Here is a 71,228-nt window from a genome sequence, read left to right as displayed (position 1 = left end):
CAATGAAAGAAATACCTCATCAATTTATTAAAATTGATTGATTAAAAAATATTTTGGTTATTTTCAATAAACCAAGACATCTTAATATAAAATAAACTGCCAGAAGTCAAGAATGATAACATCTAATAACCAGTTTTATCATAACCACACCACTGGAAGGTAACTTCCACCCTTTCCAGGGACCAGTGAACTGATAGATGCTGCCTGCAGCACCAACTTCTTCCAAAGGTCCACTTCTCAGCTTAGAGGGCAGCAATGTCCTGGACAAAATCAGGATGCTACATGTATCTGCTACATGTTTCTGCCCTGCAGCTGACCACATTCTCACTGTGGGTATCCCATCACATACAGCAAGTGTACTAACCACCAAGAAGTAGAAGTTACTTTCCTTGTTCAGCACTGAGACCAGCAGGAATCACCTCAAAAAGTACAAAATGGGTGTCTGGCCAGCACCACAACCCAAATGATCAGAAACTCCACAAGCAACTAGTGAGGATCTGTCCCTTTGTAACGGCTGGTTTCAGGCCAAGAAAAAGCTGTACATCCGCAGGGATGGCCGTGAATTGGCCAGTCTCCACCTACAAACAGAGAAAGCTGCTGCCATTCATTCCACAAGTGTTCTTGGAATTTGCTTGCTACAGCTTTAAAAAAGGTCAGATAGAAGGTGCTCAAAAAAGAGTTATGCTGCGATCACTCTGGCTGTTTTAACTGGGCAGCCAGCTCTGCCTTGTGACAGACAGCTGGGAAATGCAGCTACCAAGAGACTGAATTGTATCCACATTTAAGCACTCATGTTTCATAGAGCACATAAATTGTACAGCAGGAATTTAGGGGATGGAGCAGCTGCATTATGAGGAGAGATTTCTCTCCCCAATTTGAAGACATGCAGGCTGAGGGGGATACAACTGAGAACTGCAAAATCATGAAGGTAGTTGAGAAAGTGAGAGCAGATTGTTAGTTACCAAACCTTGTAATACTACAAGTATGGGCACTCACTCAAACTGCATGCAAGATAGGTTTCAGACAAACAAAAAAGAAATTATTTTGTAAACACAACTGCAGTGAAATTTTGGTGATGTGGGACTAGGAGACCAACAATATCAGCAGGCTAGACCAAAAAAGCAGGCTACAAAATGAGAATTTTTAATAGACAGCCATTCCAAAATAGTAAGGGAATGGCCACAGGTGTACCTCCCAGAGACTTTAATCCAGTGACTGTGGATGCTGAGGGAGAATGAGGGGAATGCACAAATTAATGGTCAGGAGCATGTCCTAGCTCTATGTAGTATTACCTGCTGTTACTGTCCAAGGCAAAGATACCTGCCTAGATGGGCCTTAGGTTTGACAAAATAAGGTATCTCTTACTCTTTTATGCATGAAGCCATGACTGGAGAAAGTCATTGCCACTTTAGGCCTAAGAGCCCAACTCACTGCAGGAGAGGCAGCTGGCGTGGCTTCCCCTGAAATCTGTCAGACCACATGTACTTTAGAAACCTGTGCAGAAGTTATAATGCAAGAGCCATACACACTGAAGAACTGCTTCTGCCCCAAAGAGCATTGAAGCTAAATTCAGAATTGTTTCTGTTATATCCTGGTAGCTATAACTACTGAACTTTTGCAAAAATTCCCTTGCTGTTTTTCCTTACATGCAGCTCCTGTCCATAATACTCCCTGCTCCAGAGGAACTCAGTGATGGCACCAGGCTTTGTCCCTGTTACAGTACGAATTTCTCCCCAAAACTTGCAACCAAACAAGTAAGTTCAACTTACAGCTTCATAAAGGTGGTATATAATAATGGCATGCCTGTCCCACTCTCACAATATGAGAGCAGAGAATTTTAAAGAAAAAAATCTGTCATTTGCTAGCACTCAAACACATGCTGGCTTCCTCTGAGCACAACAGATTTCACCTGCTTTTTCCTTCCTTTTCCTTTCAGATCCCACAGCTGTGACGGATATGTTACTAACACACACAGCACATGTGCCACATGTCCCTTTATCTTCCTCTCTCCATTTCTACACCCCTGAAGTACTGAGAGGAAATTGAGCTGGCCAGAGTTATGTGGATGTATGCAAGGCCAAATCAAAGAGTCATGACACCAGATGGATTGACAATAGCTACTGCTCCTCCTACGTATTAAATGCCACCTCTTTTCCCAGAATTTTCCATAACATATGCAATGGGCACTAGTCTAAACTTGACTAAACAACTTACCCAGCTTCATACTATAGTGGATGGGTGGGTGGATTTCTGAATATGCTTGTGACTTCTCAGGAAGCCATAAGAAAGATGGATGTAATTTTAGTGGAGCCCACTCTTTTCTCAAGTTTGAAGAAAAATCTGTTTCCATTTTCTCTGAAGCCTGCAAGGCAAGTAGGAAGGCACAACATTCTCATCATTGAAATCTAAAAAATATGACCATACACTAGCTCATTTCTCAGCATTCCAAATATAACTGGAAAGCATAGTGTTGTATAAGACAAGAAGACAAGCAATGCCCTACAGTGATAGAGATTTTATCTAGCTCCCATTTCAATGGCAACTGGCCAGCTGGAATTCGTTCATAAGTATTTATTTGATAGCAAGATGAGTTACACTGGTCCAGTTGCCTAGAAAAGAAATCATTGGAAATTACAAGAGGAAATAAACTATTAAAGCGATCCATTTCCTCCACCAGGCATCAGAAAGGTATAATCCACTCTGTGCCCTTAGACAGAATCGATCTGACAAGGTCATCTGAGATAGCAGAGAACTGGACTAGAATCCTTCCCAGTGGAAGTGAACAGTGGACAGTGTCAACTCTTCTAAAACTGGGAGTAACAAATAAGACAATTGGGTTCTCAGCAGTACAAAACAGCAGATCTTTACCAAGATCAGCTTCTCACAACTGCACTATTAATGAGATCACCTCTCTCCAATGGCCTAAAAAAATAGAATAATCAAAAACGATATGATCATAAAGTCATTCTTGTTGTGGCAAAGGAGATTGATGTAAAAATATTCCTCAAACCAAACAAGCAATGAAATGGGAAAGAGACAAGAGAAGACACTAGAATGGGTTGAAAGTAACCAGGCCCTGGCACGAGATATCAAAGTTATTCCTTGGCATCAGACATCATGCAGGAAAGTTACTGCTTACAGAGGCAGACAGAATAAGTTCCATTTATTGGAAACGTTCTCTAAATTTCAGGTTTTCTAGATTCTAAGTTAATCCAAATCCATTTTTAGGAATTGCTTTACTTTTCATTGTCCTGCAGGAAAAACACTTGATCCCACACATTTTCATTCCTAACCACTAGATGTCACTCAACCCATTTCTGTCTCATGCCCACCACCTCGGTAATTTACTCCCGAGGGAAATGAAATGTCAAAAAAAAAAAAAACAAACAAACAAACAAAAAAAAAAACCGAGGTAAAAAATCGCTACGGAGAAAAACAGAACATGTCCCATTGTCCCATAGAGCACAATGTTTTCCCAAATACAGTTTCTTTGCAAGCCTGAAGCAGCTTTCAAACATGCATAGGTCAAGATGTTTTGAAGCTGAAACAGATTCAGCACCACTTTCAGATGGAGAGGGTAAAAAGATCAACTCCATAGTTACAGACACAGATTTATGAACTGTTCAATTTATTTCCAATTCAAACGGCAACAAAGTTAACAACTTGGGTGGAAAGAATCACCTCTTAAGCCTCTGCAAAGTTCACTATATTCCCGAAGTGTGAGCCTTCATCCCTGCAGTATATTCCTGATCATAGACTCTTAAAATGTTTTGAGCGGGATCAGACATTAGAGATCATCCCGTTCCAGCCTCCTGCCATGGGCAGGGACACCTTCCACCAGAACAGACTGCTCAGAGCTCCTTCCAACATAGCTTTCCTCGAACACTTTTGTGAAGGGGGCAGCCACAACTCATAATAAAGAATTTCTTCCTAGTATCTAAACCTACCTTCTTCTTTCAGTTTGAAGCCGTTCCTCCTTGTCCTGTAACTACACGCCCATATCAGAAGTCCCTCTTCAAGCTTTCTTATGGTCTTTAGGTACCAGAAGGCTGCTAGTTCTCCCCAGAGCCTTCCCTTTCCCAAACTGAACAGCCCCAGCTCTATCTGCCTGCTTTCATAGGAGAGGTGCTACAGCCCTCTGATCATCTTCATGGCCCTTTTATGTTGGGGCCCCAGAGCTGGATGCAACACTCCAGGGTGTCACACCATCTCACCAGAGCAGACCAGAGGGACAAAGTCACTATATATAGGCATATGCCACATCTCTGTGATGCCAGCAAGATCATAGTTCCACAGGCACCTACACATCTCTAATTCCTCTCGTTTATTCCCACACTGCATACAATTGCATAGATGCATTTCAGTTGGGCACCCCACACCGTCCCAATGAAGCCAACTACCTGCTGTCTCTCTCCTCATACCTTATAAGATATTCCCTTGGAAAACATATCTTTTTAGTTTACAGCCAGATTAAAAAATGAATTCAGCTCTTTGTACTATATCTTAACTTTCATGAAACCTCAAGCCCTACCTGCAAAACCTGCAATGATAAATTCTCTCCCCTGTACAAATAGATGCCGCTGTGTGGCATCAAGAAATGTTCTTGATGATAAGACTGGAACATATGATAAGACTGTGAAACAGTAACAGGGAAAGGGAAGGAGGGGAAATCAAGGACCAGGAGATTAACACTGATGAAAACAATATGCCATTTGTTAATAGTGATAGACCCTTTTTATTCATACTCTTCTAATACATTCCTCAATGTACTAGAATATTAACAAATCCCTGTCTTTTTTTCAGTTTATGACATAACAGAGCAGATCAGTATACCTCTCTATCTATGCATTTCTACTCTAACATCAGTAAAGCATTTCCAACAGTGAAAATAAACTATTCATTTAGCATAGCTAATTCTTTTGTAATCAGTCCTCTCCAGTCCCCCAAACCTACTGTGCTATAGGAATTAACCTACTTTCAAAAACATTGAAGTCTTTCCACATGCACAGAATTTTCATTCACTTACAATTTATGTAGTCTAGAAACCAAACTAAAGAAGGTTGGCTTGCTGCTTAGGAGAAAACTCACATTATGTCCCTGGTCTGCCACTGTCTTCCTTCGCAATGGTGGACAAGCCATTCAGGACATGTTTACAGTTCACAGCAGAGAACAATGCAGAGTGCTCTGAGCTGCAGATTCTCAAGCCAGGAAACACACACAGCACAGGACTGCTGAACCTCTATGAACCAGTCAGTACTGGTACATTAAGGTATGGAGGTGGTTGCCTGGCCTATGAGATCAGTGATCACACAGCCTGCTCAGGTGTCTTTTCACCAACAACAAAAGCACTTGAGGTTCTTTATCTCTTTTCTCCATTTGAAGAGTGAGAAGAGTAGCCCCTCCATGTTTTGTAAAGATGCTGCAGGCTTACAAACAAGAAAACTAGGGAAGTGCAGACAGAACTGAGTACCAGAGAGGAGGGAATGCATGCAGAACTCTAAAACCCATGCAGCACTTGAAAGTTGCTTTCCTGCAATAATTTTATCTGAGGCATCAGGGGAAAATTTTTTTTAAAAAATCTATTACTACTAAATGATTAAGTTAGAACTGGAGACACTAAGGACCAAGCTGTGAAGAGAAAACTGATAAGGATCAATTTGACTTGGAAAATTATAAAAAATGTCAGCACCAATTCCAGAATGTACTGACAATCTGCAGTGTTAATGATTAGACAGACAGAAGTTCAAACTGCATGCACGAGACTTGGCACGGGGAATTGTGGCTCCACATAAGTTCCTGACCTGGCTAGTACAGGAGTGGTGTCTTTTGCACGTGCAACTGAATGCTCACTGTAACCCCTGTAAGAAAGGCTCACATGCTAGACCAAGCTCAGCACACTAGATTGGAGGTGAGGAATGTTACATTTAGATTTCTATTTCACTCAAAGCATTGTTGGGATTTGAAAGCAGCTCTCTCAAAATAAAAAATAAATACCCTGTCTGTTGGTGTATTCATGATTCTGTTTCCAGTTAAATCTTTCAGAAGTGTCTGTTCTGTACCAGTGTAGAACAGGAAAAATGTTTTATGGGATAGGAGCCCATTTCCTCTCCATCCCTAGAAAATAATATCAGATAGACAAAAAGGAAATTAGGAAGTTTATCATAAAATTCTACCTTTATTCAAAAGCTCACTGGAGAAGTTAATGAACTTTAAAACAGGTACAATTTTTTGCAATTTGTGTTCCACAGTCCCTTCAGAAAAAAAGCCCTTTTCCTTCCCAGCTAAGCACAGTACTTTATACCTGTTATATTTATAATCATATTCCTTTCAGTAGAGTTTGATGTGAAATCATATCAGTCAGTGGTCTTTCCTCTAGACCCACTTTCAGTACTCAAAGCTGGGGTAGCTACAATAGATCTGGAGAAGACTTTCTTACAAGTGCATGTAGTGACAGGATAAGGGGAATGGTTTCAAACTGATAGGGAGTAGGTTTAGATCAGATATTAGTCAAAAATTCTTTACTGCAAGAGTGGTGAGGCGCTGAAACAGATTACCCAGAGAAATCGTGGATGGCCCATCCATGTTCAAGACCAGGCTGGATGGGTCTCTGAACAACCTGATCTAGTGTCCCCATCCATGGCAGGGGAGTTGAATTAAATGATCTTTATGGTCCCTTCCAACCCAAACCATTTTTTTATTCTATGACAAATACAGAAGTCTCATAAATATTTGCTGACATTTTAAAGCTTGATTGATCTAAGTCTCCTCTCTCTTAGGTGTGATCTACACATGAAAAGAAATCAGAATGACTGCACCTTAAGAGAAAAATGTGTGGAGTCACTATATCAGTCTCTGTTGAAGTCATTCCTAGTTGCCAACAAAACAGGGCTATTCTGGCACTACTACGCCAACTGATCTCCCAGACAAAATATTACATATGTTGTAATCAAATAACAAAAGCTTTGCTGTTATCTGCATAGGTAGTCCTGATTAGAGCCAAGGCAAGAACAAATTTAGGGGCAGATAGAATTCCTGCTCAGGGCAAAGGTCTACTGCAGCACATGCAAACAGCTCAGCAGCACAGTGATCTCAGCACGGGTTTCTGCGCAGCAGAGAATTGCACTGCTCGTAAAGACAGTTGTATGAATAGGCTAAAGGGAGTACTGTGAGCTGGAGAAAACTAAACACAGGGGAAGAAAACATAGAAATAAACACCATTTAGACAATGAGTTTCAAACCTCTATCTTCAACTGAAAAGTTAAAAAAAAGGAAGGGGAAGGAAAGGGGAAGGAAAGGGGAAGGAAAGGGGAAGGAAAGGGGAAGGAAAGGGGAAGGAAAGGGGAAGGAAAGGGGAAGGAAAGGGGAAGGAAAGGGGAAGGAAAGGGGAAGGAAAGGGGAAGGAAAGGGGAAGGAAAGGGGAAGGAAAGGGGAAGGAAAGGGGAAGGAAAGGGGAAGGAAAGGGGAAGGAAAGGGGAAGGAAAGGGGCCTCAAAACTAAGTACTCTGGGAAATAAATTCAGAAATATGCTGATTTGTCACATAAGATTTTTCACAGAGCTCTTTCAGGAATACAGAAAAGGGAACCCAGTCTGAAACAGTTACGGAAGAAGGAAGTTAGTGCCATAGAGAACCCTAGATCACAAAAAGTTAGGCCAAGTTGGATAAAGACAGCACAACCCTTACTCATGCTCTAAGCAACATTCAGAGTTACACAGAATAATTTACTTTGGAAAAAATGCTTAAGATCATTGTGATGTTCCAGTTCACAATAAGAAAATGTAACTACACAGTGGTCTAAAATTGCCATTAGGAAGAAATCTCTGCTAAGTGTTTTAATTGGTCTTATGCAAGATCACAAAGACACTGTATTTGAAGACCAAAAAAAAAAAAAAAACAAAACCCAAAATCAAAATGACACCATAAGAACAAGTTATTGTCAGAAGTAAAAATTAATTCAATATTAATAAAAATCTAGAAGACATTATAGAACAAAGGGAACACTATCATTCACCATCCATATAGTCCATGTTCCCAGAAACTAATTTCAGATCCTCTCTAATAGAGACAAAATTCCCACCTCACAGAAGCACAGATGAAAGAATTTATTTCTCCAATGGTCTGTATACCACTTGCATACTTCTATTAAATATTTTATATCTTAAAAAATAACTTATATAGTCCAATAATTTCTGACTTTATTTCAATCCTTTATCAAGGTTTTTTATTTTTTCACTAACAGCAAAACTTAACTCTGTCTTAACAAAGTTTCACCCATTTAAACTATTCTCAGATGTGATACACACAGAGCATTTGCACAGTCTTCCTCTATAGAGCACAGGTAAATGAACAATTTATGTTGTTAATAAACAGAAATTGTATGCCTTCTGGTCCCTCATCATCCTAGCCAGTGTGCTGCCAGAAATGAAAGGCAGTGTTTAATGCATATTATATACCCTACACTGCAGGGAGCAGCACCCCATGGCACGGAAGCACAAGCTGTGCAGAAGGGGAAGTGAAGTCTCTGTCCTCTGCTGTCACCTCAGTTGTGTCCAGTTCCCAGTGCAGGGACTGGCTCATTAGGCATGGTTCTGCTCTATCCTTTTTCAGCTAGGCAAAGCTTAGTGCCATGGTACTACCTTAAAATACAGATCTCCTGCTACAGACCAATTATTTGAGCAATGGTCAGAATGGAGGGATGCTGCCTAATAATTATCCAATTCAAACTGAAACAAAAATCCCTTGATAAGCTTATTTTGAGGTCTGCTGATACTTATCAGCTACATATCCTCCAGCTGAGATTTGAGAATCTGTTTGAAGACCTGAAACATACAAGAATTGTATTTCACTTCTACTAAGACTATTTTTACTTTTAAGAAAGAATAGTTGTTAATGTGCCAAAAATGCCAACTAATCTTTACAAAATCTCTGCTTGCAAGTCAGGGTTATTAGCATTTCCCTCTAACAGGCAGAAAAGCTGAGGTACAGAAGGCAATATGAACTACCAGCCCTGAATTAGTGCTGGAGCTCAGAATCAAAGTAAGCATCCTTGCCTCTATGGAGAGCTGTGCCTAATTTCAGCCAGGGGAGGCAATACAGCTCTAAAAGAAGCACTTAAACTCCTTGCTCCCTGTCCATTCCACAGTGCTGCTACTGGAAATACACCTGCCCCTGAAGGAAAATGCAGATGATGTCCCCCAATAGGCCTGTGCCATTGCATGACAGGCACACTCCCAATCCCGTGTCTCTAGAGGGACTGAGAACCACTGGGCCAGGAGGGATAGAGGACATGGGAGGTTATGAACTGTTCTTACAAAATGTGTCCATTCAGAGGCTGTAGAGTAATTCCTGTCATAGGCTTTGCTGCCTCTTTAGATATAAGGGGTCAATTTCAACCAACCCTCGGCTGCTCACAAGTAAAAGGCAAAGGCAATAAAAACAATAAAAACTTTACAGAGGTGATAAATCTGCAGTGTTTAAGGTCCCCATTCAAAAGAAATCCTTAGTCAGTGACTTATACATTTAAGTATTACAGAAGTTAATGTAGGTTCTATGAAGTGATGCTGGTGATTTGTTTGGAAGGCAGAAGCAGAGATACACATTTAGCCTCATTTTCCTAAAAAAAAAAAAAAACCAAAAAAAAACCTTTTGGCATTTTGGGCAATATTGAGTTCCACAAAAAACTGTGTTCAACTATTGTGCCTTCAGAAATTATCTCATGTGAGCAACAGCCTACAGAGCACCACAGAAGAAGTGGAATTTCTCTCTGAAATCCTCTACCCAGCTCTGTAAATGCTATAGCCTGTTCTCAGGGCACATCAAATTCCATGGCAACCGGCATGTATTTCCCCACACTGATGCTGAACCACAGCCTTTTGTTTGGAGCGCTAAATGCAAGTATTTTGAGATGTCCTTCAGAGGGTTCCTCAGCAGCTGACCCTGTAATTTCTATACATTTCTTGTATTTGGTGTTTAAATTACCGAATGCTTTTATGTTAGGGCTTTCAACGTGGATTAATACCACAGGGTGGGGAGAAAACACAGCCAGCATTAGAGACATAGCCTGGCTCACAACCATTGCAGCAGGTACACACTGGAGAATAGGCTCACAAATCTCCTGCAGCATGTGGAGAACCTCTCATGAGAGTTCACGCTTCTCAGCACTACAAGAGAGCTGAAAGGAAACCAGATGATGAAGCAGAGCAAAACACTCGGTCTTCCACTTGTGGTGCATCTCCAGAACTTAGGTACGGCGTATTTTACCTCTTCCCAAGCAGAAGAGCTCTGGTGGGCCCCTCCCTTGAAGGGTACTGGCTATATATAGATAAGTGGCGTGGTTCCACAAGAGCCCATCCTTCACCATTGCTTTGTGCTACAGGAGCATCCAAATACGCTCTCCACCTCCAGTGCTTCCTACCTGGAAAGCTCATCCCAGCTCTTCCGTTCCTCAAAGCTATGTCAACACAGATACCTACCCCTGGCTCCCAGCAGTGTTTTATCGCCTGCGGGGCCGCCCCTGAGCCCGGCCCGGCCCGGCCCCACCCGTCCCTCACGCCCCCGCAGCCCGAGCGCGGACCCCCGGTGGGCAGCGCAGGACAGCCGCTGCCCCTCACGGCGACCCTTCAGCAGCCGCTCCACAGCCCCGCCCCAGCCCCCGGGCCCGCTCCCGCCCTCCGCCCCGCCCCCTTATCGCCCGGCCGCAGCCGCCTCCCTTATCGCCCCTATCTGCCTTATCGCCCGAGGGCAGCGACACCGCTCGCTGCTCGCCCGGCCGCGCCCCGCCAGCGGCAGCCCGGCACCGGCAAGGCGGTGGGCGCACGCTGAGACCCGGCCCAGGGCGGAGCAGGGCGGAGGGGAGCGGCGCCCGGCCCGGCCCGGCCCCGCCCCGCCCCGCCCCGCGCGGGGCTTTGTTCCCCCGCATGCAGCCCCCGCCCGGGAGGCGGCTGTGCCCGCCCGCCCCGCGGAGCGCCCGGGAGGCGGCGCGGCGGGGGCACCCCGGCGGCAGGCCCGCCCCGCGCGGTGCCCGCCGTCACTGCCGCGGGCGCTCGGGCCGCCGGCGCCTCCCCCGCCGCGGCGGCGGCCTGATGCGGCACCCGGCACCGCCCCGCCCGGCTTTTTCTCCCCTTCTCTCGGCGAGCCTTGCGCTCTGATATCTCCAGGGGCGAGGCGGGGGCGGTGACGCCCCGTGCCCGGACCGCCGGCCATGCGGGGCGCGGCCCCCGGCGGCCCGGCGGTGGGCTGTAGGCGCTGAGTGCGGGTGCGGCGATGCCGATGCCGGGGGGCGACGGGGCCGCGGCGGCCAGGCAGCCTCCGTCCGGCGAGGCGGCGGCACCGCGGGACGAGGAGCAGCAGGAGGAGGAGGGCGAGGAGGATCTTCGCGACGGCGGCGTCCCCTTCTTCGTCAACCGCGGCGGGCTGCCCGTGGATGAGCCCACCTGGGAGCGGATGTGGCGGCATGTGGGCAGGATCCACCCCGAGGGGGACAGAGTGGCGCAGAGGATCCGGGGCGCCGCCGACCTGCCCAAGGTGAGACGCTCCGCACCCCACCCCGGAGCTGGTGCGGCGCGGGGTCCCAGCGGAAGCGCCCGGAGCGGACCGTTCCCCCCAGGGCAGACGAAGGGAAGGGGGAAACGGCGGCATCCCGCTGGGAGGAGGCGCCCGCCTGTCCTCTTAGGAGGCCGGTCTCCCCGGCTCGGGAGCGATCCCTGGGAAAAACGGGCCCTGGGACTGCTTTTGCTGGAAGCAAAGCCACACTTTAACTTGGAGTGCGAGAGGGTATCTGCGGGGCTCTGCCCTGCCTAGTGCGCCAGCAGCACCCTCTTCTGCGGCCTTGCTGGGAAACGGACTTCAGGTAGCTAATGTGTGAGCAGCCTGGAGAGCGAAAGGGGGGAATGGGCAGTGGCTAAAGAGAAAGATTGGATGAATGATGAAAAGATGAGGAGAGTTAAATTTAGAGGAGCACAAATACTTGAGGTAGGGGATTGAGACAGACGGAGGTGAGACTTTGCACCTGAAGAAATTTGATTTGGGTACAGTCTCCCACACCAAAAGGCATTCTGAAACAGAACTGTGTCTGTCAGAAAAGACTTTTGATACCAAGTGTTTTAAGAGGAGTTAGCAAACGCTTGCAGAGCTTATTGCTGGTGAAGGGTCAGGTGTGATTGCTAAGCACATTCCTGGCCTTGCTGCAGAGAACTCTATGAAAAGAGGAACCACTGGCCATTTCACTGAGCCTTGTACCATATTGAAACATTTCAGTGTGAACTCTTGTGATTGTTGCTATCTGTATTGCATCTCAGCTGGAGAAAAATCTCTCTTTTATTGGCATACTGTGAACAAAGGACGCTGCAAACATTTGGTGTGTCACTCCACTGGCGGGTTGTAAGAGTATTCCCATCACTCTAACAGGGAAAATTCAGATAGAAAAAGATGATGCTTCTTCATCTCAGGCTTTTTTAGCAAGGACTTACCTCCTTGGGAAGGTAATTTGAAGTATGGAAGAACATGCTATTATATACTACAATCCATACTGCTTTCCATGAGGAATTCTGGAGAAGCATGTGATGCAACATCCTTTGTGCAGTAGAGTCAGAGGCATCAATGGCAGCAGCTGGAACAAATCCTGAGTCCTGATTACAGTCCCTATTCTAACTCCATTAGACTTTTCCTTCCTTTTCAGATTTCCTTCCTTTCCTGTGACTTTGTCCTGAGCCTAGGTGAAGGCTGAAAACATGTTTCAGATCAGTCAGAACACACTCTACCTAATTTCCTAACCAAAAGGATTGATTTGGTCAGAAAAGGTGAGGGAAATGGAAGAAAGAAGCTGACAAACAAAACTCCAGTGAATGATGGGTGGGGAAATACAGTGTTCAGACCCTTGTTTTGGTCTTATGTGAAGTTCCACTGTTCTCACTTTAGAGTCTTCATCCAAGAGGGTTACAGTAAAGGGGCACCAGTGGTCTGAGGTCTTGTGGTAAGAGGCAAAATTGAGCTGTTTTGTTTTGAGGGTTGTTGGGTTTTGGGTTGTTGAGGGGTTTTTTGCATCTGCTAGCACCCCTGGGAAATAGATCTGTAAGCTGTGTTCAGCACTCTGCCATCTGAGATGCCATTCCCAAGCTCACTCGCCATATAGCTGTGAGGATACTGGAATTCAGGAAACCACAAGGATGGATGAGCTCTGTTTCCTTAGCTCCTTCTTCCCTGTAGGGATGTATTTCTTTTCTTTGAGGGGTGCTTATCACTACTTGTCTCTGTGCCATCAAGTTTCTTTGAAAGGCTGGTGCAACAGATGAGAATCAGGGCAGTAAGTGTACTTTGCAAGGCTAGCTCCTTTTAAAAGCCAGGTTCTCTCCATGTGCTGGAGGGTAAATAGTCCTTTTTAGGTGTTGGGAATGGGACAGTGACTCACCTACTGTGGGAACTCGGTGCACTTCTCCTGAGGGCCAGAGCTACCGAGAGAACCCTTGGGGAGCTCGGGAGCCTTGGAATGTTGCAAAAAGTACCTGGTGGCTCAACTTTGACCCTGCAAGAGATGTTCCACCTATATGTGGGGATATAAGAATCACTGGTGTGTAAAAGATATAGAAATAGAACATTTATAAGCTAAAGCACAGTTTTTAAGATTTGGTACAGGGGGGTTGGAAAAAAACAAGATGGAGGGAGTTAGGGCCTGCCACATGGTTCTTCCTCCTTCTTCTTGTCTTCCATTTTCCAGGTGACGTAGGTATTTTTGATAGGTTTATAGTAAAAGTACACTTAGTAATAAAAATTATAAGTATTGGAGATGAAAGATAAATATAGTTTACGTAGACTTTGTTATAAAAGATACGACCGCCCCGTGGGCAGTCTGAGTGCCTTTGGCTGCCTTGCTGGTCAGACCCCGGCTGGGCAGAAAGAAAATTTTTGTAGATAAGAAATAATAAACAACCTTGAAGACCGAACCTGAGAGTCCAGCCTTGTCTTTTGGAGCCCGAGAAGCGAGCCCATCTCACCCTTGTCTGGGCAGAGACAAATAACAGCCCGAGCCCGGACAACCTACTCCAAAATTTTGGCCATGGATCATTGCCAGCATTGGGTGTTGGGGGAAATAGCTCTCAAAAAAGCTGTCAATAAACTAAAACACTATAAAATGATGACTGGAGGAGGCTGTGATTAGACACATGTTTACAGATCATCCTCAGGTGCTGTGTCTCTCACTGGAGTCTGTGAGCTCAGAGAGCTTCTCTAGTCTCTATTTTCTTCTAGTAGACTTGGGGTGAGTGCCATTCTCCTGTAGGTTGTGTTCTTTCCAGCAACAGGGTGGGGTATTGTCTTGCTTCAAGCTGCTGGAACCATCAAATGGGTCCAAGCTGGAAGTACAAAGCGATGTGTGCTTGACTCATAAAGAAATCATGGATTTTAAATGAGATGGTTATGAGGGCAAAGACAGGAAGAGTTGCATCTAATGGATTCAGAACAAGAGTGCCAGAAAAAATAATTTTTTTTCAGTCAGGCTCTCAATCAAGGCTGATACTTCTCCTGTGTTATTTGCAGAAGGAAGAGTTGGAGGGAGGAGCTTGGATACACACGATAAAAGTACCATAAAAGAAACTGTTGCTAAACTAGGCTGGCCAGAAAAGCACCTCTGTGATACCGAAAAGGGTGGAGCTTTGCCTGTGCCTAGCTCCTATCTGCCTTTCCTCACATACAGCATGGCCCACTTGTATATGAAAATCTTGGTTGTTCTTAAGATCCCCTTTCTAAAAGCAGAGTCAGAATCCCATGCATATAGACAGCCTGCCACGGTGTATGAATCTAGGAGTGGGGTGATGCAGCTACTCTACACAAGTGATGAGGGATCAAGGGTGTGTTCATTTGGCTTGCTAAGCCTGGCAGAAGTTATATACTTTGGGAAATCTGGGCTCTCTTCAGCTTTCATAATAGCTAGAATGAAGTCAAAATAGATCTGATTGCCTATCTTTTCTGTTATAAATAAATTCTTCTCTGCTTTCTGAAGGACTGTGAAAGCTAACTAATATTTATAGCTCTTTGGAGATATGCCCTGGATGATGCTGGGGAAGAAAAAAGTATAAGGATCTCTTGTCCTGTCAGTGTGGAATTGAGGGATGGAGACCTTATTCTTCTAATTCTGCTTCTATTGTCCTATTAAAATGCTATAGACCTGATGCAAAAAGAAACTGTAGCCCAGTCTGGGCTGCAGGCCCAGATCTGAGAGAGAGCACAGTGTACTTTCATCAGTTTAATTACTTGAGGTGCAGGAGGTTCTTCCACATTAACTAGTCCCCTGCTGAACTGATTGCCATTATGCTGTCTCAGTGTTGCACAGTCCTTTGAGGAAAAGGAGACTGGGGGTCTGTACTAGTAAAGGGAGGAGGAACTACCCACAATCATTAGTCTCTGCTGTCAACATGCACTTAATCTGTCTGTCTCCTCTGAAAAGCATTAAAGTCTCCATGCTGAAGAAAAAAAACCAAAATTAAATAGTCAGCCTGCCCTGATTGTTACCTCTTTCGTTGTTTCTGCCTGGAAATTATTTCCTATGACTCAGTGTGTCAGCTCACAGCATCCAAACTGACTCAGCTCATGCACTACCAGAGATGGCTCCATTCCTGTGCCACTCTCTGGAGCCTTCCCTGCTCCTGCTGCAGCTGAACAAACCCAGTTTCACATCTGCTCCCACCGTGCCTGTGCTGCCCCCTGCGAGTGAGGCAGCCGGTGCCTCTGTGCAATGCGAGAGGCAGCACCTCAAGGTTAAGCGGTCTCTGTGCACGGCCCTTGTACCATGGGGGAGCACAAGCAGAGTGCAACCATGTGGCCAGCCAGGAAAGGGAACTGAACTGGCTGAAAACTACCCGTGCTTGCTGGCTCAGCTTTCAGCTGGTCCGGGTGCCTGACCTGGTTCACCAGTCACTTGTACTAACACAGGAGAGAAGAAGGAAGTATGTGGAAACGAGTGGGCACAGAAATACACGTGAAGGGTGCACTAAGCAGTACCACTGGCTATGAAACCATGTCCGGCAGAGGCAGTTGTGCACAGCAGAGTGAAAGGCTCAAAGGAAGAACTGGCTCTGACTCACTCTTTCATAGCTGTGGATAGGCCAGCTCTGGGGGAAGTCTGAGGAGGAACTGAAATGTTAAAAGCCAAACAGCTAAGAAAAGATGCAGTCTCATATTAGCAAGGCAAGAGCTATCTTTCAGGGAGAAAATATTGGGCTGTTTCTCCAAGCCTATCAGTCATTCCAAACTTGTGTGTTCTTTTTATTTGTCCTGTAGGTAGGTCCCTTCTCTTTACCTAGACACATTTTCTCAGCTGCTGACAAGACTATGTTTATTCCCTGCAGAACAAATGGTGAGGAAAATCTGACTGGACCCATAAGGCTGAGGCCTCAGAATGGGACAGCAGTCTGAAAGGTGAACATCCAGAAGTCATTCTCTGACCATGTAATTCAAAACAGCAGACACTGCAGGGCAGGGAGTCATGCTGTCAAGCCTTTCTCCTAGTCAGGGCCAACTCATCTGAAATGCCAGGAAGCAGTGAAGGACCTTTCTACCTTTGCTTGCAGGACTGTTCCACCCTCTGGTGATATTGGGAAACTCATTGTCCATTTTTGCCTCTTTCTTTTATTTTTGTTTTGTGCCTTTCGGTTTCAATACTCAAATACATGCTCCCTCTGATGATTGCTTTCCTGTCTTGTATCTTGCCTTGTCAGTTAATTCTATCTATTTTGTCCAATGTAACGTTGCATAAATGCAGGACCTTTCCACATCGTTTCTCTTGCAGCTCTGTGGTGATGCCTCATTCTGAATCCCTTCCCAGTTTCCACTGTGGAAATAGAGGAATGTTTCTGGTGTGGTCACTTTGGGCAGCGAAAAAGGTCTGGTTTCAGAGGAACATGCTCCCTATAGCTATGTACCACTGAGTTCAGTGAGAAGCTGGAGAGGTTTGGAAGAAGTGATTTATGTTCTGCTCCTCATTTCAGATTCCCATACCAAGTGTGCCTGTGTTCCAGCCGTCCACCCCCATCCCTGAGCGCCTGGAAGCTGTACAGCGCTACATCAGGGAGCTTCAGTATCCTTTGCTGTTACCTTACTCACTGGGGTGATAACCCAGGGAGAAAGAGCAAGAAGACTTTTTTCCCTGTGACAAACAGAAAAGCTCCTCCAGTTGTAGCTGGAGGAGAAGTGAAACTTGTTCCCTGAAAACAGGAAGCTGGACTTGGGGTAATGTTTTGTTTTGCTGCTCCATTTCTTTTCTTTTTTTGCCCAAGTTACCTTCTGGTTCTGTTCGCTGCATGTAACAAATGAGCATGTTGTCAAAGGCTTTCCCCACTACCCACTCTTCTAGGTCAGTGGCTTTACAGTGGTATTTCATTAAAAACACACATATCTGAGATCCTGACAGCCAAGTGTCAGATGTACTACAAACTGCATCACCTCATTGTTAAGGTGTGGCTGAGTTGTGGTGATGGGCAAACCTTCTCAGGTCATCCTACTCAATCCCTCTTCTCTGTCTAAACAACACTCAGCCACCCTGGTTTTGTGCATCTGTGGTATGCTGCCCCTTTATATGCAGAGCTGCCTGTGTGGCTGTGTTCTGGGAATGAGATTTCTCCATTCCTCTTATGCTGGAGAGCAGGTATATGCCATGCAAACACAATCTAATCTCACTGATGAGATACAGATCTATCTCTGGCTTCAGCCTTAATTCAAGGTAAGAAGGTTGACCTTTTGGCATCTTTCACCCATCCAGGGTGGTTGTGCTCTGGATTGGATCCCAGTCAATCTTAGAATAAGGTACCATGAATTGCTCCATGTATTATGTGCAGATTGGAGCAGGAAGAGATTTATCAAACTGTTCTGCCCTGATAACTGGAAAGCTGAGCAGAGCATGTGCTGTCAGCATAAACCTTTGGGAATTGGAGTGGAAACCTGTGTGTGGGTATGAGGAAGAGAAGAATTGACAAGGAAATACAGTGGAAATAAGGAGGATGTGTAAGTGGGAGAAATGTAGGAAAGGGAGGTAGGGATTTTCTTGTGTTGCTGCTACATTTGTGGGATCATGACTTTGCTGTGAGAATAGTAAATAACATGAACATCTTTCAGACAAGTTTTCTTCAAACTCTGCTTTCCAAGCTGCCAAGCCCTTAACTTCTTGCTTCCAGGTACAATCACACTGGGACACAATTCTTTGAGATTAAGAAGAGCAGACCTCTGACTGGGTAAGTGCTGGCAGCCTCTACAGCATTTAATCCTTTCTTTGTTGTTGGAGCCCTGCTATACACACTGTGTTTTCTCCATCCCCTGCCTGAGGTCTAGTGGCACTTAGGGCTTTCATTACTGCAGCTGCATCCTGCTTAGGGTAACTTTATTGTCTATTCCCTGGGGCATAGCTGTGTCTGGTCTTTCTCAAGAAAGAGAGTAGGGATTTTTTGTCATGAATCAGTAAATCCAGTAGACCAAAGATAATGTATTGCAAAAATGTGCATATTCTGCCTGTTTCTAATTGGAATGTAACTATATGAACTTCTGAGGGATTCTGAAATTAGGTCCTGCCCTACAAAAGCTTTGTTAAAGCTAAGTATCTTTACAGGCCTGATTTCATAGCTCCTGTGAGTGCTTTTGCAGAATCTAGGCTCACTAAGCTTTTGGTGACTCATACTTTGAACGAGAAAGGGTATTCTCCTTGTTGCAGATTTTGGGAACTGCTGTGCCCCAGTAGTTCCTGGCAATAAGCACCTGATGTTCATTGACTCTCTTGAAGAGCAAATGGAGAATCTCCCAAGACTGACTTCTTACTATTGGTCTAGTCCATAGATTTATGTGGGTCTAAATGTCTTGTTTTGTAATCAGTCCAATGTCTCCTCCATGGTACTCACTGAATAGAGACTAGGGTTAATGCCAGCGAAGAAAGCCTTATTGTCCTTGAGCCTTGTGTGGCAAAGCTAGCTCTAGGTCCTTTGAGGGTTTTACTTGTGGACACATTGGTGCTCCAGTCTCCCTGAGAACCCAGGTTGGCCAGTAAACAGTTTTGTTGCAACTCACTGAAGTGAATTCCTTGGAAGCAACAACAGCATGTGGCAGAGACCTGGTTTGGATTTAATATCTTCTTAAAGAAGATACTTTGTTCTGTTTCCTCTCCTCTGTGGGACCCCCTCTCTCATGGAAACCTACCTTACAAATATAGTACAAAAGGGCTGAACTGGCCACAGTGCATAGCACAAGCCCTCTAATTGTCCTCATCTTTCCCTTGTCCCACTCTGCAGGCTGATGGACCTGGCCAAAGAAATGACCAAAGAGGCCCTGCCAATAAAATGCCTGGAAGCTGTGATCCTGGGAATGTATCCTTTCCTCTTGGAGTTGTGCATGTCTGCCCATCCTTGTGTTTTTGCCTCTGCTCTCTTGCTTGTGATACTTTGAGGGTGGTGATAATATTGTCACCAAGCCCCACATTCCTCTTTTTTTCTTCCCCAGTTCTCCCACAAAAGCCCACCAATGAAATCCAAATCCAAGCAATTCTCTTAAGTATCAGAACAACTTTGGAGTTTCTCCTCCTTCACCAGGAAGGGTGGTGCTGCTCTGGTCAGCCATATAAGATTGTAAAAGACAAAAGAGCATCTAAATAGGAGCAAAAACACTAGCTACAGTTAGGTCAAGAAATCCTTTGTGGATAGCATCATTCCCTTACTGCCTGTATGTGTTCTGCATTAAGATAACTTATGGATCCTCCCCAACTTCTAATTATGGTGTATGTCACTTACTAGCTTAGGCAATACCTTTATTCGTTCTAGATGTGTGTTATCTTTAAGTACACATCTTTCCTAGCTATCTTCCAGATTTAGTTTGTGGCACTTGGGCTGTAGGTTCTTCATGCACCTGGAGGGGCAGAGATGGTGAGTGAATGGTTCAAAAGTTGAGGTTGGTGAGTTTTTATCCTGAAGGTGTATGCAACAGTAGCTAGTGAAACCGATTAAAACAAACTGAGGAATAATGCTGCAGTGTTAACAGTTTGGGAGCTATGGAATACAGTACACTTAAGGTGCTAGCATTGCAACTTCTGCATCACAGAACTGCATCAAAATTAACTTCTCTTTGTTGACTGTCTCCTTGAAGAGGCCAAATCTGTTTTCCCCATGGGGAATCTGTTAAGCAGGCTGGGAGGGTCTGAAGCAGGCAGGACGTGTCTTGTCAGGAAACTGTTACCACCAGTTATTTTCTGAATAATGGCTGCTGTCAGTTACCTCACCAACAACATGACCACACTGGACCGTTTCCCCATCAGCTTCAAAACCCACTTCTCAGGGAACTACTTCCGACACATCGTGCTGGGGGTGAACTTTGGTGGCCGCTATGGGGCACTGGGCATCAGCCGCCGTGAGGAACTGATGTACAAAGCACCTGTCTTCCGCACACTGAGCGAACTCATCTTTGACTTCGAGGAGGCGTATCGCCGCTGCTGGCACACTCTGAAAAAGGTGAAGCTGGGCCACTGCGTGTCCCATGACCCACACAGTGTGGAGCAGATTGAGTGGAAGCGCTCCATCCTGGATCTAGACAAGCTAACACGGGAAGACTTTCGCAAAGAGCTTGAGAGACATGCCCGTGATATGAGGCTGAAGGTAAGCAGCAAGGATGGAGTAACTCACTGCTACATCCACTGCCTTGCCTGGCTGCTGGTGTACTGGGGGAATGAAGTGACAGGAAACTTTCTACTTCTAGATGTCTGGAGTGGAAAGTGAATTGGAGGCTGGGGCCTCTTTCTTACTGAATACCACCCACTTTATGCAGGCTGGTCCCCTAATGGATGCTTGTGCAGTCCTGCAGTTGTGATTAGGTTGAACTGTATACAGTTCTTGGAGCCATAGCTGTCACTGTAACTTGTTTTTTCTGGCTTTTGCATTTTTGATGCATTTGCCTTGCCTTTTTGTCTTTTTTTTTAATAATAAATCATTGTTAGTTTTTGTGGGTTTTGTTATTACTCACATTGGCTTTCTGCTCATGCACCTCTTAATTTTATTTTTCTGGCAGATTGGGAAAGGAACTGGACCACCATCTCCCACCAAGGACAGAAAGAAAGATGTCTCCTCCCCACAAAGAGGTCAGGCCAGCCCCCATCGGCGAAACAGCCGTGGGGACCGACGGTGAGTGGGGCTGCTGGGCAGGAGACCTATCTAGAACATCTGTTTTACTCATACTCCACCTTGCTGTTTGGTTTTGGATCCTTTTGATGTCCTACTGGGTTTCTTTAGAACAGTGGGTATTTCACTGACCTGCAGTAGCATTCTTCCCTAGTCAGTACCATTGTGAGTTTATCATTGATTAGGGATTTGAGGGGACAGTTGGGTTTTTTCGCTTGCTTGTTGTGGCAGGGAGGAGGGGGCAGCTAAAACAGACAGTGATGTTGGTAGCTGACTTTTAACATTACACATGGGTCTGAGCTCTGGTGTCTCACAGACCTGTGCCTCAAAGAGATTCCAAAAATTATTCTGCTGTCAGCAAGATTGTTTTCCTGATAATAACCTGTGATTCCAGAATGGTCCTCCTACTTCCTAACTTGCATTCTGTTGAGATCATTGGGGGAATTACTGGAGGCTGCAGAGTAGTCCTGTCCTCAGTAGTGCAGGATCAGTCTAAAGCTCTGTGTACCTTTTCCTGTGCTGCCATCTCTATGTGCAGCATCACCTGACTGAAAACAGTTTCTGAAGAGCTGTTACCTTCTTTGCTCACAGGCCATCTGGTGAGAAGAAGCCTGCCGATTCCAAAGCCATGCCAGACCTCAACGGGTACCAGATCCGGGTATGAAGAGAGCTGTGCCTTGTGTGCCTGGCTCTATGGACTTCTTGCTGGCCACAGTTGGGACCTGGATCCACCTGCTGTGATTCTGACAAATGGGACAGGGGAGTGGGAGCAAAAGAGAGTGCTGATTTTCCCAGGTGCTTACTAGTGGGCCAGTCCCAGAGCTGGATCCCATGGGTCCCAGAGGATTCGCCTGCCTGTTTCTGGGAGAGGTGACCATCTTAATTCATTTAAGTATTTTAAAAAAAAAGAGAAAAAAAAGAAAAATATGTACATTAGTGGGAGTTCGCTTCAGGAAGAATATTAAGTGAGTGGGGTCAGTGGACTTGCTATCTTTGCCTTGACAGCAAGTAGATGGAGCATCTTGTCAACAGTACTTCTTCCTTGTGTGCACAGAAGTTTTCAACCCCTGCAAGGCCTGCAGGGCTGAGGGAGAAGTGATGCTGGAATGGGATGGCCCTGAATCTTGTACAAAAACTCCTGGTTTTGTCATTATGAACACTTTGTTTATCATTGCTCTTGTGAGAGTAGGTCTGAATTTCCTCAGCCTGATTTATTGACCATACAACATCTTCTCATCCAGAAAAAAACACATCTTGTATGCTTAGTCCTGCTATTTCAAAGTATTTCATTGTCTCTGAGTGGGTAGACAGTGGAATGCTGGTGAATTGTTGCTGTAGGTCCTTTGGTGGTTGAGTAGTCAGGATATGCCTATACCACTGCAACATGAAAACAGGCATAGAGATCTCAATTGTTCCAGCAATGGGGCAGATGGGGCAGGTGGGGGCTGGTGGAAAACCTGAACTTCACATCATCTGTTCATCAGCCTTCTCTCTGTTAACTTCTAGTGGCTGCTACTCAGAAAGCTTGTGGCAGGCACTTCAGTCACTGAGGTACGAGTTTTAAGAGTAAAAAGTTAAAGAAGGATGTAATAATGTGAACAGGTTTTACAAGTATTTTTTCCTTTCCACAAGGCTCTTGCTCCTTCCTCTGTGTTGTGTTAGTGCCAGAGTTACATACACCTGTTTGTGAGAATCTCTGCTCAAGGAAATTGCAGCTGCCTTCCTGACAGCTCACCCTGGAGCCTCCTGAAAGCACTTCCCCACCCCAGTGACAGAGCTGTGCTTGTGTTCTGGCTCTTTGGATAGCTGCAGTATGTAACAGTGCCACTTACACTAACCTTTCCCAAAGGGCTGGGCTGGGCCTTTCTGCCACTTGTGGCCTTTACTTCCTGTGCTTCTTTTGGGGGAGTGATGTATTACTGATTCAGCAGTGTAATGCTTGTCAGAAATCTGGAGTGTTGTCAGGATCTCTCTGTTTGAGGCCTAGGTCATGTGAACAGTGGGATTTCCAGAAGTCAGAACAGCATGGTCTTAAAGTGATTTGCATGCATGGATCTGGGGGATGCATAAACTGAGCCTGGGAGTGGGAGTATCCTGGAGAGAAACAGTCTTGTTTTATCACAGCACTGACAAGAAGCTACACTTTCTGAAATACCACATATTTAATTTTGTTAGAACTGAGCTTATTCTTTCTTTCTTTGTTAGAAACATGGTGGAACTTAGCTCTACTAGTTTTTTTGTTACAGTATTCTTGTGCCACATTCTCATAATAAGTAGAGCTATTTTGGTGGCCGAGAATGGGTTCTTAACCCCAAACAAATCAGCTCTTCTGCCTAGTTAAAGCAGTTAATCCTCAAAGCACCACCTACAAGCGATTTAACTCAGACCTTACAGGTTCCTAATTGCACTCCTTAACTGTGATGTAACTTGCAAGACATATCCATACCACTGCAGCCAGTCCTTCCAATCTCCCTTTGTAGTCCGTACTTTTCTGCTGTGCTGTACAACCAGGAAAAAAATCTGTAAGAAGGTGGAAGAACTTGCTGCTGAGCCAAGAGAAAGTAATCCAGATAAGGATACCAGTTTCCACAGTACGGTGCAACACCTGTCCACACCCTTGTATTCCAGCTACATGCAACAACTGAAGTTAACAGCAGCAGTGAGCCAAGCACCCATTTGAACGTGTCCTCTGGTCATTTTTGTGTAGCTGTAAATTAACAAATTTAGTGTCTGGATGCTAACCATGATGTTAGCTGTAAAGGCAGCACAGCTACCTGTAAATAATATGGGCCACTTGGAAGCCACAAACTGCCTTTGCATAATGTTTACTATGCAGCAGACTGAAAGTTCAGATGCCACTGTGAATCATATGATAAATACAAGCAGCAGTCAGTAAGGGAAACTGACTGTCAGGTTTTATTATAAAGTGGATGAAATCCAGAACTTAAAGAAAATTATAAAAGATGCCTAGAATGCATCTTCACTATGACTTTGTTTAGTTAATTGGTTAGTTAATTCAGAGTAACTGGAGAGCTCTTGAGAGTAATTAGTGGTTTAATACAGAGAACATTGAATAACTGGACAGACTTGAGTTTTGTTAGATGGAAAGGGGAAATGTGGGGGTGGGAGGAAGACTTTAAAACAGATGAGACAAGTGAAGGGTCAGCTGCAAGTTATTGATGCTTTCTTGAGAGCAGGGCAACAGGGTTGTTCAGCAGTGTTAGATCACCAAGGCAGAATGGCTTAAAACAAAATGCTTTGTTTGACTTTGTAATTAAGAGCTTTCCTGCAGGATGTAACTGAGGCCAATAGCTTCGAAAAAGCTATTTAGCTTAGAAAAAGCAAAGGAAATGGATGTTTAAGATATGAATGACAGGTAGAGTTCAAGGTCTCTTAATCCTCAGCTGCAGCTAGACAAGAACATCCTCTTTCAATATCTAGTTGCACAATTATATATGTTAGGAAGTATTTAATTCTTTGCTTATATCTTATGTTGATTAACTTCTCAAGATGGACACAGGAGCAGGCAAGTGCATTCTGCTAGGGTTACCATTTCAAGCCTTCTATTGTGTTTCTCTGTGTAGAATTCCTGCTCCTTACTGTTTCTGTATCTCCAGTTCAGGAGATGGTACAAGAAACTGGAAAAGAACCACAGAGTTCTCCCCTTTTTGCTCTTGCTCCCCCCATCTTTGTAACAGGATGAATGACTTCAATACAAAGCTTTGCTTCCTTCCTAACAAACAAAACCACATCCTTCCATGACAGAGAGGATTAATGCAATCTAGCTTTATGCTGTAAGAAAGCTGAGGGTACTTCTTTCCTCCCCCACCTATTGGTCTGGTTTCTGGTCTGTCTGCCTTTAACCATAAGGAAAAAAGACTGGTGATGAGAATCTTTTTCACTTCTGCAGGCTTTAGAGCTACACAGAAGGAATGATAATGTAAGTCATACTCCTTTAGTGCCTGCAGAACAAGGAAGATGGATCTCAAGGAGTCCTATTAATTTTTGAATATTAAATATTAATAGGGTCACTCATGTGGCTCTGTGATGTAAATTTCACTGTTCAGTAGGTCTCACATGATGTCTGTTCTGCAGCAGAAGTCCTCTGAACTCTGTGGAAAGGAACTGTGTTTGTACACTAGGAATGGATAGACACTACCTGCATTGTATGTGAACCTGAGGTGAGCTTTCAAAGACTTCAACAAATGCTGACCTATTATTGGCAAAACTATTCTAAATGTAATGCAAACCTTGAAATAAGAGGCCCTATTTATATTTTATGTAGACAAGTCCCTTGATACATGGCCAACTGCAATTTTTTTAATGGACAGATTCATTAGTGAGCAAAACTTTCAGCTACAGCATCACTTTGATACAAACTTTGTATATTGAAGAGCAGGGTTTGGTGTCCATCAGTCTGTGACACACTAACCTTTTTTTTTACTGGTAGAAGCTAAAGGAGTCTTTAGGAAATTGGCGCGTGTTAGCAAGTGTTTTAGGTGGGAGTGGAGTCTGTTCTCATAGTAGCTTTATTGCTGTTTTCAAATCTGCTTAACAGGATGAATTTTTTTTTAAGTATTTCAGGTGAAAGCCTTAATCAGGTGCCTGCCCCCTAAGGCAGAATCATGTGTGGTGTGGTATAGACTGGAACATGACTGTCCTTAAAATTTCAGAGTTTAAGAAACCATAATGAACAGAAGAAAGCTCCTGTTAGCCAAAGGGCAAGAGTCTGGATTAGATTAGCTTGACCTTGCTCCATTGGCTCTGGCTAGTCACTTCAGGTGGTTGCTTTAGCTACCTGCTTCTTCTGAATGAAGTATATCAAGTGGTCCTGATGATCAAACAGTAGGTATAGGCAGGGGGCATCCCAGATGTATTGTGTGTGCAAGTCTGGCTGAAATAACACCACACATCCCAGTGGCCTTGCACTGTTGTCCTGACAACATTTAGACCTGCATTATGGATCTATAACTTTCCTTAACAAAGCAAGTGCTATTCTGGCTTGATGTTTGCTCTCCCAGAGAAAGGTGGAGATGGCCCCTCTACAGCCAAGCTAAACTCCTTAGAATTTAATATTTTTGTGTGTCTTCTGAGCAGGTGTTTACTTGTATCACAACCACTCTCCTTCAGTGGTGCCCTGGCCCTTTCTGCTCAAGAGCAACTCAGTTTAGGCTCAGAAGGCTCCTGAATCCCTCACAATCTCTGCAGAGCAGAGTTTCCCTCCAGGTCAGGGTTGAGATGGTGCTAGTGGGACCAGAGCGGTCCCCTTCCATGCACACCAGTATTTTACTCCAGCACTGATAGGGTGCTCCAAAACCATTTACATCTTTATCACTGGTACAGCTCAGAACTAAGAAATTGAAAGTTTCTTTCTTTAAGAACAGTATCATGTGTGTCTTTTTGTAATTAATCAGTGTGGTTCTGTGTTCTTACGTAGCCAACACAGAATTTTTATTTAGATTTAGGTTTTTACTGCACTTCCCATGGCCTTCATGTTGATACTTCTTCCAGCTTCCTTTGACACTTAGACAATAAAATTCCCTCTGTACTGCTCTCAGCCTGTGCAGAGAAAACAAGATGTCTGTACTGTCCTTATTTTTGCTTTAAACCTTCCCTTTACATGTCAGCAGAAAGTCAAAGGGACAGCCTTGAGTGATGGTATCAGGCAAATTATGTGAAGATGTCCTTTACTTGCTACAGTAGTGGTCATGGAAGAACCCTTATCCTCCTTTAAACGTCAGAATAGGTGAGTATGTCTGTGCACACAGGGGCAGCTGCCAGAGTAAGTACCTATGTGGCTGTTTAGCAAAGGCCAGAATTCATGTTTTCCCTCTTGAATTGCCATCAGTCAGGCTGAAGGGGGAAAAAAATCAGTGCAGGCATCAAAAATTTCACTCTTACAATACTGTACCAAACAATACTGTAAGGGTTAATACAAACCTCTTCTTGCACTGCTCAGCTTTTCAATGTACAATTCAGTCTCCCTTCCTGGCCTGAAAAGCAATTCTCCTCAGTCTGTTCAGTGACCTTCCAGACTAATAGCCTCACCAGGACTTCTCAAGACAAATGCTGGTTTAATAAAGGACAGTCAGCTGCAAGATTCAGTGCAAGGATCCCCAGCAAGGGGATCCAACTTTATTCAGGCTATCATCTTTCAGGCAGAACATACCCCTTCTCTCTAAGGAAATGAGTAATAGCTGGGACCAGGGCCAGGATGTAGGCAAGCCTACAGTAGTATAGGAAAGGAATAAACATTCTCTGACCTGTTACTCCAAAGAGAAAGGCACATGCAATAGTCCATCTTAGCCAAGTTAATTATATGAACTGCTTCTGCCCTGAGGGAAAGCAATTGCACAGTTCTAAACATCTACTTCACATGCTTGCTCGAAAACACCCTCTACTCCATGCTTGATAGATTTTGCTTTAAATCAGGTAACTCCTATATCCGCTATGGATGTAAAGATCACGGTGGAGTGAGAACAGCAAAACAGTGATGCAGCCACAGACTTTCTGCTCCCTCTTACATCAGGCTTTTCCCCTGCTACTGGTTGTTCCTGCAGTTTTAGTTTTCAAGTCAGAGATTATGCTGCTTGGACCTTAAGCAGAAAATCTTTACTGCGGGAAGGATAAACAACATGATGAACCAGAAAATAAAAAGCAAACCAAGAAACAAAAAACCACACCTTGTCACTTTTACACTGAGAGGCCCAAGACTTAAGGTTCTGACATGTCTAAAAGCACACAGAAATTCATTCATGAGAGAGTGAGACTGAGCCTTAAGAGCACCATTCATGCAGCGACTGCAGGACTATGGCAGGCAAAGACATATGCTGTGGATAGCAGGCCATTACAGAATTAAGTTAACTCCACCAGGTTTGTTTTCCTAGATTATAGTTTTATTTTGGCAAAGAGTGAGTGCTATCCTATCTCTAACCTCATTTTAAGAGAGGAAAGGAGGAGAGGAATAACTATAGAATAACTACGGCATTCATCTACTCCCAGTTCAAGAGCAGCTCCAGGCACTGGCCAATAACTGAATATATAGAATAAATATAAGTAGAAGGCTTTGCATCCAGAAAGAAAATAACAAAAAACTGAATAAAATTGCCAAGACTTGAAGCCAAGGGTTTTTTTGGGTTTTTTGGGTTTTCTTTAGGGTTTTTTCTGGTGTGTAGAAATTAAAGACTGGATGGAACAAATACATCTTTTGTTGTAGCACAAGCCAGTGTCTAGCTTAGTCCTCCCAGTTGCCAGGCTTGGACCTTGAAAGCTGCTGTTTGTCTTATCAAAGTTACAAAAAATTTTCCAGCTATTATACAAAAGCACAAGAATGTAGAGTCTAAATCTGAAAGAAAATAAATAAAATTTTAAATAAATAAAAAGAAAAATAGCTTCAAGACTAGAATGACATTTTCAGTTGAAGGAGGAGGAAAACTTGCCTTGACAGGAGACGCCAAACATTTACAGCTGACCAAAGGAGTTAGAGGCATGCCAGCTGTTTAATCTGTCATCTGTTATCATTGTAACAGGTGAGTTCCCTTCAGAAACTTGGTATCATAGTTAGAAACACAATGCAGCATATTCAATTCAGCTTGTGCATTTCAACATGACTGTGCTATGGGAAGCACTACAGGCCAGGCAGCTACAGTCTGGCAAGAAGCAGGTCACAGCCAGCAATTCAATTAGTCGCACAACAGGAAGCCTGAAAGGAGATGGTATCCCACTAAGGCTTGTGTGCTTCCTTTAGGTAAGCAACAAAAGGGTTCATCTGCATTTGGATGACCCATGGATAGGACTGCAAATATCTAAACAGTACATCCAATAAATGTTCAACACTGAGGTGGTGGCAATGGGAGTAGTTATTGGACTGCAGCAACATCCTGCTTTGCAGACTGTTTGGCAACACCATCATCAACACATTGTTAAGAGCAGGACTCATACCTTAATCCGATGAGATGCTGAACTTCTTACGACCTCTTGGAGACTCCTCAGAGAAGACAAACTAAGGTCAAGTATATTTCAGAGTTCTGCCTTCACAAAGCAGGTGGCATACAGAGCACTAACAAGAAATCTGAAATCCGGGGGTTTTTTTTGTTTTATATAACAAGAGTTACTCCCATCTAAGTGTTTGTTCCTGAGCTCCCACTCCTCCCACTTAATTCTTCAGGAGTGAGGAAACCCACTATCTTACATCTTGACACCATTTATATGTTGCATTTATAATAACACTTAGCCCTAGAGAATTGCACCCATAACTTTTAACTGACGAAATACAGCTGCAGAGAAAATAAACATCAGTAACTCAGAAAGATAACTGGATAGAGTAGTCATGGGAAAACAGCTGCTGGAGAGATAGCTCATAAGAAAAAAGCATGGAGAAAGAAGACCTCAAACAGCAGCCAAGTTTCATTTATTACAAACAGGAAAGAAACTAGAGCAATTATATTGTTTACCACTCCTCCCATCCCATTAAAAAGTGGGAAAAGTGATTATGAAGGGCTACCTCCTGAAGCAATGAACTTAAAACTCAGAAAATGTAGGAAGTCCAATTTCTATCTAAATAGAATAACTAAATACAGCCTAGCAGCTGTGGTGCAAGTTATACTCTTTTATTGCAAAGATACTCAGTCAAATACTTGATTGCCTCAACAGCTGCATGCTCCTGCAGCTTAGGAGGCTAGAGGGAATGTACACACGCTGCCAGCGGTCTCTGGCATCACTTCCCATAAGCACCAGTCTCCCTGAACTCTACATCACTACTAAGGTCATGAGGTCATGTAGCTGGTAATAATCTCTGTAACACCTTCCCTTTCTGAGCATTGCAGATACTGCTGTTCTACTTTCATAACCATTTACAGATCCCTCTGTAGTTCATCAGGAAGCTGTGTTAATGAAAACTCATAATGCATTTAGGTCCAGAAAAAGTTTTAAGAGCTACATCTGGAATCTCAGTTCTGCACCCCATTACAAAGCTCATTACCAGAGGCTCTGATTGTATGTGTGGGTGCTATTCTTAAAGCATCACAAAACACATTATTTTTCCCCCAACAACTAGATGCTAGTCGCTATTTTACAGTTAGGAACTTTCTACCAACCCCACCTCCAAACTTCTCCTATAATCCCACATGGTCAAGAGGCATTCATAGGTCTCCAGATCCAGTTGATATTAACTCCAAATTGCTCTAGAACACAGGGGTTTTTATTTTCCTGAAACAGACCACCTCTGTAAGAGTACATACAGAACTCCTGTGACAGCGGCCAAAATAAACACAGAAATCAAGTTTTCAACTCTGCCTTTGTGTCTCTATAGTCACTAGCCATGGTCCTGCATTTCTGCCATAGTTTCACCTATGAGTGCCCAACAAAGCATGAGTAGGCCAGGGCTTTGAGAGCTGAAAGTCATCCTGGGAACACTATAACCTCCAGAAAGAAGAATAAGGGGACTTGTAGGCATTGTCCTGGGATTTCTCTGCACATGACTCGATATCCAGTGTTCAAAAACTTAACAATTCCAAGTGCGCACCACATTATTTCATGCATGGAAAGGGAAAGCATTAGTTTGACCTGTGCAAGATTAGATTTTCCAGCAAAGTATAGCTGGAACCTTAAAACCTCCCTGAGATGCTTCCATGCAATTCGCCCACAAGTCAATGTTTTGGTTTATTTGGTTTATAAAATGAAAAAAGCACTTGTGATACTGGAACACAGGTCCTCCACCTGAGTTGTATCACAGGACTGGCAGGGTGCTTCAGGCAGTGCAGGGGCAACCAGTTCATCTGCTGGTGTATGGTGCACACCTTATGGGTCTCAAGAGAGCTCAGTCTGGCTCTCTTTCATACACACACACATTCACACACACCTCCTCAAATGACCTCAGATTCAGCCAGCAATTACAATAGCAGCAGATAGTTAAAGTTCTAAGGGCCAACACTATGTGACACAGAATTTTTTATGGTGCTTTTGGTTGGTCACTGTTAAACTTCTAGTGTCATCTAAGGTTCCTACTACAATGTTAACAGCAGGAGGGAGTCATCTGCAACCAGGCTGCCTTCTGGCAACCTTTTTGAGCCAAACAGAAAGCAAAGCTCTCAGTTCACTCTTTCCTTCCCTCCCTTTATAAATACAACTGCTTACAAAATCAGAGTAAGAGAAATCAGTCAAACTGTGATATAAACACAGTCATACAAATGCACACTTCTGCATCCATCCCTCTCCATGTACCAACGCCATGCCAGATCTATTACCTAAGGGCAAAATTATTCATACGCCCCCTCCCAAGACTGCTGTTCACTTACAGAAACTCACAAATGGTAGCAAAAGCCATCCACACATCACCAGACAAACACCATCTGGCAGGGCAAGAGGGGAATATGCAGTCCTTACATGCTCACAAAGGCACAGAACACAACTCCCTCCACCTCCACCTTGTTTTTGTAGTTTACAGAAGTGAGCTGTAAAAGATCAGCAGTATTCCCTTCTTAGGGAGGATGGCAAGGGTTCCTGCATGCAAATCTTTTGGGTGGGAAGGTGGGGGATGGAGGGGGCAAAACAAGCCCAATGCCAAAGAAGCCACCTCTGGGATTTAGGGATGTCTTGGGAGATTAGGCTCACTTCTTCCCTCTCTTCAACCCTCATTACTTTCTCGTGTAGCCAATTTGCCCTCTTTCACCTTGCAGCCAGAAAAACCTTGTCAAGCAAGTCTTCAGAGGTTCAGCAGCCAGAAACACAAGGTAACACAAAGTTACTTTGTGGTACTTTCTTAGATTAGCAGTATTTTATTTTACAATAAAGAAAGTAACATTTAAAATATAAAATATCAAAGTCCCTCAAATAGATCATGAAGAACAAACAATGTTTCAAGTCTCCTTTACCTTCCTGCAAAAACCTGAGGTGGGACCAGATTTCTGCCTTGTTTGTGAACAGAAGATTGATAAAGTTTCTGCCATATTGGTTTCTGCCAAGACTGGTTTCAATCTCTTAGGGAGCACCAAATGTCAGGTTGAACTCGGGAATTTACTCTAGGAACAGATACAGCACGACTCCTTTTGTACTGGACAAAAAGCAGGACAGCAAAGGTACACTGGGATCCAAGCGACTGCAGTGTGGCTCCAAGTAACACAGCCCTCCCCATCCTCCCAAAGCATGTCAAGAGTCAGGAGCTGATCCTAAGGATTCTAGCTACACCTAAATATGGCTGGGTGCAGAAGAAGGATGCAGCATGGAATTCAGTCTGGCACAGGAGATGGATACTACATGTTGGCTATTGACCCCTGGCAGGCTGAATGCAGTAGGGAGTGCACAAAGAACAGGGCAAGTGACAAGACGAGCTCTTCCATCTGATGGCTCTGCTGGCTCTCACATGCCTTCCATTTTCATCTCTCTTTTGGGACAACCAGAGTTATAGCCTTCTGGGGTTATCATGCCTTACAGGGTAATTTTTTCCACAGGATATTCACTGGGAGGATCTTAAATATTTTTGCTAAAAATGACAAATTAGTTACCATTCTGAGACTGCTGGAAAGGAAGAAAGCCTTCCCCAAGGCCTCTAGGCTTTTACTGCAGTTCTAGAGCTGCTGTGGGTGGCTCTATAGAACCCCTGGTTCCATTCCTGGCAATCCCATTCCCCGGTCCATTAGCCACAGCAAGCAGTTTCTTGTAGAAACTGTTACACCACACAAACCCTTCCATCAGCAAGTCAGTCCTTACAGATTATTAAGTAAAAGAAATTTCTAAGCAGTAGCAGATCCAATCTAAAAGGTAACACAACAACTAGCCCTGAAACTACTGAACTATTACTGAGAAATTAAAAGAACTGAAAGAAATTGTTTCTGGTGTAAATGAGTATTGCTATATACATCCCGGGCTCCTTGATAGCAATTAAACTAACCAAAAGCAGATAGCATTGCCCCTCTCTTTTCCAGCTTCTGGAAAATCTTACACAATGACAAATAAACATGGCCGTTATGTTGGTTCCTGCAGCACAAAAACACCTGCTAATCAAGGCAGTGGAACAAGGATCTCTTAAAGAGATGCTAATGCCTGAATACACCTGGCAGCCCACTGGAAACACAGCTCAGGTTTGCAGAGATGCAGAAAATACCAAAGCAAAAAGTGCTCCAACTCTCCCATCGCTGCATTTAGTGAGGGTGTGAGGGGAGAAAAGGACTTTTAGGGCATGACATGGAAAAGGGTTTTCTTGCAAGCAGGTTGTGCAATCCAGAGTCTCAACTGCTGTATTCAGAAAAACTTTTCTTTAGGGAAAGGGAACCAACACTAACTCTCTCAGAGGCTGGAGATCTCCAAGCCAAAGCTAGCCAACAGGCAGAGATGATCAGATGAACAAAAAGGATTTGGTAAGCCATTTGCCATCAAGAGGACATCTTCAGAGAGAAGGGAAAGACGGCCAAGCAGCTTCAGGGCTCCATCTTTGTACAGCCTGCGACCTGACAAAGAAAATGGGAAGAAACATCAACCAGAGACTGGCACCACAGATTAACTCTACACACTCACAGAGGGATGCTTGTCAATCCTTCCCTGTTCTTTCCCTGATAAATGAAGACTGCCTGCACAAACACTACCTGCACCTTTGAGCCTAGATGTGAAAGCAGTGAGCACCCTACAATACTGCTGTTCACGGCTTCATATACTTGCCGGCATAGGAAGCAAGAATACACTAAATTCACCAGGTAGTTGCTTACATGAGAAGTTCCTTTCTTGAACTGTGGCCTAGCAATAGCTTCAGATTCCCTGAGGAGGAATTAATCTCTTCATTCCTAACTGGCTCCCCAAACTTAATTCTGGTGACCCAAATCAGCTCCAAGAGGGTTCCTGGATGCATTTACATGCAGTCGGTCATCAACAGAACTCTTGTTTCAAGCAGCAGAGAGAAGGTGCCACTGTAAAAGAACCGGAGTCACCTCCTTCCAAGAACAGCAAGTGGTCTCAGACTGACCAGAAGTCCAAGCCTTGAACTCAGAAGCCAGCACTGCCTGTTATCAGGAGCACAAGTAAGATATTTATACAAAAGAAAAGAATCTATTCTGTTCTAGCTTCCTCAAAAGTCCACATTAACGTAAGCAGCTTCATTTTTTTCACAAAGATAAACCAGATAAACATGAGCAAATGTTACTTCCACCTTGCGTATTATTTCAAAGACAGATCCTGTAGATCCACCAGCTTAATGAAATGCACTGCCCATCTGGCCTGTCTCACGGTGCTCTTCCAATGTCACAGGGATAACCCTGCACTGCCACACTCACCTGCCTTGTTCTCCACAGGCTCTGCTGAGTAGAAAATGTAATCAACAGTGGCTCCTAGCCCCATGGGCATTGTTGTGACCTCTGGGCGTCCCCTCTGTGGCAAGAAGTGGCTGTAGACGGAAGTCAGGTTGAGGCCATGCTGGATAACACCTGAACACCTGCACACAAACAGTCACTGTTTACCAAGAAAGGAAAAGAGAATTATGCCTTTTCAGTACTGCAGTCAAGCTGAATGTTCTCTCGCTGATGCAACTGTCTAAACTACTCCTACTTTATAAGCACATAAAATCTTTCAGAACGATTTGCTCCACTTACACCAAAGCAAGACAGGCTGTGAATTTCCTTTGTCTTCAATACCCAGCCCTGTATATGCCTATGCCCTTCATTATCAATCTCACCAATAAAATGCTGACAGAGCAGCATCCAGCTGCTGGGACAGTCCTGGGTGGATCTAGCTTTTCCAGATAGCCCTCCTTACTCTCTTTCACTCTTACATTTACTTCAGTTTTTACTTCAGCCAGATTTTCAGGGCTCAGGAAAACAAGGCTGAGTTTGAAGACTGTGGCCATTGAAGGTGCACCAAGTTACCTTGGGACGAATGGCTGAGGATCAGGGTCTTTCACCATGGCAGCAGGCTTGGGCCAGTGTGCAGGGCGGTCTGAAAAGGAGCAAAGAGATTCTAGCCAGACCTACACAGATCCCAGAACAGGCTGCTCATCCCAAGTCTGAGAAGCTTCTCCTGAAACCAAATGAATCTTTTTGCCCAAGAAGAGCAGATAGCTTCCAGTCATGAACATCATAAAGGAAAATATCCAAAGGAAACACAAGCTGTAAGACCAACAGGAACATCCCTAGAGCAGATCAGTGCAAACAACTGAGAATTCATATTCTGTCCTGCTGAGGACACATCCTTAAAGCATTCAATATTACCAAAGTCCAGAGTATTTCAACATCTGCTCTCAAAAGAAAGTTTGCTTATCTTAGCCTACTGCTTACTCAAAGGGTATCTAGAAAGGCAGAACAGAAATGGAGAAAGCAGAGCCAGCCATGCCACAAGGCCCAGAGGAGCAGGAATGTCTACTGGGTACCAGCTTCCAGAGACATCTATATTGGGACCATCGTCTATCATTACAATCTTCAGGTTGTTCTCCACCATCAAAATCTTGAAGCAGAAAAAAAAAATATACGTAGCTGTTTCAGCTTAAAAGAAGTTTATAAGAAAGAGCTTCAAGAAGCTGAATGTCAGTGCATCTCAAGGAACATAGTCAGTGTGTATGAGGGATGAAAGTGTACTTCTCTGAGCTCTCATGGAATCTAATCACGGTCACAGAAGGCACCCTTTTGCCTTTCCCTTTCCTCACTAGGCATTACCTCCACCTCATGTTTTCCCTGAAATCATAGAATCATACAGTTATAGAATGGCCTGGGTTGGAAAAGGCCTTTAAGATCATCTAGTTCCATCCCTCCATCCCATGGGCAAGGATGTCACCCACTATATCAGGCTGTCCAGGGCCCCATACAACCTGGCCTTGAACATTTTCCAGGGATGTGGCATCCACAACTTCTCTGGGCAACCTGGCCCAATGCCTTGCTATCCTCTATGTAAAGAATTTTAGGAAATTTAAAACCATTTTCCCTTATCCATCAATATATGCCTGTGTAAATAGTCACTCTCCCTCATTTTTCATAAGCTCACTTTAAGTACTGGAAGGCCACAATGAGGACTCAGTGGAGCCTTCTCTTCTCCAGTCCAAAATCTCCCAGTCTGTCCTCAGAGGAAGAGGCTCCACTGAGCTAGGAGAGTGACAAGTTGAAAAGCCTCCTGTTAATACCTGGTTTAGCATCTGTCACACCTTCCAGGAGGACCAGCTGTGGTGGTCGTTCACAGGCAATATCGCAAAAGCGGAACTGCAGCAGGAAGTCACGGCTGTACTCGCGTCTCCCTGCAGAGAAAAGCACAAATTAAAAGAAGAAAGTAACTGCAGCAAAGTCACACCTCCACGGAACACCTACCTATATTTTAGACCTTTGGGCCTCTTAGAGCTCTTTAGTTTGAGTGAGGCTTTTGTGCCCAAGCACTCTGATACCATGAGAAGAGAAACCACCAAATAACCTACATGTAGAACAGATGTGTAAAAGTAGAAGAACAGAGTACAGCTATTGCTATCCCTCAAATGCAACAGTCATTGTCAGCACAAAGTAAGAATATCCTCTCTGAGACACCAAAAGTTCCAGGGACTTTCAAGCAGATCAGTTAGTGTACAACTCCAGAAAATGTCTGCTGAGGAAAACATTTCTGGTGATCAGGCTGAATACAAGTTCTACATTCAAGATTTTAACAAATGCTATTTTGTGTGGGCTCCATTTTTTTAATCCTCTCTATGGATGCAGAGAACAGACATGATTGTAACTGGATCTTTGGAATGATTTCTTTACAGTGGTTTGTAAATACTATCCAAAACCACACCGTAAACACCCGGAGATTAAAGCAGTGCCTGCTGAACATAGTTTACATCTGCACAAAAGTGTAAGTCTGGGAATATGAAAGAGACACACTGAGCGAGTGTTACTGGCAGAGGAACATTCTGCTCCTCACTAGAGAAAGAAAATGGCAGAAATCCAATAGGTTCTAGAAAAAATTGTATTTAATTCATATACAAAGGAGAAGGAGAGAATCTTTGTCAAGTGCCTCATGCAGAACATGCCCAAGCTACTCAGAGAGACAGCAAGGCCCACAAACTGCCCATCCTCAGCAAACTCATGTTGTCAGTGCATACTGGAGCTCACCAGGTTTCTTTGGCTGGCACAGGGTGACATACTGGCACTTGTCTGTTACACCCAGTGAGCTTGGCCACAGTGGGGCCAGCAGCTTTCGTGAATACAATTGCTGGGAAAAGTCTTCCTGACCAGACACCTGCAAGAAGGCCAGGAAAGGAGAGCAATCATCAGTGACAGAGAGCAAATGTGCAAGCTATAGACAATGTACATATATACATTTGCCAGGAGCAAGACAGGAGAATGCCATCTTGGAAAGGCATGGACTAAGCTATTCAGAGTATGGTAAAGGTATAGTCAACCTTCAGCTGGAGGGGACAGATACAATTAGCTAAAAGTCATCTGACAAGATACTTTACAGGTATCTTATTGAAGTGATGATTTAGCTTGAATCACAACCATATATTTGATCACAGACACACAGTAAGACAACCACAAGAGACCCACTTCAAACTTTTTTAGAACAAACATTCACAAAAAATTTCAGTAAGTCTTGGTGGAGTTGTATTTCCCTACACTTCCAGTCACACAGAAACAAAAATTCCATAGGAAAGGAAAAAAAAAAGACTTGACATTAAGCGATCTATTATCACAAGTGTGCCCCGAGAGAAACCACAAGAGCAGTGATGGAAACAACATCCACGCACTTGTCCGCTTCTTTCCCCTGCAGTGCTGGAGACATTGGGGAAGATTGCAGAATAACTTAATTCAGTATTAAGACTATTTCCTCACAAGAGGAAGAATGCAGCCATGCATTTCTCTAGCAGCAGACAATAAAGAGCTATCCAATCCCAATTCTTGCTGGCAACTACCTTCCACGCTGGCATCCCATGGTAGGAAAGTTCACCATTCCGAATGAATTTGTAGAGTGGAGAATCAGGTACAGAGTTCAGGTCTCCACACAAGATGACAGGATAGTAGCTGCCTTCAGTAGTTCTTGCAATTTTGTCAATCTCTGCTAGCAGCAATGCCACCTGGGCAAGTTTGATATCTCCTCGACGGGGATTGAACAACACATGAGTGTTGGCCACACACAAAGGACTGACTGCCTTCAGACCTAGACCTTCTGGGAGCACAGGCTGCAGCAGCAGCACCAAGCCCACATTATCCCGGTTGAGGACGTCCAGGCCAGGCCGGAAGTATTCTACGGGGCTGAGACTGATCAGCTGGAACCTGCTGCGCTTATAGCACACTGCACATCCATCTGTCTTCGTCCCAGTTCTCCGTTTATAGAAGCAAGCAAAGCCTGAAAAGAAACCATCACCCATTAAAAGGTTTATTCAGTCACTACCTCAGGCTCAGCAAGTCTATATAGAAAAGGTTCCTACTACATTTGGGTACAGCAATATACCCAATGCTTTCCAATAACTACCCTTTATTAATTATTGGGGGTATTTTCTCTCCTTGTCCTTCCAGGGCCCTCTGTTTTGTTACTGATCCTTCAACTCAGAGACATCAATTGCAAAAGAAAGGATAAAGGTCTAGGCAGACAGTTCAGAAGTAGGGCCAGCAGCCACCTAGCAAACAGGAAAAGGTCTCTTGAAACTGAGTGCTTTGAAGATGTTAAGCAGGAAGCACTGCCTGGCCAGTCCCACGACCTGGATGTACAGACCCACAAAAGCAGGACATACCCATCTCCTTGAATGTTGGTTCCAGTTGCTCCCAGTAATGGTTCTCTTGCACCTCCTGGAGACACAGAACCTGGAAGGAAGACAGAGACCTCACTTGTTCCACAACTATTTGCTAGTTACCTTGTTTTAGGGAAGGAAGAAAGCGGAAAAGTGCATTCACATGCCAACCCTCCAAACAGAAATGTCATCACCGCAACTCTGTCCTGCACTTTCCAGATAAAAAGCACTAACTTTCTGGGTCACAGTAGCATATCATTCAGTTTTCCAGTGATGAGATAAAAGATCCTTCACCCCCCAAAGAGGACTTAAAGAATAGAGAAGTTCGTGAAGTCCTCTTCTATGCAGGCTTCCCCTCCTGTGCTGCCTTAGAAGACTGGTCCTTCTTCCTCTGCTTCTGCTGTTTATAAAAGTTAAGCCCTGCTATTGAAGTATGACTAGTTTCTACAATCAAAGCAAGACAGACACCAAAAACACAGTCTGTGAAAGTCCTCAAACACTCTCAGACCAATCACTGTCCAGTTACCAAGCAGGTAGTATCTTCCTAGGACTTGCCCCCATCTTTTTCTTTTCTTAATACTGTTATATCAAACAAGGAATTCAAATTCTGGTGACACTGATGTAGAGAGGGCTTAGTCATACTTACATCAGGATCCCAATGCTGGATCTCCTGCAAAAGGTTTGGAAGGCGGTAGTTCCAGTTCAGGATGTCTGGATGACAGTGTACATAGAGATCAAGGCCCTGCTCCACCAGGTCCTGGGCAAGGATGTTGTAAGACATGACTCGAAATTCAAAGAGGGGAGTGTTTTTTGAGACCTGCTCTAAGACACAGGGCTGGACAGAAAGATCCTCCCAGTCTCTCCATAAGATCTCTATATGCAAGAGACAAAAAGCAAAGTTACAGCCGCACTGGGTTCCTTGCTGATACTTTGGTTCCCCTGTGACCCAGAGACAGCCATTCTCATTCCCTAAGCTAGGGCACTCTAGCCTCTGAGCAAACCCACACCCACTCTGGTTTTCAGATGCTCTTTCTGGATATCTTTGGATAGTTGTCTGTAGGGATGGCATAACACATGACCAGAGTCAAGCATACTGAAACACCAGACCCACTTTTCAGCACTTCTTAGAGTACAAAGCCAGCATTTGAGAACAGGAATATATATTGATATTCAGACCAGACAGTCTCACAGCACAGAAACCACTAGCTGTGACCAGTCCCTCCTCAGCAAAAACTCACTTCACAGTTTTCACTAGCAGATCCTGTCAACTCTGCAGAGGCAATCAATGTCTTGCTGACAGCAAGCCCAAACACAATAACCTGACCACATTTACTACAAATGCCAATCCCAAACTAAACATTAGATTCAGAGCCATCACTGACCATGGTAGGGCACCTCTGTTGAGACAGGATAAAATGGCACCGCATCCTGAATGGGCTGGGCTGGGAGCACCGGTGGCACTGCCTCTGCATCACATGCTAAACTCCAGGCCAGCACAGCTGGGTCATCATTCAGCACTTCCACGTTGATACCAGCACAGCCAGCTGTCTGGTGATCTGTCTGTGGCAACACAGCTGCCCAAGGGGCACTGCCTGCTACAGTCACTGTTTCCTCTGATGGTAATTTTGCCAGTTCAGCCACTGCATGATCTTGCAGTTCTGAAGGAGCCAAAGCATTTAGCTCTGAGTGCTGCTGATCAGCACACCGGGTGACTTCCGGAGACGTATTCAGGTCACTGAGGCTGGTCATCAATAGCTCTGAACCTTCTAACCAGTCACTAGTGAGTGTAACTGATACTTTCCTCACTGATGGAACACTCTCACTGGCTGGCAAATTCCCTACTCCTTCCTCCAGCCACTGCTGGAGAAGGGCTTCCTGCTCTTCTGGAACTGATCTTCCTCTGGTTGCAGCAAAGACACCTTCTATCTGGGTGGACGGGCTCTTCGCCAGAAGCACATTCTTTCGATAGGTAAAGAAAGCATCTGTCATTTAAAAACAAAATCAAAATAAAACAGCTAGAAATGCTTTCTTACTCATTATTTTCTTATTCTAACACATTTGCTGTAACTCTGTGCAATACAACCATTCAGTATAGCAACCCAAACAAATTACTTCTCTGAGGGAAAACAGTCACAGTCTAAATAACTTCCCCTGCCTCCTCCAGAATGCTAAGCCACAGTCCAAATCCAGTCATATTAGTCCAGGTCACTGAAACTGCACACAATAGCAATGGCTTTATCAAATCTAGAGAATGCAATTCTAACTCCTGCAGCAGCACAGAGTCAGCCAAGCTGAAAGGCTTTGTGGAAACTATTAGTTCTCAGCAACATACGTAAAGGCAGTCCCTAAAAGTTAGCCCATCATGTGCATGGGCTAAGAAACCAAGGTCATCATTTAGAGCAAGTATCTTTCCAGGGACTGAGCAAGAAATAGCAGTCAGGTAAGAGAGTAAAATATATCACAAGAATGTGCTGTAGAAGAAAAATAATTCTGTTACTAAGAGATGAAAAATGAAGACACATAGGGATTAACATATACCTCATTAGAGAGAGTATATGCACAGAAGAAATCCTGGTAAGAATTACAGATCACCTGATGACTAACATGTGGCAAAAAAATAAAAACACTTTAAACTGTTTTTAATGTAACATTGAATACACTATATTTGTGTGGTAAAGTAGAAAAAGACAGAGATTCTTTTCACTTGCATCTATACAAGAGATGGCATTTACACTTCACTATGAATTCTGCACAGACACTCGTCCCTACTGTTAACTAGCAATTTCTGTTGATTACAAATCACTTTTTTCTCTGCATCCCTGTCAGTCAGCCAGAGCAGTAATATACAGGAGTCAGCAACATTCATGTATAGTTGTACTATATCTTTTGTGTCAAAGTTTTCTGTATGTATCAGAAATGGAGCTTTAAGAACCATACTCCTCTCTGTCAGTTTGTAATTAAGTTCATTAATGTCAGAAACACCAACGCACCAAGGTAATTTTTCTACACTGGCCAGGCACGATGAGTGCCTACAAGAGCCTGTTAATACACAATAGGAGCTGAATTTGAGAGGAGTCAGCTCGCTGCTCACTATGGAAAAAGACAGTGTGCCAGTCCAGTAGTTGCTACAGGCTCAGGGACAGGTTCAGGCTGGAGGGTGACTTTACATGAGCTCAGTAATCAGGGACTGGGAAGCAGCAGCAGGATCTAGGGAAACTAAGTGAAATAGCAATACACACAAAACATAAGTCCATCCACGAAGTCACACGCAAGTCCTTGGGGATCACAGATCTCTGAGCTGCCTATCTCCAAGGATCTCCCCAAGCCTGGAGAGCAGGTTGGCGGCAGGAGCTAGAGCCCCTGCGCCAAGCGCAGTCTGCCTCTGCAGCACAACAGCTGGCAGCTGTTCCCTCCAAACACGCAGCTACCCGCGCTGCCCCGGGCCAGCAGCCCCGGCCCGGCCCGGCCCAGCAGCCCCACGCCCCACCTGCCGAGGGCCAGGGCCTTGGGAGTTCTGGGGCAGCCGCGCCGGGCCGCACCCTCCTCAGGCCAGGGCGGGGGACGGCGAGGGACATCCCCGCCCCTCCGGGCCACCCCCGGCAGCCCCCACCGCCACCGCCGCCGCCCGCCCGGGGCCGGGTTACCTCGGAGGGCCTGGAGGAACCGCACCGCCGGCAGCAGCACGTAGCAGAGCACGGTGCCGATCATGCCGCCCGGCCCGGCCTCCACCGCCCCCGGCCCGGCCCCGCCGCCGCGCCGGCCCCGCCTCAGCTACGGCCTCACGGCGCGGGCTCGCCGGCGCCCGGCGTGCCCAGGCACTCACCGCGTCGGGTCCCCGGGGCTCGCAGCCGGCTCGGGGCTGACCCTCCCCGAGCGCCGCTCCAGGGCCGCCCGCTCCCGGGAGGCCGCGGCCCGTGGTGGGACGGCCCCGGCCGGGGTGGGGCCCTGCCTGCCCCGTTGTAGGGCAGGGGCGCAGCCGGGGCCCAGGGCCTGCGGAGGGGCCCGGCAGCCGTGCTGTGCCTGAGGGAGTCAGAAGCTGTGACCCTGGGCTAAGTGAAGGTTGCTTCATGGCTCCTCCACCCTGAAATTTGTGGTTTCAAACAAATATTGTCACCCGCTGTTCTCCAGAAATACAAACAAGAAAATTTCCATAATTTTTTGTCCCCTGGGAAGGCACCATTTGCTCCAGATGTTACACAGGCTTTTCGAACAGCACTGATAATTGCTAAGGTTTTGCAAAGTACAACCTCTATGCGGCAGTGGCGATGGGGTGGGGGAGACAGCAGAGCAGGAATGTGCCCTCACTCGGTGCCACTGAGAGGTCATCAGAGGTTTGCAAAATCAGTCCTCAGCTGGCTATGAGTACTCTGTCATTTGCAAGTTGAGATCCATCACATGCCGAAACCAGGCAGTTGTATATGAAAAGTGAAGTCCTGGTTGAAGTCCAGAATTTCAATGTTTGCTTCACTCCACAATCCAATGTTTTCAACATCTGAAGGCAAACAGATGGAGCTGAGCACACTACAGCTTTTTTACACCAAATACACGTTTCTAACTTGTAATCTCAGTGGCCTTCTTCCAAACTCTGAGTACCTGCAATGAAGTCAAGATTCATATTATCTCTGCCTTTTGCACTGATGAGTGCTGCCAAACTGTCCCCTTCATGGTGATCAGCTGCCATCTCATGGGTCATAATTAAATGAAACATTGATGTGCAGAAGATCACACTGTGAAAAGCCAGTGTCCACAAAAGAGACAAAGGAATCTTCCAACTTTATTCGAGCAAAGAGATAGAGTCCACTAGACCATACTCCCATGGGGTCTCTCTCAAATTTTTGGAGGACACAACCTCCTTTTCTCCTAAACTCCTGGCTGCAGGTTGTCCTGTTCCTTTCCCCATTAGCTGAGGCACTAGGAAGGTACAGACTTCCTGAAACACCTACTACATATTGCCCTAAAGTTTAGAAGCTCAAATTATCTGGATTCTTCAAAAAATGCAGCTTAATATTCATGAAGACATTAAGGCCCATTTCTAACACATTAACACCCATTTCTCCTAAAATCCCCACAGCCATTTTTCCAGAACCTGACTGGTTCTTTCAGCTCAAGTTGTTGTTGAAGACATGAAGACCCATTTCTCCCATTAGTAATTAGCACAATGAGTGTCCACAGCCAGGATCTGAGATGATGTTATAATGTATATAAATAATAATCCTACCACTCTTTTGCAAATCCACAATGATAGAACACCGCAGACCATAGAAGCAGGGACTTGTCTCAAATCCCACAGATGTCTCTGGCAAAGCACTGGACTGTGGTCTCCCATCTCCTGTTGCAGTAACCAATCCATCATTGGTTTCTAGTCAGAGAATGTAGGGTGTCCTCCAGAGGAGGGATCTGCAACATTAGGAGCTCATGACTGGGTCATTTAAAACCAGCCTGTTCCTTGAAAGGAAAGATCTAAGAAAAGATCTTCAGACCCAACCCACATCAGAATACTCAGACTGAAATCAGAGAAGAATGTAGCTGGTGCTACAAACAAGCAAGCAACTGTAGCCAAATAGCCACAGTTGTTTGGCCTACACTAGAAAAATATGTACAAATTTTGGCAATAAAATCAAAGCTGACAATGGTCACCTGCTTCAGGATCAAGCCTTCCATTGGGTTTTGTGGTATTTTGGTTTTTATCCAAATATAACCCTTCCACAGTCTCTAATGACTGGACTATTTGAGAGGTCTATGTAGAACCTAAGGGAATAAAGCCACAAAAATTATCCTGTTCTTAGGGAAATAAAAATATTTCTAAGTGTATGAATTATTTCTGCTCAACCTTAATCAGAAAGCCTCTTCTGTTACCATTTTGGTTTTAGCACCTTAGGAAAAGTCACAAAGTCCTCGGTAAGAGAGATGTAAAATAAGCACTGAATCACTTTTGGTACCAACAGTAGTCGGTGGAATGAGTGAGTACTTGATTCAAGGCCCCATTAAGTGCTGATATGTTTACAAGCCACACCTTATTACTGAACATATTGGGAATTTGGCAGTAGGGAAGTTTGAATCTGTTCCAGACTAAAAAGGTGAATGCATTCCTATCTTCATCTCATTTAACACTATAACTGCCACAGTCTGACTTTATCATGAAATTGTACAAATTGGAACATGAATCTAAAGGCAACAAGAACACTTAGCAATGGCCTGGCGTGACTTTTTGATACATCTGGGGGAAAAGGGGGAAGGTCCACAGCCCAAACCATAGCTATTCTCAGTTAATGTGAGCCGACTGGATCCCAGAATGATGGGGTTTCTGGCACTGAATGTCACCCTTAGGAGTCAGAAGGTGCAGGTGAGGTCACATAAGGGTGATGTGGCAGCACAGGGCAACCACAGGCTCTGCAGGGCTTTCTCACAACACTGCAAACAAGACATAGGATTCCCCTGTTTATAAGCAGCATAAATCAAGAACCCAGGTCTTACATGGCACCATTCCTCCTGAAGATGTTTCAATGCCAAGCAGCTGTGCTTTTACTATGTAGGTGTGAGAAACATACAGGATCTAGAAGGTGGCTGTGAACTCTTCATTTACAGAAGAGAAAAAGCAAATGAACCTGTGACTCACTGGGGGTGACACAGAGAGTGAGTCTGAGAAGGATGCAGGTGCAGGGTTTACTTACTAGCCAACTCACTCCAGAAATTGTCAGAAATGGCCAAAGAAAAATCAGCAGCTGCTAAGAGGGACTGTGGTTGCACCAGGCTGATCACCAGCTGGGAAGGCTTCTCTCCCGAGGCCAGGCAGCAATGAGAAGAAGGGTGGCAAACAGGGATCCAGAGTACCAGTGGCCATCCAGGAACACTTGGAAAAAGCGAAATGAAGCATTAGAGGACTTGGCAGTACCAGCTTCCAGGGACACTTCACCAAGCTGCCCCTACTGCCTGTAAGAGATCTCAGAGCTCAGCATCTTTTGAGACCAGATCCTGTTTGAGCTCTTCATTGCCCAGAAGGAGAGGCAGGGCATGAGGGCAGCAGGGTTTTCTGAACCTGCTGCTCTCAGGCTCTGTTTGCACACAGCAGAGTCAGGTGCCAGGGCTACTCACAGCTCTTTGGCCTGACTTCCTAGCTTAGCATAACAGTTCCTCTCAAAGTTCTAAACCTTCTTTGGGCTGTCATTTCGTCATTACATGTTAATTTCTTATTTTCCTTTGTTGTTATGTATGCAATTGTTTCTTAATGCAGTTACTGTAAGGCATGGGGGACAACTCTTCTAGGCTTGTTTTTTCTATATTTAAATAGCACATAATGCAATTTATGCAGTGCCAAAATGATTTCTGAATCTACCTCAGAAGGCTCAATCTACACACTGTGAGACTGACTAATGTACTGGGCACATGACTTGTCTCATGACTTTTTTACATGGGATTTAAGCCTATTTTTACCCTCCCTTTTGTCTTTCTCACACTAGAGTAATGCAAGTAAACCCATCATTTGACAAATAAAATCTGGCAGAAGGAAACGGTCTTAATAAAGGAGATGCAGCTGCAGAGCTGGTTGAAGTGTGGTGATGTGGGTGCCAGCTGGCCAGTGTTTTCCCCATATAGATCTGAATGAATAGCTAAACTGCTCCACATTCCACATCAGTGCTAGGTGACACCCAGGAAGGGTACAAAATTACAGATTAATAGTCTGGAGCTCTAAAGGGAAATAGAGAGTAAGGGAAAAAGGTAGTAAAAGCAGTGACGGGGACTGAAAAGGAAGATTCAGGGTAGGAAAAAAAATGTATTATGCTATTAGCCAGAAATTATTTTGGCAAAATAATACTTCATAATTTTTTCATGCATTTAGTCCCCTTAAAAAAGATTTTTCAAAATTCTCTTTCTCCATAACTATAAAATAAACTATGAATTGTGGACAAAAGAAGCTGTATCATTTCAGTGAGTCTGCTTACACGCAGTCCCTATATATGGTGGCTTTTTCTTCTGCCATGCAGGACGAGTATACTGCAGAGCATTCCCAGAGTCTGATCACAGAGTCAGCCCCTGGGCCTGGGGAATTGTCAGTCAGCTCAAGAGAGGTAGCAGCAGCTGGTATGGTTTTGGCTTGCATGTTTGTGGGAAAATGGGATGAAGATAATAAATTGCTCTGCCTGGTGGGCTCAGAAATTGAGAAAGGGGAGAAAAGTAGCTTGTGAGGGAACAAGAACCTAATGTGGGAGAACTGTGAGTTCCCTGCACATGGCCTGAAGAACTTGAGGAGAGCTTAGCCCCAGAGTTAGCCCTTCCCCACACTGGGGCCAGCACCACATGCATGTAGTGCATAGGAAGTGCTGGGCATGACGAAGGGTTGCCAGAGTACATCCCCAGCATGTTGAAGAGGGGCTAAGGTAAGACAAATGGAAGATCTGTCACATCCAGGGAGTCACATCTCTGCTAGGCTTGCACTGACAAACTGAATCTGCTCCATGGCAGACCAGAATGAAATGTCCAAAATGAGTGAGCCTCAGGAGTCTGTCTTGCTGGCCAATGCCTCAGCAGAGAAGGCAATGCAAGCTCCTGACACTGACCGAGGAGTCGAAACTCAATGTTTTCTGACCATCTGCATTCACTAGCCTTTCCATACTGTCAGAGCTGTACCTACCAACTGGTATGTAACCAAAAAGGAGGCCAAGGACATGATCCTGCCCAAATTCCAACAGCCACATGCAATCTGGCTATTGATAAAGGTGGGGGGGGAGGGGGGGGGGGGGAATGGGAATTTCCATTTAAGAGCTCTCACTTTGACATCAAACATCTTTCTTCAACTGCTTTCTACACACCAGGGCTATTTCTTTGTTACCTGTAGTCTCCTCTAGTTGTTAACAGAGCAGCAGGAGGAGCTAGCTGAAACCAGGAGTGGGACTGCATCCCTGTTTGTGCACTCCTGATGAAACACTGTAGCACTTGTGGTCCGCACACCATGGGTTTGCCACAACCCTTCTAGTCTTTTCTGGTGGTTCTCCTCTTATTTTCTGGCTTATGAAGCCAGTCATCTGATAAAACAAGTCTTGCAATCATTTTTGTAACAGTAGGATTTATCCATGGTTTAGGAAGAGAACTTTCTAACTTGTTATAAATGGAGGAAAGTCAAAAAACATAATAACACAAGAACAAAGGCTATTTTGTTGAAGGCTACAGACTGAACTGGAAAATTACTTTGTTGAGAGAGGAGTTTGTCTTGAGGTTAGACTGCTGAATGCATATAACAGCATGGAGAAATATGACCTCCAAGTATGGGGTTTGATGAAGGAATTCCAAATGACAGGTTTTTGTGGAAATACAGCCTCCAGCTGCACTGATGTCTCACTGCAGCTGTGTCAACAACACCAAGATGAAAATGCTGGCATTCTTTCTGCTGGTTGTAAGCCAGAATGTTTTGAGCTGTCCTACCTCTGCTGGCAATATCAGCTGCATGATTAAATTAAGGGGGGAAAAAGTTTTTACCTGATGTCAAATGTTCTCAATTACACAAAAAAAATTCAGTCACATTGTAGACTGGCGGGAAGCTGCAGCAAGTCACTGGATGAAAAGCGCATAAGCAAGGAGGGTACATTTACTCCTGAAAGTCTGGGATAAAGGCATGGGGAGAACCAGGGGATGATAATGCATAAGGAGCAAAACTGTGTTGTTGCATAGTGTTAATTAATTTCATTAAGTAGTTTAATTTATTTAATAGAGATCGGGGGACACAATGCACCAGTCATCAATACACTTTTCCTCTGTAGATCCTGAGAAGGCCTTTGCTGACATTATGGGCACAGAGCCCAAATACTTGGAAGCACACAGGCTGATGGAAGTGGTGCCTGCCTCACACTTGATTCAAAATTTGGCTAAGCCTTACATAAATCTGAACCACCATGGTCTAGGACCTAAAGTGATGAGTAGCCAGTAACGGTGGAGCCAGTGTTCTCAAGAACAGTAGGAATTTTAGGCCTCTCTCAGGCCTGAAAGTCATCAATGACTACACAGTGTGGGAGTAAAAAAAACATAGGAATCCTGGGCATCCATAATGCTTCTCATCCTCTGCACATGAAAGTTTTGTGTGGCAACTGATGTCCTTTAATGGAGTTACCCCCAAAAGCAACTGATGTTCTTCCATGGGACACAAGCCCTCAGTGCTTCTAACCCCTACAGGGCCACAGATAGGGCTGGAGGGACTCCTGCATGTCTTTGTTTACCTTTCTGTCTTCCCAGTCCATCACAACCATTACACAATAAGAGTTTGAGGACAGCTGCATTTTGGTAGAAGGAGCTATATGCATAGGAGAGATATTGTGAGAGACTTCATCCCTTCAAGAACTGGTACCTGATCTGACATAGTTTGCAGTCAAAATTATTGCTCATCAAGTTCAATCTTCTGAAAGAAAACCATTTTTAACCAAACAACTGTTGTTCCCAGGCAAAAAAATTCACATTCTGAAAGTAATGATATTTTCTGCTGCAATACTTGTACAATGTACAAGCTTCTAAAAAGCAGAAGTGTGCATATAGTGGCAGTCTGGTGAATCTGGAACTGTTATCTTCATTTGCAGATGTGACAGTAATTACCATAACTAAGTCATTCCAGTCTATACTTGGTCAACAGAAAACATGTTTTGGTTAGAAAATTTCATTCTCCAATATGACATGGAGAAACTTTTCTAAATAGATTAAGGGAATAATGCTAAATGTTCAGATATGAACTGGTAGAAATGTTCCTTCAGTTTGAAACTGGGATATACAAAATGCATTTTGTTAGGCCATGGGATCTGTGTTACACTGAAAGAAAAGATTCTTGGCAAAATGCCTCTTGGCTCACTGAAGGCAGAGATCTATGTGAAACTGATGGCTCTAGGGCTTTATGTGTGTTAGGAAGGATACAGGGTTAAATACACCTATAACCTACACATTAATTACTGTCTGGCTAACATTTCTCATGTTGCTCATCTTATATTATTCCCTTGACACTAAGACAGTAAAACCAATACAGTCTTTGGACCCATCCTTCTTATACTCCCTTCTTTTCTTCCAGAACATCTCTAATAAGCACCTAAACACATCAGCACCTGAAGCCATTGCCAGTTTCCTTTGGATAATTTGTCCTACCTCAATGTTTTTCAGCTCTTGGGGATTGTATGCACACAAACACTGATGGCAGTAAAAGTGAAGTAATATGTGTTTCATTCCAGTCTCTCAACCCTGAAAATATTACTCGGACTATGGGCAAAATCAATCTCTCAGCTATGTCTCTGATGGGAACCCAGATTAACAGTGGAAATCTAGACTTAAATTATTAAATATTTGACCTGCTCAATTTCCAGCATCTCTGAAAACCAGTCCCTCAAGAGGAACTTAGTTAATTTCTGGAGCATCTCCCACATCTTTGGGTAATTCCACTCCACAGAGCAAAGTAGTAAAGTGACTAACTTCCCTATCAGGTTTGGCTGAGGTGGAGTTAATAATCCCCATAGCAGCCCTCATAGTTCTGTGAATTGTACTGGTAGCTAGAAAGGTGTTGATAAACACAGGAAAGTTTTGGCTCCCAAAGCATCAATCAGTGTCTCTCCAACAGCCCCCCTCTTCACCACTTGGCTGGTGGTGGGCAAGATCTTAGGAGGGAACATAGCTAGGACAGCTGATCCAACCTCACCAAAGGGGTATTCCATACCATATGACACCTCCTCAGCAATAAAAGCAAAGAGAAAGGCAGGAGGTAAAGGGAGGGAGGATGGGAATCTACAGCACGTTTGTTATTATAATGTTTGTCTTCTAGACCACTATGTGTATGCACCACTATATAACACCACGTGTACTAAAGCCGGACTTTCTGGGAAGTGATGGGAAGTAGAGAATAAATCTTTTATTTTCTTTTGGTTTAGTATGTGGCCTTTTGCCTAATTACACTGCCTTTATCTTTATTCAAAATGGCTTTTTCTATCTTGTTTTCTCCCTCATTCTGCAGAGGAGGGGAGTGACAGGCTTGGTGAGCACCTGATGTACAGCCAAGGTCAACCCACCACAAATTCTTACAGCCACATACGGACTGTGATGGACTGGAGGTTTTACCTAAAAGCACATCTTTCTGCAGACCCCAGCACAGCACCAAAGGAGAGATTAGTGCATTGTTCACATACTTTTTTTCCTCACAAAACAACTTTGGAGAGGAGACTGCACCATACTTTGCTGAGGCATGAATAGTGAGTTACCTGAAATCCAAGGTCATTTGCAGCCCTCACTTGGCATGATTTCACTTGGCAATGCCCTCATGATTTCCTGGCATAATTCCGCTAAGTGCTTAGTTCAGAAATAAGGGAGGCTGAGAGGATACAGTGCAGGATGAACTGCATCAACATTTTTTCAGAACAGCTGAAAAACAAACCTTCAGAACCTTCAGTTGTGTAAGAGAACACAACTTCATAAAAGTTTGCAATTCTCCAGTAAATATACTGGAGATTCTTGACTTCTCTGGACAGTTCCTGTCTCAAAGCCCCTTAATCATTTGGTACCTTCAGAAGCTGCCCTGAAGCAAGACCTTGATCTCATAGCAGAAAGAGCTTTTGGTCTAGGGACAATGGTGGGAGTGAAACAGGGACAGGAACAGAATTGCAGGATGTGTTGCTGACCAGACATGAGCTGTATGAGAGAAGCACAACACAAAGTCCAATTGATTTTGATGTTTTGGGAGGATAATCACTGTGATGTTATATGCCCATCTGGGGACACGCAGTGCCACAATTTCTGTGCTGCTGATGTCCCGTGTGCTGAAGATTTCAATGCATCTGATATCCCTCTCTTTCATCCTCATGTTGTTGCCTTGTTATGGCATCTGACTGCAGCTGGCTGGAAGATCACATTACCTCTGCAGACTTGTCTCTCTATAGGGCAGTTAGCAAGTGAAGGAGCTGAACCTCAGCCACAAGGAGTTCTCTGAGAAAGGAGGACAGCTTCTGGAATAGATACTTCGTAACTTATTATTCCTGTAAAGCCAGGATGTCATGGTTCAGGAACAGCACTAAAAATGTTCTGGTTTAAAATACAGCGTGCAAATTAAATGCTTTCACCTGCTCCTTTCCAATAATGGAGAAAAAACTGGTAGAGATTATAAGATATAATCATAATTTACTGAAAAATAGTACTAACCACAACAACATTAATAAAAGAGTATACAAAAGAGAGAGTGTTTTACCTATCACATAAAGAGAGAGACTTTGCAAAGACAGTACCAAGCAGACCTAACTTTCCAGTTAACCAGCCTGAAAAACAACAGAAAACTAGGGACAAAACAAAACCTCGTGGGACCAGACAGGGTTCTGAAACAGGCTGGGGACCCTTTTCCTGGGCCTGACCTTGTGGGAGCAGGACTGGAATGCCTGGCAGTTCCAGCTGCATCTTGGGTTCCAGCTGTGGCTCCAGCTGCGGTCATTGTGGCTGCAGCCTGGAGTCCACATGGTTCAGCTGGACTCCACTCCACATGGCCACTGCTGTCTCCCTTTTTTCTTTTTTTTGTTCTTTTCTCAGAACAGCATCTCGGATTCACTGACCCTAACCTACAGAACCAAACCAGAAAGGCCACAGCTCAGAGAAAGGAGAAAGGGACTGCTGGTGGCAGAGAGGGGCTAGCTCCACCAGGCTGACCCCAAAACATGCACACCCCTGAGCCCAAGCCCAGCAAAAGATGATGACTCTTCCAGCCCCAGCTTCCTGTTGCTAAACCCATGCCCCTGCCATGATGTGGGTGGTATGGAATTAAACACTGCCAGAAACTCTACCACATTTCTCTATGATCATGACAAAACCACAATCTCTCCAGTGAGAGAGAAAAAAGGCAGAGAGTACAGTTTGAGAGAGGAAGAAAATGAACAGTAACAGCAACAATATTAATAACAAAATTATACAAAAAGAGGATGATTTACATGCAAAAAATGCTCACAAAATGACTTGATGCCGTGTGACCCCAAAACAGGGAACAATGAATTCTCTGCACCCCTGCTTTCCCTAGTCTGCAAGTCATGCCCACCTTCCTCTTGGAGGTAAGAGTCCTGTACTTCGAACCCTGGCAGTGACATGAGGTAATGACAATAACAACCTAGACATGTCCATGTGGGTCCAAGCTCTGCCCCTTCATGGCTACTGCAAAAAAAATTAACTCTATCCTGGCCAAAAACCAGGACACAGGAGTACAGGCACTGGGGAGCTGGATGGTGTCAGCACAGTGAACATGCATTTCCTTCTCTAGCAAGAGTGCCCCATGACCTGGTGGGTAGTACAAAAAACAGGGCATCCAGATCCAGAGCTTTCTGGCTGGCTCCCAGGCTCACCCTCATCCCCACAGGTGACTCTAGCAACTCTGAGTCGTGTATGGGAACACACATGCAGCATGAGAAACCACAGTAACGGAGCAGTCTGTCAGAGAGGAAGGAGCTGAAAGAGAAGTCCCTCAGGGCATATAAAGCTGAAAATTACTAAAATCCCAGGGGATTGGAGCCATTGTTTGTTTTGATTGCAAAGTTCAGGAGCTACTTCAGTTTTTCATAAGTAGCCCAAACATAATGGTTTTAGCCATTGCACAGTAAGCAGCAAGAGACACAGACTAGAAAGGAATAAAATAAAGCTGCCTAATCTGTCTGTTCAGACAAAGTGAAAACCCAAGTGTGCTAGTAGTCCTTCAGAGGAAAAGAAAACAAAACAATTAGTATTTCAGTAATGTCAGGTGCTGTTACTACACTGTGAAAGACTTGCTTGAATATCTGAATGCCCTTCTCCCTCAGTATGTTCCACACACCTGTTACCATGACGGCCACAAGCATGTGGTGTGAGCATCCAGTGTTCCTTGAACATCTCAATAATGCAATGCCTTCCATGTCATTAATGCCTTCCTCCTCCTGGTTCAGTATTTCTACTGATATGTTATCTCTTTCTAATAAAAGTCCGTATCTTTAAAGTATGGTACAATTACAACTGCAGCGAAGGCAAGGCAATGTGGTCCTGCCTTGAAAAAGCCTGCAGGGAACACAGAGATCAGTACTGAAATTTTGACCTTCCTAGTCCAGAAAAATGCATCTCCAAAATTCAAGGTTTTACATCTCTTCTCTCCTTCAGCTCACTTGAAGCAGGAGCAGTAGAGATTACTGCAGAATCTGCTTCTGTTTTGTTTCTAAAAGGAATATTTTTAAGTCAGCTAAATTCACCATCTGCCTCCATCCAATCTTCCATACATGGAAAATTTGCATGAGAAATTCTCCCTGAGAATGTGAAGCAAGTGTTGGCAGCAAGTCCTATCCCTCCCAGTGTCACAGCAGACACAAATGAATTCACACATACCCTGCTCTAAGTAGAACTTACACCTTGAGGTGTGTGATGCATGTGAATTGGCATTGGAACTCGTACAGCTGGGCACAGCCATCATGTGAAGCTGAATTCCTCTCCTCTGCTAATCAAACATAAGTAGAGTAAGTCTTGATATTTTGGATGTGGCAAGGAGAATCTGGCCATTTTTCACAAAAACCAGGCAGTGTCTATTAATAATAGAAATCCTCCCTCTCTCTACCTTTCTCCTTCACAATGTAAATGATTTGCTAAGAATTTATTCAAGCACAGGATAAACTGTCTTTGCTACAGCAGGGCAATGCCACAGCACTACCTAAAATAGAGGAGTATTACCAAGCCCTGGCAAAAGAAAGCCAAAACTGTCTTCTAGTAAGACGGGTCAATAATCCCTGAAAAGGCAAAACTGAATAACCAGCTAAGATTCCTCCAGAGGTGTGATTTGAGAGCTAACACACCTTCTCAATCCAAGATCAGACTCTAGGAATTCAGCTCAGAAAAGCCAGCTTGCTTACAGAATTCTTACAAGCTGCATTCTCACCTAGATCTAGCATCACCATCCTGAGAGCCCACAAATGACACTATGGTGGCTGAGAGGTATCTTTAAAGATGTTAATGTAGGTCTGTCTCTGGACACTGCTGTCTTTGTAAATCACTGCAACCACACCAGTCCTTGGGCCTGCTGTTTCAGATTATGTAAATAAACGTGTCTGTGTGCCTTGCTCTTAACCTGGTTTGAGGTAAAGTCACTAGCTCACCCAGAGGCATTCCTCTCTCTCTGTAGCCATTCAGATTGTCTTAGGAGCTGATAGCACAAAGGACCTAAACAAGAACATGCCTTCTGCTGGCCAACATTAACAAAGAAACTTTTCTTTCTAATTGTGGGAATACGACTGCACATGAGGTCCAAGGTGAGGGAGAGATGATGTTCATGCACTGAGAAAGGCACACAGCAGTGCCAACCCTGTAATGCCAGATAGCCAGACCTCATAGCAGGCAAACAACCAGCATGAGCTCTGATCTGCTGTGCTGCCAAGAGGAGCCAAGCAAATGGGAAATGTCCCGAGGGGCACAATCCCATCCAGAGGGGCCCTACTAGCAAGTACCCATTCAAAGGCAGCCCATTGCCTCAGCTTTCCCCCCGCACATGACTGAATATGATGCACATCACATCCTTCTGCATGACAGATGGATGGATATATGGACCTGATATACGGAATTTCACACTAGGAGACAGAGAGAAACTAAGAAGGCAACTCCCCTTGACTTGGAAGCTTGCAGACTTTTGTGAGACAGAGACAAGATATGATAACAGACAAACCCATTCAAAGGGACCACAGTCTTTCCATGTGCCTGCTGAAGAATGGGAAGAAAGGGTCATCCTTGAGGTTACAGCATGCCTTCTGCTAGACATGACATCTTCATTCTCACCATGTCTGCATCTATGTTTCGTCTTTTACAGATGGCCGATAATCCCCTGACCACAGAAGATGCCACTGCACTAGTCTCAACCATTAGAAAGAACAGATCTCCCTCCAAATTCAAGGGTCCAGGACGAAACACTATGCATTTTTTAGGAAGTGAGTGGATCACAGAACTGCCTGTTTCCAGGAGCCATGCAGAATCTGGTTTTGGTCTAGCTCTGGAGAGGTGCTTGTAGTTTCACCACATTTCACTCACTTCCATTTTCTACAGCAGAACTAGAACAAGGAGTGAATTACCATTGGAGGACAAATTCTGTTCATCCCCTGAGCTGTCTTTCTCCAGGGCAGCCTAAGATGCTAGATACTGTGAAGTACTTTGATACTCCATCACTGTGTCTGGGGAATAGAAGATGGATGCTTCAAGGCATTGAAAGCAAAGCAGTCCTATTAAAAAAATGCAAATAAAACATTAAAAGCCTGGTAGGAAGGAGAAAGAAACCAAAGAAACCAAATCTTAATATACTCTGTAGCAAGGTAGGAGCATGACACATATTGTTGTAACTTCATGTGCTGCCTCTATTGTTTCAAAAATAGGAGACTGAGAAATGCTCCTAAGCTCCTGAGTGAGAGCAGAGGTTGTATTGCAGAACAACACAGGGTAGACACCTGGGTATATATTAGTCCAGTCCTGGCCTTCCCATCCATCCACTGGTTCTTCATGGCAGTAGTTACAGAAGGTGTCAGGGGCCTCAGGGCCTTCCATCCACGTTTGGGAGCACCGTGATTAAAGGACAGTTTTCACAAAAGTTAGATTTGGGACTTAGAACATAAATATGTTCACACTTGAAACAAGCTAAAAATAACACTGATGGGCAGTTTTGGACGCTCAGGTAATAGGTTGTACCTAAGTTATATTTACATGTGTTTCTTTGTTACTATGTAATGAAAGAAACTAAAAATAAGCACAATAAATAATATTCATCCATAGTCTTTCCTGAGAGTATCAAGTTCTTTCAGATGAGATAATATGAAAAACAGGCATCCCTCTAGGGTAAAGATTTTTTCCTGCATAAATTAAGATCAAAGAGAATTATTTTCCAAGTCTGCAAGAAATCAGGCCTCATTCTGCAAAAGAAAATTAAAACAGGCTGTATGGGTGTAAAGAACAGCATTGCAATAGACATAGTCCTGCTAGTTTTATTACTAATAACCTACACAATTAATAAAATTGGAAAGAATAATAAATTTTAGCTAAATTCTGACAAATTAAAAGAGATTATTGAAATGCATTTATTTAAAAGGAAACACTTCAGAAACTTTGAGGCAAGGAATTAATCTTCAACCTAAATCTCACTATGAATCTGCTTTCTAAGGTTAACAGTTGTTCTCTTCACCTCACCTTTGCAAAAATCTAAATTACCTGGTATTTCACAAGAGAAATAGTCAATGGCATAAATTTACAGCGATGTTTCAGTATCCTAATCAAATGCTTGTAGGTAAACATCTAATCTGTCTGACATGTCATTCCACTTGTGATGTAGGGGGATACTGTAGGGAGGGAGTCTTGCATTTCATTTCTGAGTAATTGTAAATATATAGCGCCAAAGACCTAGCATTGTCTTAAATCTTTGAGAAATCAGTAAAGGTGTTAATCCTTTACAGGAAACTTTGGGGAAGACACAAATAAAAGCCTTTTCTGCCCCTTTTCTCAGTGATGCATGCTTATCTTCACTTCTAAAGAATGAATAATTAGTGTGTCTGTAAGAGGAATTTGGAATAAGGACATCAAGAAACCTTTGCATGGATTTGATGGTACTAGCAATGGTGCAACAATAGAAAGGCATATTTTTAACAACAGTTTATTCCTTCTGACTAGATTTCTAAGCATGACTGTTCCCTAAATTCTTTTTATAAGCTATTCTTTATAGGGTTCCAACTTGCAGATACTGACAATCGAATGTTTTCAGAAATCATGAATCAAAGTAGCTGGCACATGCTCATCTTCAGCATCACAGTACACTAGAAACTACTGCTGCCTTTCAGCTGCCTGTGTGTTGTTTCTCTGGACTGGACTGACGGTGTCAAACTTGCAGAAATGGCCAAGCTGGCTCCCTCCAGGTGCTACCTGACCCCAGCACTCTTTGTTAGGCCAGACATGGTGCTTTGGCTATGCTGCTCCTGAGGCTGCACTGGCAGTTCAGCAGCTTTGCCAGGCTGATAGCCCTAGGGAGAGGCAGCAGCCTTAAAGGCAGCTTGAGCTTTCCTGCACTGCATTCCCAGGAGTAAGTCACTCTTCTGCTGTCCATAGTGCAAGGATGTCTGAATGGCTTCATCAGAGAGCCACTCCACATCCATGAAACCCTTGCTGAATGAAAGCTAATAAACCCAGCTGCACCCAGACTGGTTCAAGACTGAGTTTGAGCAGGAACAGTCAAGAGCTTATTGCACAGTAGATGATTAGCTTGTAGATGGATCTGCAGAACAGTGGGTCTTAAGTTTCCAAAAAGAAGCTGTAAGAATGCATTGTCAAACTATAAATAAACTTTAGGGGAAAATACAGTGCTTTAACCTTTCACGATAACAGAAACAAAAGCTTTCATAAATTTCCTGAGCTGCCTTGAAACTTTCAACAATTAAGTATATAACTAACATAATATATGAACAATTCCCCTGTCATCATGAGTATGAATCATAGTCATGTCTTTAAGAGCTCAATCAATGCAAAGTAAGATTTAGAGGAATAATTTACAGTGGCATCAATAATATTTGCATTGACAGGTTACTTTCTAACATTCCAAATCCCTGAATCAGAACACTGTGCTACTGCCCATTCAGTATATGTTAAAACATAGAACTTACAACTCTGAAATGCTGAGCTGTCACTACCCTGTTTGAAATTCTTAGGAAAAAACAAATGTCAGGCGTTCTTCTGCTGACTGGAACTTCTTAGAAGTACACAATGAAGCAGAGCTTTCCCAAAAGTTCTGTTCATTTGGAGACACCTGGCCCCTTCCCAGAGAGGATCATCTTTCTTGTGGGCTATAAAGCTCCATTGCTGGAGATCCTTTAAGGTCTTGGGTGATTCTGATTTTTATTTTTCAGAACTCTATGGCACATTGTGCCCATTAATTGTTCAACTTGCAGTCTGAGTCTTAACAGAATGGAGAGGAGACCTGTCTAGGACTGTCTCGGGGATGAACATGAATCACTTGAATGGCCTAAAATAAGAGGCCTTTGGTAAAGACATTTACTAATGAACACCAACCTTGCACTAAGCTAATTTCTACACAAATTAGTAGATTTTTTCTGTCTCAAACATGGAAAAAGAGAAAGATGAACACTTATTTACAGTTGGATCTCCAAGGGTTTCTTGAAAGTGAAGAGCAGAGATAGCAGAAGGCACCATCCTTAGGAGAGAATGGCTAATATATTTATGAACACAAGATAGGCTTTGTTGCTCTCTGAGTGTCCACACTGATTGCACTTTCCTTGCCCTATGTAGCACAATGAGTTGATGAATGATACTTTCAACAAGTTGCAGGATTTGGTGTGTCAAATGCATCTTGAACTAGATGTCAACTACAGTAAGGTCAAAGGCTGTATCACCAAGATCCCCAACAGCATCCAAATCCAGGGAAGTGACTCAGGCAAGCTACTGAATTGTGTCCTTAGCTCCCTGTACACAGTACACATGCTGTGGACACTTGGAGGGATAGAGGTTCAAAGGGGTAAGTTTTCTTTCAAGTGAGAAGTTCAGCCAAATTCCTTCAGAAAAATAAATGCACAAAGAGAATCACATGTTCACACATCTCAGTACACACAGACTGACTAAGCAAAGACTTTGATCTTCTGGAGAAGGTATTTCTTTGGGATCTTAGAGCACTGAGGGGGAAAAAAGGAATGTGAATAGATGCTTGCTTGCTGTGTAAAACAAATGGATTGATTTCAGGTATGATCCAAAGGAGTGTCCATCCTCATCACAAGCCCATCCCAGTAGCTGACTTTCATAAAACATTTCTCTAACAGTTGTGCTTTAGCATCAAAATTAATGTGCTTCATAAAAGTAGGATATGGCATTACAAGGACAAGGTATTTACCTTCTGAAACAGACATTGCTCAGCTTTTCAAGGTCTGCAGTTTCCATGGATAGCAGGAGATGGTGCTGTCCTCCTTTCTGGAAGCAAACGCAAGCACTTGAGGCTTGCTGAGCTAAATAACACTTTTGCACTAGCAGCTTCACTGTGTTTCTTAACTGCTGTGCAGATTTTCAGCTAATTGGGTGAGAATTAGCTGTGGATAAGGCTTCAGATGAACTTAAGCAAAGGCTCGGGCTGTTAGCTCACATCAAATAGTGCTGCTGTGCTTCACAGCTAGTGACACTTGCACTACCATGCTTTGCAGTTTTTAATAGCCATTCAGGTATTCAGGTATCCTCATTCAAACAGAAGCAGAATTCAGAGACGAGTAACTAAAGTGATCAAAGATCCGGGGGACAGAACTGTCTTGATTAGACAGCCTAGCCAAGCAGTGGCTGCTGGGATGAGGACCAAATACGCATATGCAATTATAAGGAAAAAAAGCCAGGTTTACTACTGAGTCTTGTTTCAAGGTAGGGGAAGAAGGAGATATAACTGAGAAGAATGGAATTAACCTGAACAAAAGGCTTTTGTTCTGACAAAAGTCTGACTGCACAAGGAGTTGAGAACTCATATCTCTCAGTGATGGGCTGAATAAAAGCAGGGTGTTGGAAGAATAAGAGGAGAGCTGGAGGCAGGTATCAGTGGCTGTTTCATGGTCATGCCCATGTTTTATCTCTGCTTCCAATAAAACTCTTTGAAAGACCACAACCAACAACTCTGTGAACTTCTTTGGGAATATTGATAAGGATGGAAACATAAAAATTCCTGTGGCAGCCTTCTGGAAAGCCATGATGCAAGTATGCCTCTGAAAGCATGTCCAGAATGCTCTTCTGGTAGGCTACTGCTCATGGGAAACCTCTCTGCTGCAGCACAGCCACCAGCCAGCTTTGCTGGTGACACCATCATGCTTCTGGGTCCCTTCCAACTCAGACTATTCTGTGATTGTTAAGGTTGAAAGGCAAAATTCACTCATAGCAAATGTTGAGCCTAGAATGAGACCAACAAAAATGCCATGACACCCAGTAAATAGTGTAGATAGCATCAATGATAATGGACCAACTTTAGAATATCACAGACAGCCACTGTTTGTATAGGATATACAGGATATTGATAGATTCTTATGCCTTACTGCTATGGGAAAGTGAAAAATAGACATAGAAACCCTCAGCTGTACAATGGGGTAGACAAAACCACTGTGGTGCTTGGGATCAGTAGCAATGGTCAGCCAGACATGATGTTCTTTTGCAGCAGCAGCAGCAGTAATAATAATAATAATAATAATAATAATAATAATAATAATAATAATAATAATAATAATAATGCTAAAATTGCCACCCTGCCACCATTCTGGATTTTTTCTGTCTCTATTCTTCCATGCACCAGGCCATCTGCTCACCCATTAGAAGACAGCCAGGCCCCACTCTGATATGGAGAATTTTTCTGCTTAAAATTAGCCAGGTTTCCTAGCACTTCCCCTCTTACCGACAAAGCATCCCACTGAACTGAGTCCAAATTGGTGAACTAGTGCACAATCTACACTGGAATCAGACAGCAGTTGTGAATTACAGGTGAACAACTCCTGGTTTGTCTTTCTTTCTTTAATTTAGCTTGACACCAAATAAACATAACCTTATTAATCTTAGGATGTGAAGGGATGTATGTTTTTGGCCAGTCCACTACTAATGTAAATAAAAGGTAAATGAAAAAACACCTTGTATGCTTAGAAAAGTTCTGTTGAATCAAACTACAAGTCTTATTTTCCAATTTGATAAACTTGCCATGAGAATCTAGCAGGAATCTCAGGGCTGAATGGCATTTTCATTTTCAGCTGAGAAGCATCAGCTCAACACTATCCCCTTGCAGCCAAAGTAAGATTTGCAAAGACAGCATATCTGTGCTGTCAGAACTTTTCTTCCATCCTCGGGGACTCTTGGTTTTTTTTCCTTCTCTCTGATTCCTCTTCTTAGGAGACCTACTTTTCTCTGGAAATCCACCTTCACACTACAGAACTTTTCATTCTCTTGAAAGTGCCTCTTCCTTAGTGCCTGTAGCAATCATGTCCAAGTTCTGAGAGCTGAGCATTCAGCAGCAAACTCCTAAGAGGTTTTCAGTCGCTGCAGGCTAAACTGCTTGTCATTGGATCCAAAAGTGCCCCTAGATTTTCAGTCAGTTCTGACATGTGACTCATCAGCTGAGAGCCCTGTTAATCATGCCCAAATATTCCTATCCCTCAGCACATACTAACAAGTTTAAATGTATGATGTAGTCTAGTTTTAAAGCTAGAAGGAATAGGTCAGTTTTGCTCTTAGCCTCCTAATATTTTCAAAGAGAAGCAAATTAATTTGTTGGGTCCAGTCTTTATTCCTTCACAAATAGCAGTACCATACTAAAAGCATCCATGCCCAGATGCTAGATGCACTTTAGCCTGGTTAATCGTCAGTCAGAGGTTACATAGGATTCCCAGTACTTCAGGCACAACTTACAGAACTGTGGTTAATCAGTAAGCAGATAAAACTGTTGAAACCCAATGGCCAGAAAAGACTTCATCTGATGTCCTTAACATGGCAGAGTTGATATAAGGGGGAAAATAGATATGGATATATATATACCTCTTATATAGCTTCTTGATACATTTTAGCACTGTAGCATGTGTGAAATTGTAATATTCACCCTACAGACAAGAGTCAGAAAAGTTGTGATCTTTGCTGTTCCTACCTCAGGCTGTTTCCTCAAGATCCTCTCAGCAGCTTGAGATATATGACAGAAAAGGTTCACTTTAATAGAATAATACTCATTCACTTCTTTTCAATCAGTCACTTCAAAGACCAGGAAACAGCACAGAAGCCTGTGGAAGGGGAAATGGAGGAGGAAGAAAGGGAAGAGACATAAAAATGAAGCAAGGAAGCACATCAGACAATGCAAGATTGTATGAGAACCACTGAAAGAAAGCTCAGAGTGGCTCTGGGCTTGGGAAGGCCCAACACTGGGGATCTGTGATAGTCTAAGTTATTGAATGTAAAAATGAAGCTGATATTCCATTACACAGCAGGTTCCTATAGAGTTTGGTCTTTTTCCATTAAGGAAGGATTGATCCTTTGAACCTGGTTATCAAATCTGTCTTGCTCTGTATGCTGCCAGTGATGAACTTACTTAGAAAGATGAAGGCAAAAAGTGGGAATTGGGAAATGAAAACACTCATATATTGTTATTATCTCCTTTTGAGGTAAAGCACATGGACAAACACTGAGGTAAGGGCTGTCTGTCATCCCCTGCCACCTTAGCAGATCTGACACAGAGACCTTTGCAAGCGAAAAAAATAAATTCATGAGAAACTACAGCTCATGTTGCTTAAAAAGTTATGGGTGATACAAATTTTCTTTAATGTCTCCTTGGGAAAAAATAGGTAAGAAAGATGGGAGACATAACAGATTGGCTTAGACACCATACTTTTTTTAAACCAACAATAAAAAAAATACATTTTACAGTTAAGAAGGAATTAAAGCCTTGCATATATTAATATTTATTTTAAAATAGAATCTAGAAAATGTTCATTTTACAGGAAATACATTTTTCCATGTGACCAACTGGCAACATAGACTTTACAACAAAAATCTTGATACACCGGAAAATGTTGGCCACTTTGGGAAGATCGGTGGCCTTTCAGTGGAAAGGAAAGAAGCTAGTTGCAGTTTGATAAGTCTCTCTTTCCCAATGGAATTACCATGTAGAAAAAAAATCTTTGAAATATCTTGAAACCTTTAATAGAGTTTAGGTGGCTCCAGTGCCTAATCAGAGGTCAAGATGATGGTTGGCATTGGTGGTATCTGCTCAGTAGTCACCTTCAGAAGGCTTTAGCTCATTACCCCAGCAGGTCTGTGTCCTCTGATGCCTGTGACTCTTCCAGAATTGCCTTGCAATTGCAGTCAGTGCCACCTTCACCTATGGACTATGTGGAGATTTGAGATGAAGAATCAGAGCAGCATTTGAAATGCTGTCCAGTTTGCACATATAGGGGTATAAGATTGGGGAGTTTTCTGTTCTTTTCCTAATCATTCCTGAAAAGTCATTACTGTTTCTTGACTACTGCCTAACACCGAGGTACATTTTCATAGAAGCTGTTGTGGTTAGGGTTGGCATGGACCCCAGCCAGCAATCAAGCCCCAAGCAGCATCTTGCTCACTCCCTCACTAGCGCAGTCAGGGAGAGAACTGGAAGGGTAAAAAGCTAGAAAGCTTAGGGGTCTAAATAAAGACAGTTTAATAGGGAAAACAAAAGCCACACACGTAAGCAAAGCAAAACAAGGAATAGATTCACTGCTTCCCATGGCAGGCAGGTGTTCAGCCATCTCCAGGACAGCAGGGGCTCATCACACATAATGCTGACTTGGGAAGACAAACACCATCACTCCAAACATCCCTCCCTCCCTCCTGCTTCGCCCCACTTTCTGTACTGAGCACAATGTCACACGGTGTGGAATATCGCTTTGATCAGTCGGTATGTCTGTCCCCAACCTCCTCACCAGCTTAGCAGAAAAGGCCTTGGCTCTGCGCAAGGCCTGGCCAGCAATAACAAAAACATCTCTCTATTATCAACCCTGCGTCCAGCACAAATCCAAAACACAGCCCCTTGGAAGAAAATTAACGCTATCCCATGCCTAAGGAACACCGGAGCGCTCACCAACACAGGACCCTGCAGTGGGGCTCGGGGAGGACGGGAGCGGTGGGTGCCCGTCCCGGGGCTAGCCGAGCCCTCAGCCCCCAGCAGGCCCCGGGGACGCCGCGCTGGGCGGGACGGGCCCCGGGCCGTGCAGTGCCCGCGCGGGCCGCCAGGTGTCAGCACAGCCCCGGCCGTGCCGCCCAGCACAGCGCGGCGCGGAAGCCTCGCCCGGATCCTGTTTTCATGGAATCATGGAATGGCCTGGGTCGGAAACGAGCTGAAACATCATCTACTTCCAATCCTAAATCGTTGACAGGCACATCTTCCACTAGATCACCTTGCTCAGAGCTGCATTCAGCCTGGCCTTACACCTTTCCATGGATGGGGCATGTATAACTGCTCTGGGCAACCTATTCCAGTGTCTCACCACACTCACAGCAAAAAATTTTTTACTGATTTCTAATCTGAACCTATTCTCTCTCCGTTAGACATCATTCCCCCTTGTTCCGTCACTACATAATCTTACAAAATGTCTTTCTCCAGTAGGTTTCTTTCAGGTAATGGAAGGCCACAACTGGGTCACAATAATGCCCTCTCTTTTCCAAGCTGAGCAGTCCCAATTCTTTTTAGCCTTTTCTCAAAGGAAAGGTACTCCTTCCCTCTAATTAACTTGGTGGCTTTCATTTGGACTCACTCCAACAGGTCCGTGTTCTTCCTTTGCTGTGGAAGCCAGACCTGGATGCAGGTGAGGTCTCTCCAGAGCTGTTCTTCCCACAACTACCTCAGTGCTGCTTTGCTGTGAAGAGCTGCCAGCGGGAGTGTCACTGTCGCTGTTGGACCCTGTTCCTCCAGCACCCTGCTCCAGGGGCTGTGCATCAGCAGTGGCTGCGGCACGTTTTGTGTGGGACTCAGTGGGGCTGTGGCTGAGGGACTGAAGATACCTGACATACCAGTGTGACAATTCTGCCATTGCTTGTTGGCCCACATGTGTGATGTGTCACTGCTGCAGGACAGTCTTAGTATCTCTTGGACACACTGAAGTTACTGCAGCTGATCCACAGACCTGAGTGGAGATACTCTGCATTTCTGGGGCTGTTGTTTAAAACAGGTCATGTCCTAGGATGTTCTTCAGTGGCTCCAAGTCTGTTGACCCACTGTTCACCATTCCCTGGCTATGCCAGTGAAAAATATCTGTGCCTCTCTCTTCCCCTCTGTCCCAAGAAATCCTTTTTTTAATCTTTTTTTTTCAGCCTAAGAGGCCTAAAATTAAATACCAACATATGTAGACTCAGAATTAAGGCCAGAAAGTTCAGCTAATGATTTAATATTTGCACAAAAAAAATTTTTTTAAAAAAAGAGTGTTTTGAGTTTTTTGGTGGGTTTTCTTGCATGACACACAAATATTGTTACATAACAGAAAACACGATTTGCAGCATCCTAGATTTTCCTCTGAAATGAGCCTCCTGACTTATCAGCAGGCAGATGATCTAAGGTCATTTAAGCTGGATCAGGAGTGAGAAGTTTCTCACATGTTTCCAGAGTGGAAAACAAGGCAGAGAGAACAATGGGATCTCATGGTACCTGATGCCAGAGAGTGAAGGTCCTGCTTCACTGTCCTTACAGCACAGCTTGTTGTATAGGAAAAGGGTGAACTCTGGAGTACAGGAGTAGCACATACATCCTGTTCAATACTTTTGGTGTTTTCTTCCCACAGTATCTTGGGCTTGCATATGTTACACATGGATCTTTATCTTATGCAAAGTGCTGTTGTGTATTAGTCACGCATTACTATTCCGCTTAGGTTTGCACAGAATCGAATGCCCAACTAAACTGATTTGTTCAATTATCACACTTAAGTTTCTAGATTAGCTACAGCCATCAAAAATCTTCAGTAAGAAAACAACATAATCAAATAGAGATGGGAACTGGCCTGGGGCAGGTGTCACTTTTATTTATCTGAGTGTCCACTTAAACTCCAGAGTAACAACAATGTGGCAGCTAGATTGTAGCTTTACACCAGGAAAAACTTTCGGGGAGACTGGATGGTTTCTTTCAGCTGAAGAGTTGGAGACCACATTTTCATTCCAAAAGGGCTTGATAAATAAAAATTATTTATTTTGCCTAACACAAAATCAAGAGATTGAACCTCTGGGAAGGAACTAGATGCAACCTTCTGTCCTACTATGTGGCCTGATGCAACTAAAATTGAGAGTGAAGATTTTGGTCACATGCAAGCAGTGTGGTAGAGGGATGTAGCTGCAGTTTGTATCATGCAGATCTCTGAGCATTCTCAGATCAATAAAGCTTTTTTAAGCTTGGTGGCAGTATTTGTCCCCTTGCTGGGAATTCAGGGATAAATTCTGGTAAGACACTGAGCAGGGACAGTCAGGGAATGGAACATGAATTGCTCTGCTGATCCTGCACCTGTGAAATGGCGTAGAAGGAAATGGTTTGGCTAGCATAAATTAAGGCAGCTCTGAGACTCAGCTAACATACCTCAGGAATTCAGCCTGCCAGCACAAAATTAGACAGTGTAAAAAGCTGGCTAAACACTACATATCTTCCATAGCTTCTGAGAGTGACACAGCCAAGTGACATTGTCAGAGCTCTTCAATATTAGAAAGAAAATAACAACACTGTTTAAGTAATATGTTTTGAAAACACAACATGCACACCAGGGTATTTAATGTGTTAGCTAGTTTAGATGAACCTTTGGATATCTTGCAAGGAAAACAATCTTTTTGTAATGAATCCCATCCAGCAGAAAGAGATCCAATTCAGACTAATTTCCTAGGCACCATCACAATGCTTAGGACAACATCACTAATTAGAATATTTGGAAATCTCAGAGTAAGTATAAAGACTAATCTTTTATGACAAACTATCTCAGCTTGCTCACATTGAAGACCTTTGATCTGTCTAGCTGAACTGGCTTACGGGTTTCTGGCTTTTAGTTGCAAAGGAGAAAATTCACAGGCTGCTAAAGGGGGTACACTGATCCTAGTCTTCCTCCTTTAAACTTAGATCAATAGTTCTTTGTTCCAGTAGCTTCCCATCCACACAGGGAGTGTTCAGTGTGTATCAGTGGACATGCACCCTATGCAAAAAGGTGTCTTGCAGCCATGCACGAAATCAAGCATCACAGGATTGGAAGCATGCCATGTACAAGGTACTGGTCAGTGCAACTAAGATGCTTCAGGCCCCTCACCTGAATCTGTCACAGCAAAGTCACAGAATCTGAAGAAATGATGGAGTGAAAATTTGCAAGGACAAAATTTAATTTTTTCAGCAGGAAGCAGCAGATTCAAGTTAATTGACTGGTGCTAATGGTTTTTACAAGACGCTGGTAAAGGTCAAGATCATAAATAGACATTTCAGCTCCTGAAGATTTATGTTATAGTTGGTCTTCTTAAGAGAGCGAGTCCTTATCTGTCAACAATACTGATGCTCTTCCATAGTTTCTTAATCCAGAAAGCCCAACCAAAGAGATTTCATTCTGAATTTGGCACAACAGAAAATTCAATCAAGCCATAGTTCATGCCTTGCCACCCTCTTTCTTGTAGGCTGCTGAGATGGCAGCCAGACACATGCTACAGACCTGACAGATTGTTCTGGTAGCCCTCTCTCTTCCAGACGTTTCATGAAGACCTTACTTACCTCACTGACCTGCAATTAGCTGTGCAACTCTCATGGGACAAATATGCCAGTTTTCACGGCCTTATGGGAAGACGATACCTGATCACCTCACAGCAGGACAAGAAAATAATGTTCTGCCATGTAAACTCATTCACAGGTTCCCCCTTTTATGAAACAGAGTATGTGCATTCCATAGTGGTCTGTGTTTCCATCTGGAGACACAGGATAAAGTGGTCCTATAACAGAGAAGGTCATCAGGATATGATCCTCCATAAGGGACTGAGACTAGATCTAACCATTATTTTCCCCTGCAAGGGAAGATCAAGCCATTTCAACCGTCCTCTTTGCCAGTGGTTTCTCCCCATCCCATCTTTTTGTGGATCTGCAGTGGGAGCCAGCTACACGGGGTACGGTCGCTGAGAACTCAAGCAGCGAGCGCAGTTCGAGTCGAAGGCGTTGCGGAGTCACCGCGGGGGCACGGACGTGTCCATGCACAGGCTCCTGCGGGCAAGTGCCTACGCCTTGGCAGCAGCAGGAAACTTGCTTCTCCGCCCTAGAGCTGCACCTTTGCCTGCTTTTCCCCCCTCCCCAGCGAGCAGAGGGCGCTCCGCCCTCAGAAGTGGGACCTCGGCACATTCTCGGGATGTAGCTAAACCACACGCACACATGCACACCCTAGGAGACAAAAAACCCGAGCTGAAAACTGCGAGCTGGGAAAAGGGTGGTTGAAAGCCTCGGGAAGGCAGGCAGGCAGGCAGGCAGCAGCCGGCGAGGCGGGCAGGGTGCGGGAGGCGCGGCCCTGCGCCACCAAGGGCAGCCTGTGCCCGCTCCCCGCACCGCCCAGCGGGATGCACCCGCTCCCGCCGCATTGTGCGGCGCAGCGGAGGAGCCACAATGCGAGCTACCCTCTGGGGGGATGGGGGTGGGAGGTTGGGAGGTGGGGGGTGGAGACAGACACAGGCGGAGTCAGGGCTCAAATTCTTGAACCTTTCACATCCTTTCTGTAATTTGAAACATACTTGTTCCCATGCCAGAACCTTTTTTTTTCTCTCTTTTTTTTTCCCCTTTTCTTTTTTCCTTTTTAAATTCCTTCCTTGAGGCTGTGGAAATACATTCAGAGAAAAAAAAAAAAAAGAAAGTAAGAAAAGAAACGAAGGGAAAAAAGCAAGCCCACTACTTATCCGAGGCTCCAAAACAAAACAGAGAAACGTGAGAGCCCGGCCCTCCTCAGGCACAACTGCTCGCGGGCTCAGATTTCCTTTCGGAGGGGTCATGGCTGCTGCAGTCACGGGTTTGGAACGCAGCTGGTCCTGCCTGCAATAAGGAGAAAAAAAATCCCTGCTCTTCTGCAAACGGCATTTGTCTCCTTTCGCTTCACAAACTCATTGTGCTCAGACGAAAGGAAGCCATTTGCAAAACGCTTGGGGCACTGGATCCCCGTCATCTTCAGTGTGTCATTCCCCCTCACCACTCCCAGCCCCTTCCATCCACCCTCCCAGCTGGCCTGGGAGGGAAGGGACACATGTATATCCCTTCAAGTCACATACCTATAAGTACTTCAATTTATCTCAGAGAGTGCCCGTGATTAGTTTGGGGTGTACACATATGACAGAGGAAAACTGGCTAAGGTACTGTCTGAAGCATTTTCCGTGTCCCTTACCACCCAAAAGGCACAGAGCAGCATGGAGTAGCGCAGAGCACTCTCTTGCATCATCTGGGCCATACTGCCCACCCCTTTCCCCCTGGGTAAACCACAGCAGGTGATTCTGCTGGTGCAGCAGGTTTTGCTTTGTGTAAGGAAGTAACAATTACCAGCGACAATAAATGCCTCCTCCAGTCAGAAGTGACCTGAAGCTCTTGAGTTGCATACGAGCAGTTGCAGTGCAGCTGCCTTGCCACTGCTGGAGCAGGTCTGCTAAACTGACAGAAGCACCTACCCCTCTTTTCTCCACTCAGGGAGTCACACCCTGGTCTTTCAAACCAGAAAAACAAGGATGAGGAAAGAAGCTTTCATGTTTCACTGCCATTATCATAGGTCATAACTGTGTTAATGTGCTATCATGGTGTTTACATGTGTATGTGTATGGATGGGTGTGAACAACCCTTAAGGAGGCATGCGATTTTCCAGAGGAGACTCAAGTGGGCACATGTGCATCACCCGAAGAAGCTGGATGAGTGCCTCACCAGGAGTCATCTTACATGGGGGAAAAGCCATCCAGAGGGAAGGGCAGTCCATGTCCACAGGATACAGTCCTTACATGCTGAACTACTCTCTCACAGCCCCCTGGTCTGCAGAGCTGAGGCCAGTTGGGCAACTTGGAGAGTATTTATGTTTCCTCAGCTGTATAGCCAGAGAAGAAGGTAGAGTACTCTCTAGAAAACAGAGAAGGGGCAGATACATTTATTTTATTGGAAGGGACAGTGTGACATTTCAGGGTTTCCCCATAGCCTTTCAGCCATATGCCCCAGGTAGGACAGCAATTAGGTTATGCCCACTGGGGAACTCCTCTCCTTAATCTAGCTCCTGGCACTCCAAGACACCACACTGATACTTTGCAGATTGGCAGGAAACACCATGAAGCCCATGTGTGCTTAAATACTTCACATTACGCAGCAAATGCTGTTCTGGCTGCCTGAAACACTGCAGCATTTGGGCTCTCTCTCTCTGAAGATAAAGCATCCTCATAGCTTAGCTGTGTTTATCCTGAAACCTTCAAGACAGTCTTTGTCTATGAGCTGGTCATTTGGAGCTCACAACTTCTTCTGAATGTTGCCCTCACATGGAAGCCATCGAGCTCAGGGTATCCCTACCACCACTCTGTGCCCTGCTCTCAGCCTGGATTCCAGCTTTTTAGCAATACTACTGTAGCTCAGTGTCTTGGTAATCACATTTCTATCACTTTGCAAATAAGCCTTAGCTACAAACACAAATGCTCTGCTGATTTTTTCCTAGGCATCATGGATACTAAAGGGTTATTAGCACTCTATTCAAGCCTATGTTGGCAGTCTCCACCCTTCTCTAGATTGTTATGCAAGCCCAGTTGGAGTTGCTATTAAATATGAGACAAGACCTCAGTTAAATATGTATTAAGTTACAGATTTCTAGGGTGTTACCAACTTTCTAGAGATACCACATGTGACTCACTGAACTAGATGACAGACTATGAAATAAGTTATTTCATCTGGTCATATTTATCAGAGCAGGTTTGTCCTGCCTTTTTTTACAGAGATCACTGTCTCATAGGTAGCAA

The 71,228-nt window shown here is 44.2% G+C and overlaps 3 protein-coding genes across 5 annotated transcripts; 2 read left to right on the top strand and 1 right to left on the bottom strand.

Annotated features, from left to right (window-relative positions):
- The first annotated feature begins 11,146 nt into the window (after positions 1-11,146).
- VASH1 (vasohibin 1) lies at positions 11,147-22,890 on the top strand. Its single transcript, XM_084207630.1, has 7 exons — positions 11,147-11,522; positions 16,976-17,064; positions 18,158-18,214; positions 19,259-19,333; positions 20,230-20,611; positions 21,021-21,133; positions 21,722-22,890. Exons 1-7 carry the CDS (start codon positions 11,262-11,264, stop codon positions 21,792-21,794), a joined length of 1,050 nt encoding a protein of 349 aa, XP_084063756.1. The 5' UTR covers positions 11,147-11,261; the 3' UTR covers positions 21,795-22,890.
- Positions 22,891-28,994: 6,104 nt separating this feature from the next.
- ANGEL1 (angel homolog 1) lies at positions 28,995-64,479 on the bottom strand. Of its 3 annotated transcripts, none has more exons than XM_084207049.1 (11): positions 64,363-64,479; positions 62,401-62,530; positions 40,175-40,774; positions 39,439-39,665; positions 38,796-38,865; positions 37,977-38,410; positions 37,177-37,303; positions 36,222-36,332; positions 34,978-35,047; positions 34,390-34,547; positions 28,995-33,573 (listed from the first exon to the last, which is right to left on the bottom strand). In XM_084207049.1, exons 3-11 carry the CDS (start codon positions 40,539-40,541, stop codon positions 33,413-33,415), a joined length of 1,725 nt encoding a protein of 574 aa, XP_084063175.1. In that variant the 5' UTR covers positions 40,542-40,774; positions 62,401-62,530; positions 64,363-64,479; the 3' UTR covers positions 28,995-33,412. The 3 variants fall into 3 exon arrangements, with proteins under 3 accessions (XP_084063175.1, XP_084063176.1, XP_084063174.1); XM_084207050.1 differs by lacking the exon at positions 64,363-64,479 and adding an exon at positions 63,442-63,541; XM_084207048.1 differs by lacking the exons at positions 62,401-62,530; positions 64,363-64,479 and adding an exon at positions 42,437-42,507.
- On the top strand, positions 48,511-60,494 carry LRRC74A (leucine rich repeat containing 74A; the record flags this gene model as incomplete). Its single annotated transcript, XM_084208693.1, has 3 exons — positions 48,511-48,693; positions 51,689-51,745; positions 60,387-60,494. The coding sequence occupies 3 exons, from the start codon at positions 48,511-48,513 to the stop codon at positions 60,492-60,494; spliced, it is 348 nt and encodes a 115-aa protein (XP_084064819.1).
- Positions 64,480-71,228: the final 6,749 nt, after the last annotated feature.

Source organism: Fringilla coelebs (genome assembly GCF_963513975.1).
Source record: "Fringilla coelebs genome assembly, chromosome: 6".
In the NCBI taxonomy this organism is placed as follows: Eukaryota; Metazoa; Chordata; class Aves; order Passeriformes; family Fringillidae; genus Fringilla; species Fringilla coelebs.
Note: the sequence above shows the minus strand (reverse complement) of the source record. Positions and strands in the feature narration are given on the sequence as shown.

Coding starts and splice junctions, on each gene's coding strand:
- VASH1 (XM_084207630.1), top strand. CDS start 11,262: ATGCCGATGCCGGGGGGCGACGGGGCCGCGGCGGCCAGGCAGCCTCCG. Junction 11,523..16,975: donor GCGCCGCCGACCTGCCCAAG/GTGAGACGCTCC, acceptor TCCTCATTTCAG/ATTCCCATACCAAGTGTGCC. Junction 20,612..21,020: donor CCCGTGATATGAGGCTGAAG/GTAAGCAGCAAG, acceptor TTTTTCTGGCAG/ATTGGGAAAGGAACTGGACC.
- ANGEL1 (XM_084207048.1), bottom strand. CDS start 42,500: ATGATCGGCACCGTGCTCTGCTACGTGCTGCTGCCGGCGGTGCGGTTC. Junction 40,775..42,436: donor GTTCCTCCAGGCCCTCCGAG/GTAACCCGGCCC, acceptor TTTAAATGACAG/ATGCTTTCTTTACCTATCGA. Junction 33,574..34,389: donor GCCTGTGGAGAACAAGGCAG/GTGAGTGTGGCA, acceptor TTTCTTTGTCAG/GTCGCAGGCTGTACAAAGAT.